General features: G+C 44.9%; 1 protein-coding gene across 1 annotated transcript; it reads left to right on the forward strand.

Annotated features, from left to right (window-relative positions):
* The first annotated feature begins 4,705 nt into the window (after positions 1-4,705).
* Positions 4,706-30,812, forward strand: LOC141258001 (alpha-1,4-N-acetylglucosaminyltransferase-like). Its single transcript, XM_073672989.1, has 2 exons — positions 4,706-5,272; positions 30,243-30,812. The coding sequence occupies exons 1-2, from the start codon at positions 4,706-4,708 to the stop codon at positions 30,810-30,812; spliced, it is 1,137 nt and encodes a 378-aa protein (XP_073529090.1).
* Positions 30,813-72,089: the final 41,277 nt, after the last annotated feature.

Genomic DNA, 72,089 nt, shown 5'->3' on the forward strand with positions numbered 1-72,089 from the left:
GATTGAATTTATTTGAGTTTAATTGAATTATCCTAGAATTTTATAAACAATTGTATTTTCCAATATGAGAATTTTTTGCAATTTGCATCTGGTTAGCATTTTGCTGAACCATTGTGCGCCACACAAACAGTTAAAAAATTAACATTTATCTCCTATCAAGCTGCTCCTGCAGCCTGATGTCCGATTGTCCTCACTTTTCTTTTTCTCCTCCCATCACATGCATACTCTTCGGCAGTTTAACTCCAGGCCACAGATTACACAATGAGTGCTGCCCAAGGGACGTCAAAGGCCTACTGAGCTGGAAAGTTTTGACCTGGAGTGAAATGACTGAAGAAAATGCGTGCGATGAGGGAAGGGAAAAATAAAAGGTCCTGAGGAGCAAAAGCAGGTTTAAATGAGAAACACTATGTTTTGAAGAGAAAAAAACTGCATTACAGTAAAAAACCTTCATTCCACCTGTAAAACACAATGGCCATAATTAGTGATGGGTGAACCCAAACAGTAAAGTTCAGGGTCAGTACTGAACACCTAGTATCCATGCACAGACCACAAACACAGACTTCTCCAGGAAGTCCGTGTTACTTTTTTGGTTCTGCAGCTCAAACTTCGGCTATTTCCCATGCTGTCAACTGTGTGTCCACGTGAGAAACACCAGCTCTGATCAGCAGTCAGAGCACTGCAGTTCCCACGCTGTCATACAGATGACAGAGTGTGAACTAGAATCAGCTATGATCGGTGGTAAAAAGTTACCTCCGGTCATAGGTGTCGGTACTCTCACCATCCTATGCCTTGTCTAGCTGATAGCAGCGAGAGCTGGCGAGGATGATGAGAGTATTCATCAGCCAGCACCTGTGCTATAGATAAATAATAAAAAAAATTATATGCAGTTCCATCTATTTTTGCTACCTAGCACAAATAAAGCTGACAGATTTGGGCAGCTGTCAGCTTAATATTGATATTATATAGTTACCAAAAATAGAGGTGTACCAAGGCTTTTTTTTAAATTATTTAAATAAAAAATTTAACAAAAAGGCGTGGGATCTCTCCCATTTTTGACAACCAGCTAAGCTAAAGCTGACAGCTGGGGGCTGGTATTCTCAGACTGGGAATGTGCCATGGATATTGGCCCTCCCCAGTGTAAAAATAGCAGCCTGCAGTCACCCCAGAAAAGGCACATCTATTACATGCACCAATTCTGGTGCTTTGCCCAGCTCTTCCCACTTGCCGTGGTGTGGTGGTAAGTGGGGTAATAGTTGTTGGGTTGATGCCGCTGACACCGGCCCTCGAGTTAGTAATGGAGATGTGTCTATAGGACGCCTCCATTACTAACCCCGCAGTCATATTGTAGAAAAATACACAGCCAGAATAAAGTCCTTTAATTGAAAGAAAGACACAGACTCCCTTATATTAAATAAATACTCTCCTTCCCTCTTTTTCCCATTTATTACTGTAAAATAAAAAATAATAAACCATCATATTCCTCACCTGTTCACTGAGAATGCCTTTGTGATGCTGTCCCATGAAAAACTCCAGCTCAGCTACATCTGAGTAGTTTGATGAATGGTGGCATGATGCAACCGCTCAGCAAGCTAGCCAGAGCACAATGAGACAGGAGCATGATTATGCTCCTGCAGTGTGTAGTACTGACATGAGAAAGGTCACTGGAGTTCATAGTTGAAGAACCCCGGTCACCTTACTGATATCACTTCTTGCTGTGTGAGAACTTTACATTGTCAGCAAGCTGCCAATCAGTGGAGGGCTGGGGTTTAACAGATTAGCCTGACTAGCCTGGACATTAGACCTAGTCAGACATTGATAACCTCCTACTTATAATGTACTGATTGTATTGAAACTACAGAAAGCTGCTGAGCAAGTGACACATACTCTGCATGGAATCATGATCTCTTTTACCATGTTAGGCTGCTCTCAGACTTGATAGCAAAAGCCTGCTAACTATATTTCTTTAAAGAAGAATAAAGTTAAAGTTTTTGGAATCGCTAACTCAAAAGTCCTGAACTTAATCCTGTAGAAATGTGGAAGAATCTGTAATGAGAAGTTCATGGTGGTAAACACAACAACATAGCAGAGTTGAGGTTCTTTTGTAAGGAGGAATTGGCGAAAATTCTTTCAAGCCGATGTGCAGGACTAATCAACATTTACCAGAAATATGATTCTATGATTCTATGATTCTATGATTCTATGATTCTAAGATGCAATTATTTTTGCATAAAAAGATCACACCAGTTACTGAAAGCAAAGATTCACATACTTTTGCCCCTCACAATGTGATGTTGGATCTTTTTGTTTTATAGTCTTATATTTTTGATTGAGAATTGGATGTAGTTGTAGGTCAATTTTTTGCAGAAATATAGAAAATTCTGAAGGGTCCACAAACTTTGAACCACCACAATTTTTTAATGGTATGTATTCACATACCTTGTTTTTGCAATTTCTCATTGGTGTCTAACACCAAAGTGGTATTAATGATTTGTTTCATTTATGTGATGCTCTCTAAACTTTTCTTTGTATAAATAAAGAAGGAATGGCTGTTTCAAACAAGACCTCGCCATACTTGTCTGTGTGCTTTCTTTGTCTCTTTTGTCTAGCATTTACAGGGCATAATTAGGATCTTCTGAACTATACTAAAACCCGATTATCAGGTTTTCCCTGTACAATCCAAATTGGGACGAAAAACTCCAACAGGTTGTACAGTAAATGGTGAGGTGTGCGATGAAAAATTATTCCTTCTCTACTTAACCAATACAATAAAAACAGTACGAGGACCAAACTCAGTACATATATACAATATCTGATAAAGCTCAGTAACAGGTTTCATAAAAAGTTAAGTAAACCCTGCGATATTACTTTTTATTATGTGTATATACGATATAAGGTCCCCACACTAACCTCTCTAGATATAATAGTGCCACATATGGTGACCCAGTAAATAGAAGCCACATATACAGTCCATATGAAATAACAGTGCCATACATAGTATAGACTTCATAGCATAGGTACTTCATAGTGCCCTATGCAACAGTGCCACATATTGTTCTACCTAAAATCAGTACAACATCAGCACATAGTTACATACTATAGTTCATTAGGTTGGAAAAAAGATCTGGAAAGGTCTGCAAAATGCAACCTCTTATCCTACTATGTTAATCCAAAGAAAAGCTTGAAAAAACATATTTTGAGATAACTTCCTTTACAATTTCAAATGCGGGAATCAGAAAAAAATCTCTGGATAAACATTCAATCTCTAGACTTGTAGTACCCATAATTTATAATCGATTCTATCATCCAGCAATCTATAGCCTTTTCCTGCACTTGCTGCATTATGCAGGGGGTAAGATGATATCATTGCACAGTCTTTCCCATAGAGCAAATAATGAAGACCCCCTTACACACACCACCACTTGTTACAGTGTATTTTCTTTGAATTTGCTAAAATACCTGTCTCTATAAACAGTAGGACCTAGCTTTGAGAAAAAGCTATTTAGCATTGACTCCCTTGCCTCCCCTCCAGAACAGACAGATCTCTTTATTAGTTTATCAACATGCTAAGCTTGGAATTAATTGTCAGAAAAGTGAATTGCTAATTTTTATTGGTGTTATATATAAGACATTGATACAATTGAAGATGGGGAAACCGGTCCATCAACCTAGTTTTTTATGATTCAGCAAAGTGGCTGTTTGAGAGAATCAAGCTGAAGCAGCTGAATCCCATTCCTGTATCTATCTACAGTGGTGTGATAAAGTATCTGTCCATCATCCATGCAAGGAGTGGGAGTAGAGAGGAGTTGACAGTGCCCTGAGATGAAAGTTACAAGGTCATTACTCATACAGTAGCTCTCCTGTACTCTATGTACTAGGTGCAGAGACCATGGCGTGTGTGAGAATTATACGTCTCACACAGAAAAAGCCTGCTCTGAGCTTTCCTGGAGGCGTCTACCATTTTTACTCCTGATAACGCCTCCTGCTTAAGATTGGTCAACGTCATGCAGGGGAAAAAGTACACAACCCCAGAGACATATCTGAGCTAGCGTCCCCATGTGTATAAAATAAATAACAACATAACTTTACAAGCTATCTCCACAATGGTGATGAGAAATTAAAAAAATAAAAGCTAAGTTTTATTCAGCTCTGCAACTATTATTCCAGGATTAGGCCAGTTTAACATACTCAAACTGGGGATGAATCCTCTTTAAATGATGTCTAGAGGGCTAGCAGAAATCATGGCTAGGAAACAACGTTGGGGTTAATGAAATTAAACCTAATTGTCAATTTATTTTTGTTAACTGTTTTATTTAGTATGAAAAGGGGCAATTATTTTTTACACGTAGGACCAGGTAAAGGTGAACATATTTTGCCCTTCAATAAATAAACTTGTCGTTTTAAAACAATATTTTGTGATTACTTGCATTGTATTTGTCTAACACTAAAAGTCGTTTGATAATCTGAAAAATGAAAGAGTAAAAATGTGCAAATACAGAAGAATTGAGATGAAGCAAATACTTTTTTCTCAACAGCTAAACTATTTACAAATTCTTCTGACGTATTGCATATTTCTAGATTACTTTTTACTCTGAATGGACAAAGCTTTTATTTTACTTACTTTGTCTTATGTTCTGCAATTTTTCCATTTGAACCTTTCTTTGTTAATTATCTTTTGTTTTGCAGTCTGACGAGTTATACTGCAGTAATGTTAAAAACATTGAGGATAGTGGTCTTCCTTCTTCTGGTGACAACCCTCGGATTTTTTTTTGCAATCACCCTCAAAGAGAGTATCTTTCCTTATGTATCCTCTTTATCAAGAAGAAAAATATTAAATGAATCAATTATGTTAATGAATAACATTTTCAGTCCCATTAATCGATGGTCAAATATGACAAATGTATTAAGTACCAAACCATCAAGAGTTCAGGAAAAAATGTTACTGGAGACCCTTAATTCGTCATCGAGCACAAGGTTAAATAATGCTTTTGTTTCTCCTTCTGAAGTATTAAAAGAAGGTGATGGCATAATATTTTTGGAAACTACAGATCGAATGCAACCTTCTTCATTAGTTTTATGTGCCATAGAGTCTGCAGCTCGTGTGTACAAAAACCAACCAGTGGCCATCTTCATGAAAGGATTAAACAATACCAACATAGAAGAAATGGTGAAGAGACATTTCCCAGTGCTCACATCTCTGAGGAACATTTACTTCTTCCCGCTGAGATTCGAAGAAGTGTTTGCTGACACCCCACTTCACTCCTGGTATCAGAAGGTAACGTACAGCAATACCTGACTTTTACTAGTAATTAGTATGAGCAAATGTAAAGCAGACTTCATTTCTCTAGGGTTAACCTCTGAGCTTAACCTCTGAGCAAGGTGTATGGGCATACAGAGGCCTCTTCTGAAGGCAAAACTTAAAATGCTTTAACCACAGAGTCTTGTGGCAACAATAAATCTTAAAAGGGGTGTCCCCTACTCAGACAACCTTTTCTCAATAACTATGTTTGACCCCAGTAAAATAATAACATTTATATTTATCTCCGGTGCTGTTGCTGTTACAGAGGTGTCCGCACTGTCTCTCCCAGGGCTCTCGTAATGGCTCTCACCTTCCTCGAATGCATGTGATTTGTTCAAAGGCAGGGAGAGTGTAGCGGCCACTGATTGCCCGCAGGGATCATGTGGCATAACAGTGTCACGCAAGCCCCTGGAGAGACAGTGCCGACATCACTGGAACAGCGCTGACACCAGGGGTGAGTATAAGTGTTATCAAGTTACTGGGTGCAAACAGATTGAGAAGGAGTTGTCCGCATAGTGAACCAGCCCTTTAATAATAGTATTTTTTCCACTAATGTATTGGGCAGGCAGGCTGTATAGGAGACGCATTGGTTGTACCAACAAACACTGCATTACAGTCCAGTGTGCTGCTGCTGCTCAAATTGCTAGACTTATCCCCAGGTCTCAGGGGCCAGGAAAAATCCTTTTTTTTTTTCATCTAAATCCTCTTTTTTTTTTTTCCCTCAGTCAGACTGTACAAATACCCGTCTTACACAGCACATGGCCAGATAAGGTTGTAAAATGTTAAAATGACATTTCCCGGTGAATGCATTTGTCACGGTTGAAAGCAATACAAACGTGCAAAAACGCATAAAAAATGCTACTTGTGAACATAGCCCAAGGTGTGGAGGAGTATTTTTGTTTTTGGTTATTTATTTTACCTTATACACAAGTCTTTACCCTGGAAAGGAAGTTCCTTAACATATTTCACAGGAAAGCAGTTTCAGTTTCGTTTTTGAACGTTTTATTGTGAACCCATAAAAGTGGCTTAATACCTCTGACCACGTTGTTGACAGCAGTGACCTGGGGGTCAGAAATGCTTCCTGGGGCGATCACCATGCTGTCCCCATGTCATTTGAGCACTGTCACTATCGTTTTGGGCACTTTTTAGGCTTTCTACTGACTGCCGGGGGTGCCGCCGCAAAAATGCTCGGGTCTCCCATAGACTAACATTGGGCTCATTACTCGGGTCGAGCACCCGAGTATCACGGTGAGCTCGGCCCGAGCATCGAGCACCCAAGCATTTTAGTGCTCGCTCAACACTAATAATGATAGAGAGAGAGGAGTATGAGGCTGTACAGGAAATTATTTTTTTGGGAGTGAAGGTAAGAAATTATGTTTTGTATATTAGATAGTACAATTATTGTATATATGTCTATATTTATTTCTATTATCTTTACTTTTACTGAAAAGGTAAAAAAAATCTATAAATATTTTACAGTAGCCATCAAATAGCCATCGGTCCATAGAAAGTTTCTTTAGTCAATATGTATCAAAAGCTATCCTCATAAATCAGTCTTTATTATTATCATTGCACAGACCATATGCATTATAATTCTTTAGAAATTTGTAAAGAAAATGAATAGTGTTGAGCGAACATGCTCGACACTGCTCGTTACTCGCCCGAGCATCACGCTACTCGGGATGTTCGGCGAGCACCCAGCATTTCCGGGTTACTTGGGCGGGAGCTCGGGTCTCCGCCCTGCATGTTTGGCACTCTTTAGAGAGCCAATGAAAATGCAGGGATTGCCAGCCAGTCACTGTAATGCCGCAGCCATGTTGTTTGTGGGCATTACAGTGATTGGCTGGCCGCACAGCGTCACCTCGAGTATTTAAAAACGGGCGCCGCCATCTTGGACACAGTCGCTCCGGATCAGACAGTGTAGGGACAGCGCTGCTGATTTAGGGAGAGATATATCCTGCAAAATAGTTAGTGTAGGGTCTGTAAAGGCTGCCAGATCAAACAAACAGTCCTTCTCAGGACTAATATCCATCCCAGGTATATCAGGCAGGCAGGCAGGCTGTATAGGAGACGCAGTGGTTATACCAACAAACGGTGTATTACAGTCCTGTGTGCTGCTCCTGTTGCTGAAATTGCTGGACTTAGCTCCAGTCCCGGGAGCCAGGAAAAGTCCTTTTTTTTAATCTAAATCCTCTTTTTTTTTTCCTCCTTCACAATGTACAAATATATCTGTTGAAAATAGTCTGGTGTAGGCCAGACAAATAGAAGTGTGGTTTTGCAGTTCTATGGGCCATTTGTATCTAAAAAAAACAGTTTGAGTGTGTCGCTCTATGTTCAGCCGCAAATATATATATTTAAAAAAGTCTGGTATACACCAGTAAATTATTACTGTGGTTTTGATGTTCCACGGTAAAACATCTCTAATATCCTGTTTTTGGCATTTTTTGCTGTATAAAAATAATAATAGTGTCTCCCTGATTTTTCAGACACAAATATATCTGTTGAAAATAGTCTGGTGTAGGCCAGAGAGACAGAAGTGTGCTTTTGCTGTTCCACGGTAAAAAATCTCTATTATCCTGCTTTTGGCATTTTTTGCCGTAAAAAATAAATAGTGTCTCCTGATTGTTCAGACACAAATATATCTGTTGAAAAAAGTCTGGTGTAGGCTGGAGAAATACAAGTGTGGCTTTGCAGTTTCAAGGTTCAAACCTCTGTATTATCCACTTTTGGGCCATTTGTATCTAAAAAAAACAGTTTGAGTGTGTCGCTCACTGTTCAGCCGCAAATATATATATATTTTAAAAAGTGTGGTATACCCCAGTAAACAAAAAATCTCTATTATTCAGGTTTTGGTAGTTTTTTCCGTAAAGAAAAACAGTAGTGTCTCCTGACTGTTGTCACACAAAAATATATCTGTTGAAAATATTCTTGTGTAGGCCCGACATCCCAGTGTAGTTTCGCAGTTCCACGGGTCAAATCGCTGTACTATCCAGTTTTGGGCCTTTGGTATCTAAAAAAAAAGCAGTTTGAGGGTGTCGCTCACTGTTCAGCTGCAAATATCTCTATTTAAAAAAGTGTGGTATACCCCAGTAAAAAATAACTGTGGTTTTCCTCTTCCACGGTTCTAATCTACTCTTTATTACCCTTTTTCCATTGATAGTGCAAGTGTAAGCTATTTTACTTCATTTACAATGGGCAAGGCGCGTGGCAAGAGACGTGGAAGTGGACGTTCTGGTGATGGTTCGTGCAGAGGACGGGGTCGTGGCCAAGGTGAAAATGTGCCACAACCAACAGCCACATCTTCTCGCTCCCACTTCTTGACCGAATTACTAGTGAAGCACAGAACAACACCAGTATTGAGAACTGATCAGTGTGAACAGGTTATTAATTGGATAGCAGACAATACTTCCAGTTACCTGGGCACCACCACCTCCAGTCTGTCTTCCACACGGTCAACTCTTAGTAGCCGTGAGTCTCGACCGCATACTCCTCCTCACCCTGATGCTCCTTCCTCCCACCATGCCGAGTGTCGTCAGACAGCAAGTGATCCCACACTTGGACACTCTGAAGAGCTGTTCACTGGTCCATTTCCATATTTGGGCCCCTCGCCTGATACGCTTGAAGTGGTGGAAGAGGAGATCCCATGTTGCGATGCCCAATTATTTGAACAGCCACGGCCACAGGAAGTCGACGTTGGCAATCGGTCACAAGAGGTGGACGATGACGAGACACAATTGCCAGGAAGTGAGGAGGAGGATCGTGGTGCGCAAGTGGAAGAGGAGGAGGTGGTGGATGATCTAGTAACTGACCCAACGTGGAAGGAGGACATGCAGAGTGAGGCCAGCAGCACAGAGGGGGAGGGAGGCAGAGTACCCCAACAGGCAGGAAGAAGCAGTGTGGTGGCCACAGACAGAAGGCAGGCAACCGTTCCCCGTAACACCAACACGAGGGACGTTGCCAGTACAAGCGGTAGGTCTTCCAGAGTCTGGAATTTTTTTAAAGACTCTGCTGATAATCCCAAAAAGGCCATATGTTCCACCTGCCATGCCAGCATCAGCAGGGGTGACAAAACTACCAGCCTGACCACCACCAGCATGATCAGGCACATGGCAGCAAAGCACCCGACTTTGTTGGGCGAAACCCAGGGTCCACGACCAGTGTCAGCGAGTGTCACCACTGCTTCTTCCACTGTTGTGCATGCAATAGAACCCCCTGTTGTGTGTGCAAGGCAATCCCCTGTCCATACTGCATGTAAAGATGCCCCCTCCTCTCAGTCTTCACTTGTTATGGCAGTTTCTCAAGAAACAGCATCAACGTCCACGTCCCACCGCAGCGTTCAATTGTCCATATCCCAGACCTTTGAACGAAAGCGGAAATTCGCAGCTAATGCCCCACAGGCCACAGTCCTAAATACGCACATTTCACGACTGCTTGCATTGGAAATGCTGCCTTTTAGGCTGGTGGCGACGGAATCCTTCCACAATCTTATGGCGGAGGCCGTCCCTCGGTACTCGGTCCCCAGCCGACACTATTTTGCCCTTGTGCCATCCCCGCACTACACAAGCACGTGTCCCAAAGCATCTGCCGTGCCCTCAACAACGCAGTTACTGGGAGAGTCCACCTGACAACGGACACGTGGACAAGTGCTTGTGGCCAGGGACGGTACATCTCTCTGACGGCACACTGGGTAAACATAGTGGAAGACGGGACCCAGTCGGACCTTGGGACGGAACACATACTCCCCACACCGAGGATTGCGGGCCCTATGTCAGTCAGAGTTGCCCCCACAGTGTACAGCTCCTGCGCATCCTCCTCCTCCTCCTCCTCCTCATGTTCAGCCTCCATCTCAGATATCACCACATCAGTTACAAGCTGGAAGCATTGCAGTACTGCCTCCGGCAAGCGGCAACAGGCTGTGCTGAAACTCATAAGCTTAGGTGATAAACCTCACACTGCTTGTGAGTTGTGGACAGCTGTGAAAGAGCAGGCAGATCTGTGGCTGAGACCGCTGAACCTACATCCCGGCATGGTCATGTGTGACAATGGCCGTAACCTGGTGGCGGCTCTGAGGCGAGGTGAGATCACACACGTACCATGCCTGGCTCATGTGCTTAACCTCGTGGTTCAGCGGTTTCTTAAATTGTACCCCGAGTTGCCAGATCTGCTCTTGAAAGTACGCCGCCTGTCAGCTCATTTTCGCAAGTCGGCTACAGCTTCCGCTGCCCTTGCTGTATTGCAGCAGCGTTTGCAGCTTCCTGCACACCGACTGGTGTGTGATGTCCCCACACGTTGGAACTCTACCCTCCACATGTTGCAAAGGATTTGTGAGCAGAAGAGAGCAGTTGTGGAGTACCAGCTGCAACAAGGCCGTCAATATTCAGGTCAGACTCCACACATAAGACCTCAGGAGTGGACCTGGATGTCTGACATATGTACCATCCTGACAAACTTTGAGGAGGCCACCAAGATGGTGAGTGGTGATGATGCCATCATTAGTGTCAGCATCCCACTTGTCTGTCTTTTGCAACGCTCTCTGCAGAGAATTAAAGAGGAGGCATTGCAGCCAGAGTATGATGAGATGGATCAAGAAGCCGTAGCAGGCGATTACACACAGCTCAGCCTCATCTCATCCCAACGTGCATTGGTGGACAATGAGGGAGAGGAGGAGGAGGAGGAGGAAGAACAGGAGCTGCTATCATGCGTTGTAGACGGTAGTACCTGTACAAGTGTCATACCGTCGGTTCAGCGTGGGTGGCCTGAGGACAGGGGGGAGGAGAAAGAGGAGGAGGAGAGCATGGTCAGTCGTCATCTTGGTGAGGACACGGAAATCTTGCCCGTTACCAGTCTGGCACGCATGGCTGACTTTATGTTACGCTGCCTTAACCGTGACCGTCGCGTTGTCAAAATGTTGGGTGACAGTCATTACTGGTTGGTGACACTTGTAGACCCCCGCTACAAGGAGAACTTTCACTCTCTTATTCCTGAGGTGGAGAGGTCTACAAAAATGGGGCAATATCAGAAGGCCCTTGCTGCAGAACTCTTAAAAAAATTCCCATCTGAACACGCTAGCGGCAGAGGTCACAGTTCGTTGCCCAACCAAGGCGTACAGGCGAGAGAGATGCAACTCCAATCCTCCAATCCAGCAGAGGCAGGGGAACACTGTCAATGTTCTGGGACAGTTTTCTGAGACCCGCCCAGCTTACAGGCCCTGAGGCGTGGGGTACTCTCACAAGGAGTGGAAAGTTTCAAAAGATGGTGAGGGAGTACCTTTCCGATCATACCAGCGTCCTCCGTGATTCCTCTGTGCCTTTTAATTATTGGGTATCCAAGCTGGACACTTGGAATGAACTCGCTCTGTACGCCTTGGAGGTCCAGGCCTGCCCTGCCGCTAGCGTGTTATAGGAGCGTGTTTTAGTGCCGCTGGGGGAATTATAACTGATAAGCGCACTCGCCTGTCAACTGACAATGCTGACAAGCTGACCCTTATCAAAATGAACAAGAGCTGGATTGGACCAGAATTCTCATCACCACCAAATGACAGCAGAGTAACATAAAGTCAAATCCACTGTGTTATTTCGGGAGGTGTATTCCCATGCACCGCTTCACACCCACACATGAGTATATGCTTCCTCATTTCGGCTGTTTTTTGCTCTTCTCCTTATCCTCAGCCTCCACAACCACTATACCACCAGGGTGACCGTGGTCCATGTTGCCAGCATTGCAAGTTCCTCTGTCCTAATTTTTGGCAGCTTTTGCTTGGAAGGCATAGGCAAAGACTATGGGAGACCCACTCCCCAATAATGGGAATAATGTTTTTAATATGCTGTACTGCATGGCTCTTGTAAGGGACATTGCAAGTTCCCCCTTCCTAATTTTTGGCAGCTTTTGCTTGGAAGGCATAGGCAAAGACTATGGGAGACCCACTCCCCAATAATGGGAATAATGTTTTTAATATGCTGTACTGCATGGCTCTTGTAAGGGGCATTAAAATCATCTTGTTAAGCTACTGTGACCTCCACGTCTCTTCCAAGGGTCGTTAATATTGTCTTTTTATTCCACTGCGACCTCCACCACTCTTCCAAGGGGCATTAAAAGCGTCTTGTTAAGCTACTGTGACTTCCACGTCTCTTCCACAGGGCGTTGATATTGTCTTTTTATTACACTGTAACCTCCACCACTCTTCCAAGGGGCATTGATATTGTCTTTTTATTCCACTGCGACCTCCACCACTCTTCCAAGGGGCATTAAAACCGTCTTGTTAAGCTACTGCGACCTCCACATCTCTTCCAAGGGGCATTAAAACTGTCTTGTTAAACCACTCTGAACTCCACGTCTCTTCTAAAGGGCATTAAAACCATCTTGTTAAACCACTCTGAACTCCACAGCTCTTCCAAGGGGCATTGACATGTTGTTTTAATTACCTCTAACCTCCACGACTCTTGCAACGGGCATTGCATTTCCTCCTAATTTTTGTCAGCTTTTGCATTCCAATGCATAGGCGAACACTAAGGGAGACCCACTCACCAATAATGGGTAGAAGGTTTTTAATACGCTGTAATCCACGTCTGTTTCAAGGGGCATTGCAGTGCCTAATAATTTTTGGAAAGCCTTCCATTCCCTGCTTAGGCCAACAGTGTACAGGAGACCCAGTTGCTATAAATGGAAAAAACGGTTTAGTTAAGGCCCTATGACCTCCATGTCACTTCCAAGGGGCATTGGAGTGCCTCGAAATTTTTGGTAGGCATTGCATTCACTGTATGCCTTATAACTGTGTAGCTGAACCGCTCCTTTTGGTACAGAAACATATCCTACAAGACATGTGTGGTTGGCTGGCCTGATATTGATTTGAATGGTCCCTGTTCCTCCTGCTCTTTCTCCTTTGCCACCACCTCATCCATCATTCATCACCTGAAGCTTTGTTTTAACGGGAGTCATAGAACTGGGATAGTAGCAGGAAAACATCCAGCAATCCTCGAAGGAGGTAGAATATGCGCCAAAACGCTGACCACCTCAGGCCTAGCTGCTACTACATACATGCGCTTGCATTCCAAGGAACAGAAAGCTAAGGAGGTGGATGGCCTCATGATCATGAATAATTTACTCGTTGTGTAGGAGGCCGACCACTGCTGCTGTCTACCTTCTGAACTTTGTTTTGAAACCTGATTGACCCAGGACCCGCAATCCTCTATGTCTGGAGGACGTGTTGCATCCCAGTGTCCAACTGTGTCCCGGCTTCCACAATATTAACCCAGTGTGAAGGTGTCAGTGAGATGGACCATTCCTGGCCACATTCACTTGTCCACGTGTTTGTGGTTAGGCTGTCCTTCCCACTAAATGCACTGGGGAGGGCACAGGTAATGTTTTGGTATGCGCGCTTGTGTATAAGGCGCACCGGGACAAATAGGGGCGGCTGGGGACCATTTATGGACACCCGGCCACCCCCACGGGGCTGGGGACTGTGTGTCGGCACCCGGCCGCGGGGCGGCTGGGGACTGAGTATGGACACCCGGCCGCCCCCTGGCGGCTGGGGACCAAGCGTGGACACCCGGCCGCAGGGCGGCTGGGGACTGAGTATGAATACCAGGCTACCGACGCAGCCATGACGTGGTGGCCAGATTCCACCTCCACATGCCTAAAAGGCCCAATTTCAAGTGCAAGCAAGCTAGCAGTATGGTATTGCAGCCTGGGGGTGGGTGGGTGGCAGGCTGCATACTTGCGCTTGTATTGCAAGTTATGGGGGAGGTACAATTGAACACTGCCCTGGGACAAGGACTTGCACGGGGATAGTTGCAAGTCTGCATCTTCTGATGCGGCAAGGATCACTTCTTATGGGCACACTTTTAGGCAGTGACCTGGGTGTCAGAGATGCTTCCAGGGGTCTTCCCCATGCTGTTCCCATGTCTTTTTAGCACTGTATGCATGTGTCACACAGCACATGGCCAGATAAGGTTGTAAAATGTTAAAATGACATTTCCCGGTGAATGCATTTGTCACGGTTGAAAGCAATACAAACGTGCAAAAACGCATAAAAAATGCTACTTGTGAACACAGCCCAAGGTGTGGAGGAGTATTTTTGTTTTTGGTTATTTATTTTACCTTATACACAAGTCTTTACCCTGGAAAGGATGTTCCTTAACCCCTTTCCGACCTGGTCAGCAATAGTACGCACCAGGTCGGGAAGGCCGGTTCAGCGGGGGCTCCGGCGGTGAGCCCGCACTGAAGCGAGCACATGTCAGCTGATTATTGGAATCGCAATCCACCCGCGGCTGTTAACATGTTAAATCTCTGACAGTGGCATTTAACTCACGCTTCCGGGAGTCCTAAGCCCCGCCCATCAGTGACCCCGTCACGTGATCGCGGGTCACCAATGGGTGGGCATGACAACTCAGGGTCTGCAGCAGACGCCTGTGGTTGTCATGTCTCAATTGCTATGAGCGCCACCTAGTGGTCAGCGCTCATAGCAAGTGAGCATTTCTCCTGCATACAAGCGATCTGTTCATCGCTTGTATGCAGTAGAAGCAATCAAACAACTGCTGCTTCTAGTCTCCTCTGGAGACTATACAAGCAAGCAGAAAGTGTAAAAAAAGTTTTTAAAAAATAAAAAAAATAAAAAATATATAAAAGTTTGTCACCCCCCTTTCGCCCCATTCAAAATAAAATATATATGTTTAAAAAAAAAAACCACATACACATATTTGGTATCGCCGCGTTCAGAATCGCCCAATCTATCAATATAAAAGAAGAATTAATACAATCAGTAAACGGCGTAATGAGAAAAAAATTTTAAACGCCAGAATTAAGTTTTTTTGGTCGCTACAACTTTGCAATAAAATGCAATAGCGGGCGATCAAAACATCGGATCTACCCCAAAATGGTATCAATAAAAACGTCCGCCCGGCACGCAAAAAATAAGCACTCACCTGGCCCCAAATCCCGAAAATTGGAGAAGCTAACGGTCTCGGAAAATGGAGTCATTTTTTTGTTTTTTTTTAGCAAGCTTTGGATTTTTTTTTCACCACTTAAATAAAAAAGAACCTATACATGTTTGGTGTCTATGAACTCGTAACGTCAGTTTTAGCAATCTGTGAACGTGGTAAAAAAAGGACCCAAAAAACAACTGTGGAATTGCATTTTTTTTGCAGTTTCACTGCACTTGGAATTTTTTTCCCATTTTCCAGCACACGATATGGTAAAACCAGTGATGGTGTTTAAAAGTACAACTCGTCCCGCAAAAAATAAGCCCTAACATGGCCATATTGAACTAAAATTAAAAAAGTTCTGGCTCTGGGAAGAAGGGGAGCAAAAAAGGAAAACACAAAAACAGAAAGACCCATGGTCGTAAAGGGGTTAACATATTTCACAGGAAAGCACTTTCACTTTCGTTTTTGAACGTTTTATTGTGAGCCTGTAAAAGTGGCTTAATACCTCTGACCACGTTGTTGACAGCAGTGACCTGGGGGTCAGAAATGCTTCCAGGGGCGATCCCCATGCTGTCCCCATGTCATTTGAGCACTGTCACTATCGTTTTGGGCACTTTTTAGGCTTTCTACAGACTGCCGGGGGAGCCGCCGCAAAAATGTTCGGGTCTCCCATAGACTAACATTGGGCTCGTTGCTCGGGTCGAGCACCCGAGTATCACAGTGAGCTCGGCCCGAGATCCGAGCACCCGAGCATTTTAGTGCTCGCTCAACACTAAAAATGAATGAAAATATTTTAGAATGGTACATCTAACGGTTCATTTAAATGAATGGTTATTGCTTCAAATAGAGGGGAAGATGTGTAGTACCTGGTCATGTCCACTACAGTTGACGGAGCTGTAGACAGTTACACCATTCATTCTTTTTGGGTAGGAGTCGATCAGCCTAGCACATCTGGAATTAGCAATCTTTGGCCACTCTTCCTTTCAAATCTGTCATATTGTGAGGGTATCTTCTGCATACAGTGCCCTCTTCAGGTCATCCACACATTTTCAATTGGATTCAAGTCTGGGCCCTGGCTGCGTCATTTCAAAACTTTGATCTTCTAGCAATGGCATTCTTTTGTTGATTTGTAAGTATGCTTAAAATGTCTCGCCGAAAGCTCGGCAGCTTATTAGCAGAGTCCTGAAAGTTTTGTTGCAAAATTGACTGATATCTGGCACTAATGAGGTGCTGGTGGCAATGTTCTGGGAGGGGCTTTCCAGAAATATTAAGGATGAGCTAACTGGTTGATATCTACCAACTACCATCGAGGACCTGATTTCCCTCTCCATCCGTATAGACCTTCGTTTCCAGGAGTGTTTCCGGGAGGTAGCAAGTTAAAAAGTATTGCGGCACCTGGCTTCATTCTTCCACAGGCCGCTTGTTTCTCCGCCGCCCCCTGCCATGGCTTCTCCTGAGCCCATGCAGGATGACCGTTTTGTTCTCACTAAAGAGCGACAGAGGGATCGCTGCGCTAAAGGTCAGTTAATGTACTGTGGAGACAAAGGTCACTTCATTCATGCCTGTCCGATGAAGCCGGAAAACTCCAGCATCTAGGGTTGGTAGGAGAGGCCTCCCTAGACAGAAAATACACCTCTCTACCCCTGACCCTTAATGTGGCCATGACAACCAGTGAATCCCAGTTTCTTGAGACTGCGTATTTGGGTTCCAGGTCAGCAGGAAATTTTATCCTTCAGACTGTAGTGGATCGCTTCGAAATCCCAGTTTGTTCGCTCCAAAACCCTCTGGCAATAACATCTGTCAATGGGAGGATTCCTTCGGGAGATGATTCGTTTGATCACTGAGCCACTCGAGGCCCGTATCGTGATGCTTCATACTGAGAAGATTGCCTTCTATGTCCTTACCCACATGTCTCATGCCTTTCTCTTTGGTCTACCATGGCTACGACAACACTAGCCTGTGTTGAATCAGAGGACTGGAGAGGTGCTCCACTGGGGACATTCTTGTCATGAGAATTGTCTGGACCCCATATGTCCGGCTAAGGCCCTGTCTTCTCCAGCGTCACTGCCCGGTTTGCCGTCCATCTATTGGTCCTTGGCTGATGTATTCTACAAAAAGGAAGCAGAGACTTTGCCGTCTCACAGGCCGTATGACTGCCCTATCTACTTGATTCCAGCATCTACACCCCCTAGAGGCCGCATTTATCCTCTGTCCCCAGCTGAAACTCAAGCTATGTCGGAATACATTTGGCCAGGGGGGTTCATTCAGAAGTCCTGCTCTCCCACCGGAGCCGGGTTTTTCTTCGTCAAGAAGAAAGACGGATCGCTCCGACCCTGTGTAGATTATCGGGGTCTCAACCAGATCACCGTGAAGAATAAATACCCTATCCCACTAATCCTTGAGTTGTTTGATCGATTAAGGGGTGCCAGGATCTTCACCAAATTAGATTTAAGAGGCGCCTACAATCTAATCCACATTCGTTGGGGAGATGAGTGGAAGACGGCCTTCAACACCAGGGACGGGCAAAATGAATACCGAATGATGCCCTTCACTCTCAGTAATGCACCGACAGTTTTTCAAGAGTTCGTCAATGACATCTTCTGAGACCTGCTTTATTCCTGCGTTGTTGTGCATCTGGACGATATTTTGGGATTTTCTCCGGATGTGGCCTCCCACAGATGAGCAGTTCTTCAGCGTCTTAGGGAGAATCGACTCTATGCCAAGTATGAGAAATATGTTTTTGAACAGTCCGCCCTTCCCTTCTTTGGTTATGTTATCTTGGATTCCGGACTCAGGATGGATCCTGAGAAAGTCTCTTCCATCCTTAAATGGCCGGTGCCCTTTGGAGTCAAAGCAATTCAGAGATTCCTTGGCTTTGCTATCTATTATCGACAATTCATTCCTCACTTCTCCACTCTTACCGCTCCCATGTCTGCCATGACCGGAAAAGGAGCCAATTCAAAGAACTGGTCCTCTGAGGCTGAGGTGGCCTTCTGCTTTCTGAAATGGTCCTTTTCCACCGCTCCCGATCTGCATCATCCGGATTTGAAAAAAACAGTTCTTACTAGAGGTGGATGCATCCTCTTTAGGTGCTGGGCCTGTACTCACTCAAAAGTCTTCCTCGAGTCGCCGAGAGTCCTGCGGTTTCTTCTCTAAGGCCTTCTCCGCTCGTGAGCGTAACTACTCCATCGGTGACTGGAAGTTACTCGCCATTAAGATGGCTTTGGAAAAGTGGCAATACCTGCTGGTGGGCGCAGTCTATCCGGAGGTCTTTTACAGAGAGCATAAGAACCTGGCGTATCTTCAGTCCGCCCAGAGACTTAATCCACGCCAGGCCAGGTGGTCTTTGTTTTTTGCCCGCTTTAACTTTTTGTTACATTTCAGGTCCGTTGACAAGAATATCAGAGCTAATGCCCTCTCTCACTCATTTCTGTTTGGGTAACTAGAGGAGGATCCTCAATTTATCATCGAACCGTCCAAGATGGTTACTGTCGCTCCAATCAGCCTGTCACAAATTCCCCCAGGAAAAACCCTTATGGCCGAATCCGAGAGGGAGCGAGTTTTGTCATTGGGCCACTCATCCAAGGTGGCTGGTCACGCAGGACAAATGAAGATGCTACAATTGATTTCTTGCCACTACTGGTGGCCATCCATGAGGAGGGAGATCTATGCCTACGTGGCTGCCTGTCTGATTTGTGCTCACAATAAAGTCCCCAGACGACTTTCTACTGGATCTCTCCTGCCGTTACCCTTGCCGTCCAGTCCGTGGCAGGACATAGCAATGGACTTCATTATGGATTTGCCGATATCCGAGGGCTGCATCGTCATCTGGGTAGCCGTTGATCGCTTTTCCAAAATGGCGCATTTTACCCCGTTGTCTGCTCTTTCGTCTGCTCCCAAACTGGCTGACAGCTTCATCAAACATATTTTCCGTTTGCACGGATTTCCTTGTCACATTGTGTTCGATCGAGGTTCGCACTTCCAGATTCTGGCGAGCTCTCTGTAAGCATCTAGATATCGTCTTGGACTTCTCCTCGACCTATTACCCTCAGTCCAATGGGCAAGTGAAGCGTGTCAACCAAGTCCTGGGAAACTACCTGCGACACTTTGTTAATTGCCACCACAATGATTGTGTGAAATTACTTCCCTGAGCTGAGTTCTAGTATAACAAGCACGTTGTTGAAGCCTCAGGAGAGACTCCTTCCTACATTGATTTCGGTCGGCAACCCGAGGTTCCCCACCCAGTGACAGTTCCTTCTGACGTTCCTGCGGCAGATATCCTCTCCAAGGATTTTCTAAAGTGGTGGGAGGACACCAAAGCCACTCTAGAAGCATCCTCCGCCCGTATGAAGAAACATGCGGACAAAATGCACCTGGACCCTCCGTACCTCTGCCCTGGCGACAAGATATGGCTCTCGGACAGGTATGTTCAGTTGAAGGTTCCCTCTTACAAGTTGGGTCCTCGTTTTATCGGTCCTTTTCAAGTGCTGAAGCGGATCAACGAGGTCTCCCATAAACTGAAGTCACCTCCTTTATGACGGATTCCGAATGCTTTCCACATATCTCTGCTGAAGCCAGTCTTCCAAAGCTCCTTCTTCAAGGATCCTGGTACTATGCCCGCACCAACTGCCTCAGATGATGTTTTTGAGGTGGAGAACAGCTTGGCTATGAAGAAGGTGAGAGGCAAGAATTTCTTACTTTTTGACTGGGATTTGGTCAAGAAGAGAGGTCCTGGGAGCCTAAGGAGAACATCCGTGCTCCGGATTCACCTCCAGAACTTCCTCGATGGCCTGAAAAGGAGGGGGCATAAAGGGGGGGTACTGTTAGCACCATTCCGGATCCCCGCTCTAACAAGCAGGGTCTCTAGTGTGTCACTTCAATCAACTGCTCTGCTGCCGACGCGCTTCCCTCCCCTGTGTTCTGCCTGCTTTCAGCAGGGCTTCAAGCCATGTCCTTAGGACACGCACTCCCGCCCTCTTAAAGGGCCAGCGTGCACTTGCTATTATGTCCCCAGCTAATGGCTGTGGGACATTACATATATATTGCTCTTCCCCACTGGGGAGGTGCCTGAGCAACCTTCCTGTTCTGCAGTCTACATTGTGAAGATTGTGTACTAGTTCATGCTACCAAGCCTGCTGCACTCTGTTGTAAACAATCCTGCTGCACTCCAGTGCAAACCAAGCCTGCTGCACTTCGGTGCAACCCTGCTGCACTCCGGTGCAACCCTGCTGCACTCCGGTGCACCCCTGCTGCAGTCCAGTGCAAACTAGCCAGCTGCACTCCGATGCAATCCTGCTGCACTCTGGAGCAGCCAAGCCTGCTGCACTCCAATGCAATCCTGCTGCACTCCGGTGCAACCCAGCCTACCTGTCCTACTGGGTCCAGCCGCTGCGCATCCGTTGGTCTGTTTTGGAGTAGCACCTGGGCCACCTCCCTTGTCCCTCCTCAGATTGGGGAGTCGTAAAGCCACCATGCATCCGGGGACTGATTGGGAGAAGCCCCTATTTACGCGTCTCCAGGCACTCCTTGTCAGTGGCACAGTGGTTCCACAAACTATGTACATGACACACATATCTACTTTGCCAACTCATCTTAAAATTCTGGACAGTCTGTAGAGATAGAATATTTTTTTTCAGTATCTGTAAAAACAATATCTTTGTAGATGGTGGAATATGCAAAGATTATTTCCACTGTAATTTTCATTTATTTTAAAGCACAACTCCAATTTTTTTTTATTGCAACGCTGTAGTGTTGCTTCTAATCAAAGGACCCTGCATCTAGTCTTATACCTATTTGCTATTGACGCGCTCCCTGGGCCGTGGGGTACCCAGTGCCGGGCCGGTGGATGCTGGGGAATGTCACAGTGGCGGTGACCCGTACCGTGACCCAGGGCGGTCAATAAAAGGGGTTAGGGATAGGGGATTTATGGTGTTTTTATAGAGTTCGTGACGCCACCTGTGGAATGCAGCTAAAGGGAGCCGCCGCTGCGGAGCAATCCTCTGAAGCTGATGTTACTGCAGCAGGGATGATGTGGCTCTCCACAGGAAGAGCTAGCTCCAGGGCAGTGTAGATATTGCAGGCTGTGCTGGGCGTTGTAGTGTAGGGGTTGATGGCGCAGCAAGAAACACAGAGACAAGGAAGTGCAGTCCCAGGGTCTATACTGGTGCTGATTAGACAAGCCGGGACTAGGGTACTGGCTAGAAGTGGAAGACCGGGCAGCCAGGAAGCAAGTAAAGCATCCTCCTTGCCAGGTGAAGTTGGAGGCCTTCCCTTTCCACTAAACTCTTTGGCCCTGCTACTTGTAGCTGTGCGGTGGCCCTCGTCACTGAGTGCAACGTTTCTGTGCTCACCCGTATGGCAGGCAGCTCGGGCCTTGCTGGTGCGTCGCTCCCACGTGGCGGTGCTGGACCCTGTGGTGCTGCTGAGCCTCCGGGCATCTGATGGGGCCAAGAGACCTGCAGTCTCCTGCCCTCCGGTTTCTGCGACTGGGCCTTCAGTGCCCCACAGCCTCGAACTCCGGTGTCCGGTTCTTCTGTGCTGATGCTTCTGGGGTGAGCTGCCGCGCAGCTCCAGTCCCCAGCTCCTCTCTCCTCGACGTCCTCGCTTCAACTCCTCACACTAAGACTAACTAACCCCTCCACCAGATCCCAGTTGCCAAGGGAAGCGGCTCCCCTTGCTGGTCTGGAGACAGGAAAGTGTTGTATGTTTAGTATACCTGACTAGGGGATCCCTGCTTGCTTCCAGGCATGGCATTACCTCTTTTGAGGGAGGCAATGCCACTGTGGCAACCGGACCCCTTGGGTGCCACACTATCGTCTTCATCTTCTGTCGCCGTCGCTCCTTATTCAGTCTCCAGCAGTTTGTGATTTGCCTGGAGCAAACTGAAGGACACTTTTCAATGCACATCTATGAGAGCCTTGTTTTGGCTCACATAGTCTTGCATTGAGAGTTTATGACCATTACTTCTGGTCAGTCAGAAGTTGTGGTTACAAGATGGACAGGAGGCAGATTTTGGATTAGAAGCACCACTTCAGTGCTGAAAAAATTACCCCACTGGAGCTGTGCTTTAAGATTCACTGTTGAATGCTACTTACCTTTTAGTATCTATTAGTGATGAGCGAGCACTAAAATGCTCGAGTACTCGTTGCTCGGGTTGAGCAAATTGGAATACTCAGGTGCTCGACCCGAGCAATGAGCCCAATGTAAGTCTATGGGAAACTTGAGCATTTTTCAGGCGGTTCCCCTCGGCGGTCTGCAGAGGGCCCAAAAATTGCCCAAATCGATGGGAACAGTGCTCAAATGACATGGGAACAGCATGGGGAAGACCCCTGGAAGCATTTCTGACTCCAAGGTCACTGCTGTTAACAACGTTGTCAGAGTATTACGCCACTTTTATGGACTCACAATAAAACATACAAAAACTAAACCAAAATGGATTTTCCTGGGAAATATGTTAAATAACATCCTTTCCAGGGTAATGACTTGTATAGAAGGCAAAAAAAATAACCAAAAAACCAAAACCAAAAATACTTCTCCACACCTTGGGCTATGTTCACACATTGCGTTTTTGATGTGTTTTTGCATTTTTGCATTGCTTTCAACCAAGACAAATGCATTCACCAGGAAATGTAATTTTAACATTTAACAACCTTATCTGGCCATGTGGTGTGTGACACATCATCAGACACATGCATACAGTGCTGAAAAGACATGGGAACAGCATGGGGAAGACCTCTGGAAGCATCTCTGACTTCCAGGTCACTGCCTAAAAGTGTGCCCATCATAAGTGATCCTTGGCGCATGCGAAGATGCCTCCCGCCATGCACCTGTCATTGCAGACTTGCAACAATCACCGTTCACGTCCTTGTACCACTGCAGCGTTCAGTTGTCCCTACCCCATTCCTTGGAATGCAAGCACAAGTATGCATGCAGCCAGCCACCCACCCTCCCACAGGCTGCAATACTATACTGCCAAATTTTTGACAGCTGCTTGCACTTGAAATGTGGCCAATTAAGCTCGTGGAGGCGGAAGCTTTTCACAACCTCATGCCGGCAGCGGCCGGGTGTCCATACTCGGTCCCCAGCCGCCACTCTATTTCCCGGTATCGCCTCCGCCTTCCACAAGCACGGGTCCCACAACATTACCCGTGCCCTCCCCAGTGCACTTACTGGGAAGGACCGCCTAACCACAAACACGTGGACAGGTGAATTTGGCCAGGGACGGTACGGAGCCAGTCCACAACTTTTTTTTGTTGACAGTTGTATTTAGCTCGGTGAAAGGACTGGCATAGAGGGAAACCCTATCTAGCCTGCATGTCATTTCTCACAGGAAGTCCTGTAATGCATCTCGTTGCAAAAGCAATAGCAGCCCATCCAACATCAACTCGCCATTGTCGGTGGTGCTTTGACACACAGACACATCTTTCTTTGCGCATTTAATTTCTTGAATATAGAGTTGGACAATGGCCTGATCTGTAATGCGGTTTGAGAAATAACATGCATAAGCATGGCCAATCCATATTAAAAAAGCAGCCATAGAGTGTCCGGGAACCTTCCCCCACACTTTTCTTAGCCAGGGCTGCATTTCGGCGGGGTTGGACGGACCCACCAGAGAACAGAGACTCCTCCAGCGGGCCCTGGCTTCTCCTTCAGGAGAGTTCATAGTGCCGAGGTGAGGCCATGATGATGATAGAGGCCACCATCTGCTTAGTTTTCTGTTACTTGGAATGCAAGTGCAAGTATGCAGCCAGCCACCCACCCACAGGCCGCAACACTAAACTGCCAGATTTCTGGGCAGCTTTTTGCAATTGTAATATGGCCTTTTAAGCTCGTGGAGGTGAAAGCTTTTCACAACCTCATGCCAGCGGCGGAAAGGTGTCCATACTCAGTCTACAGCCACCACTATATTTCCCGGTATCGCCTCCGCCTTCCACAAGCATTCCACAACATTACCCGTGCCCTCCCCAGTGCACATATTAGGAAGAACCACCTAACCACAAACACGTGGACAGGTGAATCTGGAAAGGGATGGTACGGAGCCAGTCCACAACTTTTTTTGCTGAGAGTTGTATTTAGCTCGGTGAAAGGACTGGCATAGAGGGAAACCCTATCTAGCCTGCATGTCATTTCTCACAGGAAGTCCTGTAAAGCTGCTTGCACTTAAAATGTGTCCTTTTAGGCTCGTGGAGGCGGAAGCTTTTCATAACCACATGCCTCGTGTCCATACTCGGTCCCCAGCCGTCACTATTTCTCCCGGTGTTGTCTCCATCTTCTACAAGTGCGGGTCCCTGAACAATACTGCTGGTACTTTTCTGGGGGAATTTGCTTGCCTCCTACCAGCCTGGAATATTTACAGCAGACTATGGTATGACGCCATGGTATTAGCACTGCCCCCAGTACCAGTAGTGAAGCCATCCCCAATTTCCTTCTCAGGAATTTTATTTGGTAGACTGAGTGGCTGCCCAAATACATTTTCTCACAAAGGAGCTGAAGAAAGAGTGGCAGTAGGTGCAAGTTTCTCCAGCCTGTTAGATATTAGAGGGTGAACGGCAGCACATTGGATCAGTGGTTAGCACTGAAGACTTGCAGCACTGGGATCCTGGGTTCAAATCCCAGCAAGGACAACATCTGCAAGGACATTGTATGTTCGCCCCATGTTTGCGTGGGTTTCCACCTCAGTAAAAAAGCAGCCATACAGTGTCTGGGAACATTTCCACACACTTTTCTTAGCCAGGACTGCTTCTCGGCAGGGTTGGACGGTCCCACCAGAGAATCCTCTGGTGTGCCTTGGCTTCTACCTCAGGAAAGTTCATGAAAGCGCTAACTTTGCAGCTGCTATGGGGCTTTTGAGCGGGGTAGAAAGGTTAGCCCTCAGAATCAAATCCTCTGGTGGGCACAATGTTTTTCAATCTGAAACAGCTTCTCAGTGGGAGTTGTATTTCACCACATCCATATTCTTTAGCTTGGTGAAAGGACTGGCATAGAGGGAAACCGTATCTACCCGGGCTGTCATTTCTCCATCACCAGGTTACGCCCATTGTCACACACGACCATGCCTGGCTGTATGTTAAGCAGTGAGAGCCACAGATCAGGCTGCTGTGTTACACCTTTCAACAACTCTGCAGCGCTGGGCGGTTTGTCAGTTAAGCATGTTAACTTCAGCACAGCCTGTTGCCAAAGGCAGTGCTGCAGTGCTGTCAGCTTGTGACTGATGTGATCATTTCGGAGATGGGGGAGGAGGTGCATGAGCTAAACAATGTGATTACATTGTTGTTAAATTGGTGACGCTGTTTTTTATTCAAAAGCAAGATCCTATTGTTTTGTTTTTTTTACATTTTTTTTAAGACAAATGCATTCACCTGGAAATGTCATTTTAACATTTTACAACCTTAGCTGGCAATGTTGTGTGTGACACATCATCAGACACTTCCTGTTTTATTTATGATGGAGGGACTATGAAAGTCATAAAGCCTATTTTTATAGGGACATCAGATGGCCCTTACTATTCTTAAAAGGCCAGCAGTCGACCCTAGCTATTGTTAGAGAGCCATCAGCCGAGTATGCTTTGTTGTTCCCATTATTAACAAGTGGGTCTCCTATACTGTTATTGCGCATCCAGTGACTGCAAGGGCTGCCAAAAATTTGGATTCAACCCAATAGCCCTTTGAAGAGATAGAGGAGGGTCTCAGTAAAAATTTTTTTCCCATTATAAAGAAGCGGGTCTCCTATAAGTGGTAATGCCCATGCTGTGACTGCAAGGGCTGCCAAAATTTGGGAAAAACTCCACTAAGAATTTAAAGACACATAGAGCAGGGCCACAGCAACAAGGTACGACATGTTCCCATTAGAAAGGAGAGGGTTTGCTATACAGTTATAGGGTATGCAGTGAGTCCAACGACTGACCAATTTTAGTAAAAACACCACTAAGAATTTAAAGACACATGGAGCAGGGCCACAGTAACAAGGTACGACATGTTCCCATTAGAAAGGAGAGGGTCTGCTATACAGTTATAGGGTATGCAGGAGGTGCAACGGCTCACAATTTTAGGAAAAACCCCACTAAGAATTTAAAGACACACAGAGCAGGGCCACAGTAACAAGGTACGACATGTTCCCAATAGAAAGGAGAGAGTCTACTATACAGTTATAGGGTATGCAGTGAATCCAACGGCTGACCAATTTTAGTAGAAACACCACTAAGAATTTAAAGACACATGGAGCAGGGCCACAGTAACAAGGTATGACATGTTCCCATTAGAAAGGAGAGGGTCTGCTATACAGTTATAGGGTATGCAGTGTGTCCAACGGCTGACCAATTTTAGTAAAAACACCACTAAGAATTTAAAGACACATAGAGCGGGGCCACAGTAACAAGGTACGACATGTTCCCATTAGAAAGGAGAGGGTCTGCTATACAGTTATAGGGTATGCAGTGAGTCCTACAGCTGACCAATTTTAGTAAAAACACCACTAAGAATTTAAAGACACATGGAGCAGGGCCACAGTAACAAGGTACGACATGTTCCCATTAGAATGGAGAGGGTCTGATAAACAGTTATAGGGTATGCAGTGAATCCAACGGCCGACAATTTTAGCAAAAACCCCACTAAGAATTTAAAGACACATAGAGCAGGGCCAGAGTAGCGACAAATTCCCATTGGAAAGGAGAGAGTCTCCCATAGTGTTGGCCTATGCAGTGAATTTGGAGGCACTTCAATGCACCCCGGAAGAGACGTGGAGGAGGGCCTCATAAAAAAATGTTCCCATTTGAAAGGAGCGGACCTCCTATACTTGTAATGCCCATGCACTAAGTGTATGGGCTGACAAACATTTACCCCTGGGGGGTATACATGAATATACTGTATCAACATTTTTTTTACGGGCATCATAAACACCCTTTAAAAAAAATGAGGTGGGTGTTGCATCACTGACCACGGTCACCCTGGTGATATGGTGGTGGAGGATGAGGAGAAGGAGGAGGACAAGAGCAAATAGCCAAAATCAGGAAGCGTATACCCATGTGTGGGTGTGAAAAGGTGCATGGGAATACACCTCTCAAGAAAAGACACTGGATTGGAGTTTATGTTACGCTGATATCATTCGGTGGTGTTGAGAAGTCTGGCCCAATCCAGCCCTTGTTCATTTTTATAAGAGTCAGTCTGTCAGCATTTTCAGTTGACAGGCGGATGCGCTTATCAGTTATAATTCCACCATCGGCACAAAAAACCCACTCTGATAAAACGCTGGCGGCAGGGCAGGCCAGGACCTCCAAGGCATAGAGAGCCAGTTCATTCCACGTATCCAGCTTGGATACACAATAATTATAAGGCACAGCAGAATCACGGAGGACGTTGGTACGGTCGGCAAGGTACTCCCTCAGCATCTTCCCAAACTTTGCACTCCTTGTGAGAGTACCCCGCGCCTCAGGGCCTGTCCGATGGGAGGGTCAGAGAAAAGTCTCCCAGAACTTTGACAGTGTTCCCCTGCCTCTGCTGGATTGAAGTTGTGTCTCTCTTGTCTGTACCCCTTGGTTGTCCAATGAAGTGTGCCCTCTGCCACCAGCATTTTCAGATGGGAATGTTTTTAATAGCTCCGCACCAAGGGCCTTCTGGTGCAGCCCCACTTTTTAAACCTGTCCGCCTCAGGAATAAGAGATATAAAGTTCTCCTTGTAGCGTGGGTCTAGAAGTGTCAACAACCAGTAATGGCTGTCACCCAAAATTTTGAGAACACAAGGGTCATGGGAAAGGCAACATAACATAAACTCAGCCATGCGTGCCAGACTACTAACAGGCAATACTTCCGTGTCCCCACCAAGAGGATGACTGACCATGCTCCCCTCCTCCTCCTCCTCCTTTCTGTCCTCTGGCCATCCACACTGAACAGACGGTATGACAGCTGTGCAGGTAGTACCATCTACTATAGTGCATGAAACTAGCTCCTGTCCTTCCTCCTCCTCCTTCTCTTCCTCATTGTCACCCAATCCACGTTGGGATGAGATGAGGCTTGGCTGTGTGTAATAACCCTGTATGGTTCCTTGCTCCATCTTATCGTGCTCCGCCTGCAATGCATCCTCTTTGATTGTGAGCAGAGAGCGTTTCAGAGGACAGAGAAGTGGGATGGTGATGCTAATTATGGTGTCATCGCCGCTCACCATCTTGGTGGAGTCCTCAAAGTTATGGAGGATGGTACATATGCCTGACATCCATGTCCACTCCTGAGGTCTTATGTGTGGAGTCTGAACTGAATAGCGACGGCCTTGTTGATGCTGGTACTCAAAAACTGACCTCTTCTGCTCCCAAATCCTTCCCAACATCTGCAGTGTAGAGTTCCAACGCGTGAGGATATCACACACCAGTCTGTGAGCCGAAAGCTGCAAACGCTGCTGAAACACGGTAAGGGCGGCGGAAGCTGTAGCTGACTTTCTAAAATGGGCACACAGGCGGCGTACTTTAACAAGCAGATCCAGCAGCTCCTAGTGGGATTTAAGAAACCGCTGAACCACGACGTTAAGCACATGGGCCCGGCATGGTACGTGTGTGAGCTCGCCTCGCCTCAGAGCCGCCACCAGGTTCCGGCCATTGTCACACATGCCTGGCTGTAGTTTCAGCGGTGTGAGCCACAGATCTGCCTGCTCTGTCAGAGCTGTCCACAACTCTTCAGCATTGTGCGGTTTTTCACCTAAGCATATTAGCTTCTGCACAGCCTGTTGCCGCTTGGCCGAGGCAGTGCTGCATTGCTTCCAGCTTGTGACTGATGTGATCATTTCGGAGATGGAGGCTGAAGAGGAGGAGGAGACTGAGGAGGATGAGGTGCAGGAGCTGTAGACCGTGGGGGCAACCCTGATTGACCTAGGGCCCGCAATCCCTGGCGTCGGGAGGACGTGTTCCGTCCCAAGGTCCAACTGGGTCCCGGCTTCCACTATGTTAACCCAGTGTGCCGTAAGCAACATGTACCGTCCCTGCCCACAAGCACTTGTCCACGTGTCCGTGGTTAGGTGGACTTTACCGGTAACTGCGTTGTTGAGAGCACGGCTAATGTTTTGGGACACGTGCTTGTGAAATGCGGGGAAGGCACACCAGGAGAAACAGTGGCGGCTGGGGACCGAGTACCAAGGGATGGCCGCCGCCATCAGGTTGCGGAATGGTTCCATCTCCACGAGCCTAAAAGGCAACATTTTGAGCGCAAGCAGTCGTGAAATGTGAGAATTTAGTAGTGTGGCCTGTTGGGCGTTGGCTGCATATTTGCGCTTGCGTTCCAAGGACTGGGGTATGGACAGCTGAATCCTGCACTGGGAAAAGGACATGGACGTGCTTCCTGATGTTGCTGCTTGAGATTGTGCAATGACAGGTGCAGTGCAGGAGGCATCTTCGCATGCACCATGGACCGGGGATTGGCTTGCATCCACAACAGCAGAAGAAGCAATGGTGCCACCCACAGACACTGTTCCCTGACCCTGGGGTTCAGCCCACAAAGTCGGGTGCTTTGCTGCCATGTGCCTGATCATGCTGGTGGTGGTCAGGCTGGTCATTTTGCCACCCCTGCTGATGATGGCCTGGCAGGTGGTGCAAATGTCCTTTTTGGGGTTATCAGCAGAGTCTTTAAAAAACAACCAGACTCGGGAAGACCTAACAGTTGTACTGGCAAATTTCTTCGTGTTGGTGCTGCGGGGAATGGTTGCCTGCATTCTATCTGCGGCCACCACACTGCTTCTTCCTGCCTGTTGGGGTGCTCTGCCTCCCTCCCCCCGGAAAAACTGGCATTCCTCACATGTATTAAATCTGTCAAACAGTTGCAAATCATGTTCACGGAGCGACGAAAACTTAAAGCCAGAGCACACTATAAATACTCGGTGCTCGCCCGAGTATACTCGGCGAAAGGGTTAACAAAACATACTCGCTCATTACTAGTATCTATCATTCTGGCGTTTGAAACATAGTATATCGATATCGCTACATCAAAAATGAAAATTTGTATAATAGTAATAATATGTTGGCATAAACTTTCATGTATCCATTTTACTTTCAGATTAATTCACAACAGCAGTCATTCTGGACCCACGTCAGCTCTGATGCCTGCAGATTAGCATTGATCTGGAAGTATGGTGGCATTTATATGGATACGGATTTCATCTCAATACAAACTATTCCTTACAAGGACTTTTTGGCTGCAGAATCTTCTCAGTACTGTAGCAATGGTATTTTTGGGTTTTCTTCTCATCATGATTTTACACAGATATGTATGGAAGACTTTGTTAAGAATTATGACAGCAGAATATGGGGACAGCAAGGACCACGTCTTTTTACCCGTATTTTAAAGAAGTTCTGTGACTTACCAGAATTTGTTGGTTCTGAAGATGTCATGTGTGGAAACAATACTTTGTTCAATCCCCAGCGTTTTTACCCTATCATTTGCCCAGAATGGAAAAAATATTATGAGGTTTGGGACAAACTGCCATCTTTCAATGACTCATACGCTTTGCATCTCTGGAACTTCATGAATAAGAAAAAATTAACTATGGTACCTGGTAGTAACACATTAGCAGAACACCTCTACAAACAGTACTGTCCTTTTACATATAACGCAAAATTTAATTGATCCTCTTCTTGCACATCAGCTCTGGTTATCCAGGTAATAATTGTGAAATTCCGCAACTAATTTGTCAGGTCCTATACAAAGTCACCCTCATTTGACATTTTTATATTTTATTGTGTACCTACTTTAAAAAAAAAAAAACTCAAAAAATTACTCAACCCAAGGTTTGGTTTTGGACGAGCATATGAAAAATTGTCCAATATTCATTCAGAAAACTCAGACGAGTTACATCCATTTTGCCATCTGTATTTCATTTATGTACCATCTGTGTGTCAATATTGTTTGGTGACATCCATTTGATATCCGTAGATATTGTATGTCTATGTGTCATCCATTTAGTATCCATATTTATAACTAAACAGTTTAAAATACAGTATATGTGGCGCCCCTGTGGGTCCAGTTTCCACAGAGGTACTGCATCTCAACCAGAGGTGTGGTACCCCACTCTCAGGTAAGGAGGGAGCACTACCCGGGACCCAACCACTCATATCCAACACTACACCACTTCATAAGGGAAGGTCCAGATAGCTCCTAAGGGAGAGCACAGGCCTGGTCCGTGTTAGGAAGGTGGAACTAAGTAGAGGAGGTGGGTGCAGGAAGTAGTTTAGGGGAGCACTGACAGAACAGTATAAAAGCAAGGGTAGAAACATCTAGAAGAGTCAAGTTCCAGAGGAATAGAGTGAGGAGAGAACACCGGAGCAGTGAGAGGGGCTCCAGAGATAGAAGAGATCCTAGGGGCACGGCGAGTGCGGGATGCCACCAGTGCGCCTGAGTTCATGCTGATCGTGGAGGGATGAGGCCGCAGAAGGGGACCGGCCCCAGACTAGTGGAGGACTACAAAACTCAGCTAGCAAACCGGAGATTGTGGTATCTTCATGTGCCGTAACCAACAATCACACACATTCGCTGAAAAAGTAGCTCTATAGGACAAAGGGGACAGACAGGACGTCGCCCAACAATGCCCAGGGCCACTGGCTCAGGACACTGTGTGTGAGGCGCAGGGCAGGAGAGAGAGAGAGAGCCAGTGCAGAGAGACGACTTGGGAAGGTACATAAGAAAGGGGTCCCGTTCAAGTGCACCTAAGTTATCTGAGAGTTGGCTAGATCACTTCCCCGGAGGACACAGGACGACGTGGGTGGTTATAATCTGGCCATTGTAACCTGGAGCATCTTGATAACTGTGAGTAAATACTTAAAGACTGCACCCTGCTGTGTCCTTCACTTAAATGCTGCGTCACCTGCCTTGCACTACACCAACAACATCTACCTCAACAAGACCTATATACTGCCCTGGGGCTTAGCTCTGAACGTGGAGAGCTGAACCATATTTGCTGCATCACCAACTGCCCCAGTGGATCTGAATAGCAGCGGCGGAAACATATAGCCGCATACCACGTCACGAACTTTATCCCCAGACACTTTATTTCCCCCAATTGACTGTTCTTTATTGACCGGAATGGGCCACGGACCGGGTCACTGCCGCCGTGACTACCCCAAATAGAACCGACTGGCCCGGCTACCGAGTACCCCACGGCCCCAGGGGGCACGTCATACAGTACAGACCAAAAGTTTGGACACACCTTCTCATTTAAAGATTTTTCTGTATTTTCATGACTATGAAAATTTTACATTCACACTAAAGGCATCAAAACTATGAATTGACACATGTGGAATTATATACTTAATAAAAAAGTGTGAAACAGCTGAAAATATGTCTTATATTCTAGGATCTTCAAAGTAGCCACCTTTTGCTTTGATGACTGCTTTGCACACTCTTGGCATTCTCTTGATGAGCTTCAAGAGGTAGTCACCAGAAAAGGTCTTCCAAAATCTTGAAGGAGTTCCCATAGATGCTTAGCACTAGTTGGCCCCTTTGCCTTCACTCTGCGGTCCAGCTCACCCCAAACAATCTCGATTGGGTTCAGGTCTGGTGACTGTGGAGGCCAGGTCATCTGGCAAAGCACCCCATCACTCTCCTTCTTGGTCAAATAGCCCTTACACAGCCTGGAGGTGTGTTTGGGGTCATTGTCCTGTTGAAAAATAAATGATTGTCCAACTAAACGCAAACCAGATGGAATAGCATGCCACTGCAAGATGCTGTGGTAGCCATGCTGGTCCAGTATGCCTTCAATTTTGAATAAATCCCCAACAGTGTCACCAGCAAAGCACCCCCACACCATCACCTCCATGCTTTACGGTGGGAACCAGGCATGTAGAGTCCATCTGTTCACCTTTTCTGCGTCGCACAAAGACACGGTGGTTGGAACAAAAGATCTCAAATTTGGACTCATCAGACCAAAGCACAGATTTCCACTGGTCTAATGTCCATTCCTTGTGTTCTTTAGCCCAAACAAGTCTCTTCTGCTTGTTGCCTATCCTTAGCAGTGGTTTCCTAGCAGCTATTTTACCATGAAGGCCTGCTGCACAAAGTGTCCTCTTAACAGTTGTTGTAGAGATGTGTCTGCTGCTAGAACTCTGTGTGGAATTGACCTGGTCTCTAATCTGAGCTGCTGTTAACCTGCGATTTTTGAGGCTGGTGACTCGGATAAACTTATCCTCAGAAGCAGAGGTGACTCTTGGTCTTCCTTTCTTCATTTCTTAAAGTAATGATGGCCACTCGTTTTTCTTTACTTAGCTGCTTTTTTCTTGTTATAATACAAATTCTAACAGTCTATTCAGTAGGACTATCAGCTGTGTATCCACCTGACTTCTGCACAACACAACTGAAGGTACAAACCCCATTTATAAGGCATGAAATCCCACTTATTAAACCTGACAGGGCACACCTGTGAAGTGAAAACCAATTCCGGTGACTACCTTTTAAAGCTCATCAAGAGAATGCCAAGAGTGTGCAAAGCAGTCATCAAAGCAAAAGGTGGCTACTTTGAAGAACCTAGAATATAAGACATATTTTCAGTTGTTTCACACTTTTTTGTTTAATATATAATTCCACATGTGTTAATTCATAGTTTTGATGCCTTCAGTGTGCATGTACAATTTTCAAAGTCATGAAAATACAGAAAAATCTTTAAATGAGAAGGTGTGTCCAAACTTTTGGTCTGTACTGTATATGTGATAAAATTCCATAAAAATATGTTGCAATATGGCTGTTCCATATGACATATGATTGTTTTTTGCTCACCCATAGACTTCAATAGGGGACTCTCAGCCAAGATAAGTTAAAGTATAGTGCATGTGGTGATTTTTATCACATGGACATGTAACGTGGCATGGGATGGTAGTCGTGGGCTAGGTACTCGTCTACCATGCCCTGGCGCGCTACATAAAGTTGGGGTTCCTGGCTGTTTTTTTGGACTTTGCCAATGTGGCGCTACACTCTTGCAGGTCGAATGATGCCAGTGACTTCGGCTGGCGAGGAACAGATGGTGTAAAATTCAATGAGTGAGACCACCAGTCAGCAATAAACAGTTTTTACAGAACAATAACTTGGTGGGAACTATGTACATTAGATAGCGGGTGTGTAAGAGTGAGCTGTGTGGACATTGCTGGTTTATCAGCCTCTGGCCACCAGAGGTCCCTGTTGCCTCTAAAAGAAAGGAACTTTTTGGTGAACTTGTTGGTGTGCGTTAACCAAAAGAGGAGCTAGAGAAGAGAGAGGAGAGAGATGGTGGAGCTAGGCTCCAAGAGCTTGGTGTGTGCAGCATGCAGAGATTGTGATAGAGCTTTGCCTGAAGGAGAAGCTTTTCCTGTGTCTCTGGCCAGAGAGAAGGAGCTACCTTGAAGGGACAACCGTTATTGGATGCAGAGCTGAATTCCTCCCCCGGGCATCTGAGAGACGTGAAGGACCCTCTGCTAGCCTTACATACTGAAACTGTGCTCCTGTGACAAGTGCAGGACCCTCTCCTCAGACTCCAGCTTCATCAGAGAGCAGTTACCGGTCAGTAAGATCTGAGCTCAGATATCACCACAGGATCCCGTTGGTACATGCAAATAGCAGGAATAGTTTGGCGCCAAACACCAGCTCTCAAATACATTGGTTGTAGGAAGGTCTTGGGTGAACCTTGGTTAGAGACTCCCCCCTGTGGTGAGATGGTGTATAGTTAGAATAACTGTATTGTAAACACAGAGATTGGTTAAGTTTGTTAACTCTTGTGCTACACCAGTGTACGGGCCGCCTTGTGCACCCATCCGTTTACATCATTCCTCTGGGAAATGCTCGGTTACTGCATTAGGTGGAACCACTGGGTAGGCAAATTATAGTTCTGTTGTTTATACATCCTGGGCCGGCTGGTTGTGTAGTGCAAGGGTCCTAGCTATATTGAGCTAAGTGTGTGTGAGATTTATTGTTGTTCCTTATTTGCATTGCCGGGGCAACCCAGTTCCAGTGTTTAGTAAAAAGGTGTTACCCCAAAAAATTGACTCTAGTATCCTTTATCCTCGGTCCACTGTGCTCGGTGAGAGACCCCCTTGGTACTTGGTCTATAGGTGCATAACTTCACAAACGTTTCCCTTACAACATGGAGCATCTTCACACACAGTCTCATCTAACGTCACATCTGGAGTGAACTTTGGTGTATATGGTAGGAAAATCTCCCGACATATTTGTCTTGTACACCAATTATTCTGTTTGCATGCATGTGAATGTCATTCATTTATATACTTTTGCTTGAACTGCACCATACATAAGTGAACATATCTTAGGCACACATGTGGAAGAGTTTTTCAGACACCCTCACAAAACATAATTCACAGATGTGGTATATGTACCACAGAGTGAGTCCCTTCATTAAAACATTTAGATATAACGAGTAGGGAAAGAGACACTGTTCCTTCTCCTAAATGCAGTACGGTTAGGATGGATTGATACTTATTGCTTATAGCCTTTTTGTGTTGTCTTTGTTGGTGTTTTATAAGCATTATTTTTGTCAAAAGCATTGCAACCTGATGTTATAGTACTTAAAGTCTATTACCAATTATTAAAAGTTTATGTAAAAACTCTTATAAGAATTTTTAGAGTTATATATAGATTAAGTATAGGTCACATATAGCGTTTTGTTTTTCCCTGGAGGTTTTCTTGCACAGCTTAAAAACTAGGTAGCATGAATACACACTGATAGCCAATGTTGCGAAGGCACCTACCAATAGGGGACGTTGCCTTAAATATCACATGTCTCCCAGCTATTGACTGGGGACATTATAAGAAGCACGCGTGCTGCCCATTTCAGAGGCAGAAAGCACTCGTCCTAAGCACACTCATTGGAGACCTGTTGCCATGCGCAGGGAGGGAGCAAATGCTGAGGGGACCAGAGCAGCATGGGAGGATAAGTGAACATGTCGGCGGTCTAGCTGAGAGGAGGAAGTGGACTCGTGCAAGGGTGCTGGTGATGTTCTAATTTTTATTTTTATAGCGCCAAGATATTCCGCAGCACTTTACAATTTTAGGAGGGACTTGTACAGACAATAAAGACGTTACAGTATAAGCACAACTCATATACCAAAAGGAGTGAGGGCCCTGCTCGCAACCTCACAGTCTATGTATAAGGAAATAGGGGAGACACAAAAGGTAAAATGTACATATATTGTATAATACGGCCATAATCTACTAAACTAAATGTTCTAACATAAACTTGCAGATGTTGTCCTTGGAGGGTTTTGAAAGCTGCAAGGCTACAGTGCTAACCACTGAGCCACTGTGCTGCCCAGGTTGGGAGGGTGAGGGTACAATGTTGATACAGTGCCATAGGGGTAGGAATATGGACATTTCTGCCGCTAAAGGTGCTGTGCTGTGGTACTGGTTTGACATCTCTTGAAAGGTGATTGATAGCAACAGAGTTTTTCCTGCTTTTGCTCTTTGGAATTTATGATGTTTAGCATGAACATTCCCAAGGGAAAGGTCTTATGGCATCATGGCATGTCCCTGATGATTCACAAATGAGAACTGGACATTGAGTAGAGGTTTATCTTTCAGACTAGTACAGTCAGGAAACTTCTGATAAGGTAAAGTAAGGAATAAGGGACAAAGATATAAAGTGAAGTTTGTGCAGTGACAATCAGTGCGATACATACTGTATTCTGGCCACAATATATAATATTTTTACTTTTTCATAATTAATACTTGTATGGAACCATCATTACTTTTTATAATACCAAATTTACATTCATATGTTTTAGCTAATTAACTTTGCTCAACCTATGTAATGATTCTCAGTTCTGCTTGTTATGTCATAATTATAGATTAATTACTCCTTACGATGCTATGCTGTGGTAGCGATACATGTGAGGTTTTACACCCGTAGTCTGTGTCTCCTTGGTATTAGTATTTTTCCTTTTTGGGTGTCATTTCTGTTTGTTGTTAATTATTTTGCACATCATTGGAAACCAAGTATCTTGGGTTCACATTTATTCTCCATTTTTCTTTTGTACTTTTGGGTTTATCACTAATGCTTTTATCGTTATTTTGCTTGGATGCATGCTGAGACATTGGTTTTTATTTGATACTTGTACATCTACATATTGATCATCCATCTGTTGTTGGAGCTCATTTTTGATTATTATATCCAACCCTATTTTGTCTGTGTGTATTTGTGTCAATTTGAAATTTAATAAATTTTCAAACTATTGTCCTTATCTGGCTGTGAATTATTTTTATCTGTGCAGCTTTTCTTTGTTTTTACATGTAATATTTAATTATAAATATACATTTTTGTAGTCATATCATAACTAACATAACTAACAAAAACAATTTAAATTATTACTTTTCATTTTTTTTTAAAAATATTGACTAATGATGGGCAAGCACTAAAATCCTCAGGTGAGCGATGCTCGGGTCGAGCAAACTGGAATGCATGAACATACTGTATAAAAAATTTTTTTATGGGCATCATAAACACCCTTTAAAAAACTTATGTGGGTGTTGCATCACGGACCACCCTGGTGATATGGTGGTGGAGGATGATAATGTGAAGAAGGAAGAGGACAAGAGCAAATAGCCAAAATCAGGAAGCGTATACTCATGTGTGGGTGTGAAAAGGTGAATGGGAATACACCTCCCAAAAAAAGACACTGGATTTGAGTTAATCTTACGCTGCTATCATTCGGTGGTGTTGAGAAGTCTGACCCAATCCAGACCTTGTTCATTTTTATAAGAGTCAGCCTGTCTGCATTTTCAGTTGCAGGCGGATGCGCTTATCAATTATAATTCCACCAGCAGCACTAAAAACTAGTGTTGAGCGAGCACTAAAATGCTCGGGTGCTCAAAGCTCGGGCCGAGCTCACCGTGATACTCGGGTGCTCGATCCGAGCAACGAGCCCAATGTTAGTCTACAGGAGACCCGTGCATTTTTGCGGTGGCACCCCCGGCAGCCTGTAGAAAGCCTAAAAAGTGCCCAAAACGATAGTGACAGTGCTCAAATGACATGGGGACAGCATGGGGATCGCCCCAGGAAGCATTTTGGACCCCCAGGTCACTGCTGTCAACAACGTGGTCAGAGGTATTAAGCCACTTTTTCTGGCTCACAATAAAACATACAAAAAGGAAACTGAAATTGTTTTCCTGTGAAATAAGTTAAGGAGCATCCTTTCCAGGATAAAGACTTGTGTATAAGGTAAAATAAATAACCAAAAACAAAAATACATCTCCACACCTTGGGCTATGTTCACAAGTAGCATTTTTTATGCGTTTTTGCACTTTTGCATTACTTTCAACCGTGACAAATGCATTCACCGGGAAGTGTCATTTTAACATTTTACAACCTTATCTGGCCATGTGCTGTGTGACACATGCATTCAGTGCTGAAAAGACATGGAGACAGCATGGGGAAGACCCCTGGAAGCATCTCTGACTCCCAGGTCACTGCCTAAAAGTGTGCCCATCAGAAGTGATCCTTGCCGCATCAAAAGATGCAGACTTGCAACTATCCCTGTTCAAGTCCTTGTCCCAGGGCAGTGTTAATTGTACCTCCCCCATTCCTTGCAATGCAAGCGCAAGTATGCAGCCTGCCACCCACCCACCCCCAGGCTGCAATACCATATTGCTTGCTTGCTTGCACTTGAAATTGGGCCTTTTAGGCATGTGGAGGCGGAATCTGGCCACCACGTCATGGCTGCGTCAGCGGCCTGGTATCCATACTCAGTCCCCAGCCGCCTTGCGGCGGGGTGTCCACGCTTAGTCCCCAGCCGCCAGGGGGTGGCTGGGTGTCCATACTCGGTCCCCTGCCGCCCCTATTTGTCCCGGTGCGCCTTATACACAAAACATTAGCTGTGCCTTCCCCAGTGCATTTAGTGGTAAGGACAGCCTAACCACAAACACGTGGAAAAGTGAATGTGGCCAGGGATGGTCCATCTCACTGACGCCTTCACACTGGGTAAATATTGTAGAAGCCGGGACACAGTTGGACACTGGAATGCAACACGTCCTCCAGACATAGAGGATAGCGGGTCCTGGGTCAATCAGGCTTCAACACAAAGTTCAGTAGGTAGACAGCAGCAGTGGTCGGCCTCCTACACAACGAGTAGATTATTCATGATCAAGAGGCCATCCATCTCCTTAGCTCTCTGTTCCTTGGAATGCAAGCGCATGTATGTAGTAGCGGCTAGGCCTGAGGTGGTGAGCGTTTTGGCACATATCCTACCTCCTCAGAGGATTGCTGGATGTTTTCCTGCTACTATCCCAGTTCTATGACTCCCATTAAAACAAAGCTTCAGGTGATGAATGATGGATGAGGTGGTGGCAAAGGAGAAAGAGCAGGAGGAACAGGGACCATTCACATCAATATCAGGCCAGTCAACCACACATGTCTTGTAGGATATGTTTCTGTACCAAAAGGAGCGGTTAGGCTACACAGTTAAAGGGCATACAGTGAGTGCAATGCCTACCAAAAAATTTGAGGCACTTCAATGCCCCTTGGAAGTGACATGGAGGTCAGAGGGCCTTAACTAAACCGTTTTTTCCATTTATAGCAACTGGGTCTCCTGTACACTGTTGGCCTAAACAGTGAATGGAAGGCTTTCCAAAAATTATGAGTAACTGCAATGCCCCTTGAAACAGACGTGAATTACAGCGTACTAAACACCTTCTATCCATTATTGGGGAGTGAGTCTCCCTTAGTGTTCACATATGCATTGAAAAGCTAAAGCTGACTAAAACTAGGAAGAAATGCAATGCCCGTTGGAAGAGTCGTGGAGGTTAGAGGCAATTAAAAACAACATTTCAATGCCCTTTGGAAGAGCTGTGGAGTTCAGAGTGGTTTAACAAGACGGTTTTAATGCCCCTTGGAAGAGACGTGGAGGTCACAGTAGCTTAACAAGATGGTTTTTATGCCCCTTGGAAGAGACGTGGAGTTCAGAGTGGTTTAACAAGACTGTTTTAATGCCCCTTGGAAGAGACGTGGAGGTCCCAGTGGAATAAAAAGACAATATCCATGCCCCTTGGAAGAGTGGTGGAGGTCCCAGTGGAATAAAAAGACAATATCAATGCCCCTTGGAAGAGTGGTGGAGGTAACAGTGGAATAAAAAGACAATATCAATGCCCCTTGTTAGAGCCGTGGAGGTCGCAGTGGAATTAAAAGACAATATCAATGACCCTTGGAAGAGACGTGGAGATCAGAGTGGTTTAACAAGACGGTTTTAATGCCCCTTGCAAGAGACGTGGAGGTAAAAGTAGCTTAACAAGACAGTTTTAATGCCCCTTGGAAGATACGTGGAGTTCAGAGTGGTTTAACAAAATGGTTTTAATGCCCCTTGGAAGAGACATGGAGGTAACAGTAGCTTAACAAGACTGTTTTAATGCCCCTTGGCAGAGACGTGGAGGTCACAGGCATTTAACAAGAGGTTTTAATGCCACTTGGAAGAGATGTGGAGCTCAGAGTGGTTTAACAAAATGGTTTTAATGCCCCTTGGAAAAGACGTGGAGGACCCAGTGGAATAAAAAGACAATATCAATGCCCCTTGGAAGAGTGGTGGAGGTCGCAGTGGAATGAAAATACTATAACAATGCCCCATGGAAGACACGTGGAGGTCACAGAAGCTTAACAAGATGATTTTTTTGCCCCTTGGATGAGACGTGGAGTTCACAGTGATTTAACAAGACGGTTTTAATGCCCCTTGGAAGAGACGTGGATGTCACAGTAGCTTAAGAAGACGGTTTTAATGCCACTTGGAAGAGGCGTGGAGTTCAGAGTGGTTTAACAAGACGGTTTTAATGCCCCTTGGAAGAGACGTGGAGATCACTGTAGCTTAACCAGACGGTTTTATTGCCCCTAGGAAGAGACGTGGAGTTCAGAGTGGTTTAAAAAGACGGTTTTAATGCCCCTTTGAAGAGACGTTGAGGTCACAGTAGCTTAATCTGACGGTTTTAATGCCCCTAGGAAGAGACGTGGAGTTCAGAGTGGTTTAACAAGACGGTTTCAATGCCCCTTGAAAATGTAGTGGAGGTCCCAGTGGCATAAAAAGAAAATATCAATGCCCCTTGGAAGAGTGGTGGTTAGACTGGAATAAATATACAATATCAATGCCCCTTGGAAGAGTGGTGGAGGACACAGTGGAATAAGAAGACAATATCAATGCACCTTTGAAGAGACGTGGAGGTCACAGTAGCTTAAGAAGACGATTTTAATGCCCCTTGGAAGAGACGTGGAGTTCAGATTGGTCTAACAAGACGGTTCTAATGCCCCTTGGAAGAGACGTGGAGGTCACAGTAGCTTAGCAAGATGGTTTTAATGCCCCTTGGAAGAGACATGGAGTTCAGAGTGGTCTAACAAGACGGTTTTAATGCCCCTTGGAAGAGATGTGGAGGTCACAGTAGCTTAACAAGACGGTTTTAAAGCCCCTTGGAAGAGACGTGGAGTTCAGAGTGGTTTAACAAGATGGTTTTAATGCCCCTTGGAAGAGACGTGAAGGTCCCAGTGGAATAAAAAGACAATATCAATGCCCCTTGGAAGAATGGTGAAGGTTACACTGGGATAAAAAGACAATATCAATGCCCCGTGGATGAGTAGTGGAGGTCGCAGTGGAATAAAAAGACAATATCAATGCCACTTGTAATAGACGTTGAGGTCACAGTGGCTTCACAAGATGATTTTAATGCCCCTTGGAAGAGACATGGAATTCAGAGTGTTTTAACAAGACATATTTAATGCCCCTTGGATGAGACGTAGAGGTCACAGTAGCTTAGCAAGACAGATTAAATGCCCCTTGGAAGAGACGTGGAGGTCACAGTAGCTTAACAAGGCAGTTTTAAAGCCCCTTGGAAGAGACGTGGAGTTCAGAGTCGTTTAACAAGACAGTTTTAACGCCTCTTGGAAGAGACATGGAGGTCCCAGTGGAATAAAAAGACAATATCAATGCCCCTTGCAAGAGTGGTGGAGGTTATAGTGGAATAAAAAGACAATATTAATGACCTTTGTAAGAGTGGTGGAGGTCGCAATGGAATAAAAAGACAATATCAATGCCCCTTGGAAGTAACGTGGATGTCACAGTAGCTTAACAAGACGATTTTAATGCTATTTGGAAGAGACGTGGCGTTCAGAGTGGTTTTACAAGACGGTTTTAATGCCCCTTGGAAGAGCTGTGAAGGTCACAGTAGCTTAACAAGACCATTTTAATGCCCCTTGGAAGAGACTCGGAGTTCAGAGTGGTTTAACAATTTGGTTTTAATGCCCCTTGGAAGAGACATGGAGGTCCAAGTGGAATAAAAAGACAATATCAACGCCCCTTGGAAGAGTGGAGGAAGTCCCAGTGGAATAAAAAGACAAAATCAATGCCCCTTGGAAGACTGGTGGAGGTTACAGTGGAATAAAAAGACAATATCAATGAACATTGGAAGAGTGGTGGAGGTTACAGTGGAATAGAAAGACATTATCAATGACCCTTGGAAGAGACGTGGAGGTCACAGTAGCTAAACAAGACGATTTTTAAGCCCCTTGGAAGAGACGTGGCGTTCAGAGTGGTTTAAAAAGACGGTTTTAATGCCCCTTGGAAGAGATGTAGAGGTCACAGTAGCTTAACAAGACGGTGATAATGCCCCTTGGAAGAGACGTGGAGTTCAGAGTGGTTTAAAAAGACGGTTTTAATGCCCCTTTGAAGAGACGTGGAGGTCACAGTAGCTTAATCTGACGGTTTTAAGGACCCTAGGAAGAGACGTGGAGTTCAGAGTGGTTTAACAAGACGTTTTCAATGCCCCTTGAAAATGTAGTGGAGGTCCCAGTGGCATAAAAAGAAAATATCAATGCCCCTTGGAAGAGACGTGGAGGTCCCAATGGATTAAAAAAAATATATCAATGCCCCTTGGAAGAGTGGTGGAGGTTACAGTGGAATAAAAATACAATGTCGATGCCCCATGGAAGAGTGGTGGTGGTCGCAGTGGAATTAAAAGACAATATCAATGACCCTTGGAAGAGACATGGAGTTCAGAGTGGATTAACAAGACAGTTTTAATGCCCCTTGGATGAGACGTTGTGGTCACAGTAGCTTAACCAGATGGTTTTAAAACCCCTTGGAAGAGACGTGGAGTTCAGAGTGGTTTAACAAGACGGTTTTAATGCCCCTTGGAAGAGACGTGGAGGTCCCAGTGGAATAAAAAGACAAAATCAATGCCCCTTGGAAGAGTGTTGGAGGTCCCAGTGGAATAAAAAGACAATATCAATGTCTCTTGGAAGAGTCATGGAGTTTACAGTGGAATAAAAAGACAATATCAATGACGCTTGGAAGAGAAGAGGAGGTCACAGTCGCTTAACAAGACGATTTTAATGCCTCTTAGAAGAGACGTGGAGTTTCCGAGTTGTTTAACAACATGGTTTTAATGCCCCTTGGAAGAGATGTGGAAGTCCCAGTGGAATAAAAAAATCAATATCATTGCCCCTTGGAAGAGTGGCGGAGGTCCCAGTGGAATAAAAAAATCAATATCAATGCCCCTTGAAAGAGATGTGGAGGTCACAGCAGCTTAACAAGACGATTTTAATGCCCCTTGGAAGAGGCGTGGAGTTCAGAGTGGTTTAACAAGACGGTTTTAATGCCCCTTGGAAGAGACGTGGAGGTCCCAGTGGAATACAAAGACAATATCAATGCCCCTTGGAAGAGATGTGGAGGTTACAGTGGAATAAAAAGACAATATCAATGCCCCTTGGAAGAGTCGTGGAGGTCGTAGTAGCTTAACAAGACGATTTTAATGCCTCTAGGAAGAAACGTGGAATTCAGAGTGGTTTAACAAGACGGTTTTAATGCCCCTCGGAAGAGACGTGGAGGTCACAGTAGCTTAACAAGATGGTTTTAATGCCCCTTGGAAGAGACGTGGAGTTCAGAGTGGTTTAACTAGACGGTTTTAATGCCCCTTGGAAGAGACGTGGAGGTCCCAGTGGAATAAAAAAAGCAAAATCAATGCCCCTTGGAAGAGTGGTGGACTTCCCAGTGGAATAAAAAGACAATATGAATGCCACTTGGAAGTGACGTGGAGGTCACAGTAGCTTAACAAGATGATTTTAATGCTATTTGGAAGAGACGTGTAGTTCAGAGTGGTTTAACTAGATGGTTTTAATGCCCCTTAGAAGAAATGTGGATTTCAGAGTGGTTTAACAAGACGGTTTTAATGCCCCTTGGAAGTGACGTGGAGTTCACAGTAGCTTATCAAGACGATTTTAATGCTATTTGGAAGAGACGTGGCGTTCAGAGTGGTTTTACAAGACGGTTTTAATGCCCCTTGGAAGAGCCGTGAAGGTCACAGTAGCTTAACAAGACCACTTTAATGCCCCTTGGAAGAGACGCGGAGTTCAGAGTGCTTTAACAAGATGGTTTTAATGCCCCTTGGAAGAGACATGGAGGTCCAAGTGGAATAAAAAGACAATATCAATGTCCCTTGGAAGAGTGGAGGTAGTCTCAGTGGAATAAAAAGACAATATCAATGCCCCTTGGAAGAGTGGTGGAGGTTACACTGGAATAAATATACAATATCAATGCCCCTTGGAAGAGTGGTGGAGGTCACAGTGGATTAAATGGACAATATCAATGCCCCTTTGAAGAGACGTGGAGTTCAGAGTGGTCTAACAAGACGGTTCAAATGCCCCTTGGAAGAGACGTGGAGGTCACAGTAGCTTAGCAAGATGGTTTTAATGCCCTTTGGAAGAGACGTGGAGTTCAGAGTGGTCTAACAAGACGGTTTTAATGCCCCTTGGAAGAGACGTGGAGGTCACAGTAGCTCAACAAGATGGTTTTAAAGCCCCTTGGAAGAGACGTGGAGTTCAGAGTGGTTTAACAAGATGGTTTTAATGCCCCTTGGAAGAGACGTGAAGGTCCCAGTGGAATAAAAAGACAATATCAATGCCCCTTGGAAGAATGGTGGAGGTTACACTGGAATAAAAAGACAATATCAATGCCCCGTGGAAGAGTAGTGGAGGTCGCAGTGGAATAAAAAGACAATATCAATGCCCCTTTTAAGAGATGTTGAGGTCACAGTGGCTTAACAAGACGATTTTAATGCCCCTTGGAGGAGACATGGAATTCAGAGTGTGTTAACAAGACGGATTTAATGCCCCTTGGACGAGGCGTAGAGGTCACAGTAGCTTAGCAAGACGGTTTTAATGCCCCTTGGAAGAGATGTGGAGGTCACAGTAGCTTAACAAGATGGTTTTAAAGCTCCTTGGAAGAGACGTGGAGCTCAGAGTGGTTTAACAAGACGGTTTTAATGCCCCGTGGAAGAGACGTGGAGGTCCCAGTGGAATAAAAAGACAATATCACTGCCCCTTGGAAGAATGGTGGAGGTTAAACTGGAATAAAAAGACAATATCAATGCCCCTTGGAAGAGTAGTGGAGTTCGCAGTGGAATAAAAAGACAATATCAATACCCCTTGGAAGAGACGTTGAGGTCACAGTGGCTTAACAAGACGATTTTAATGCCCCTTGGAAGAGATGTTAAATTCAAAGTGTTTTAACAAGACGGATTTAATGCCCCTTGGAAGAGACGTGGAGGTCACAGTAGCTTAGCAAGATGGTTTTAATGCCCCTTGGAAGAGATGTTGGGTTCAGAGTGGTTTAACAAGACAGTTTTAATGCCTCTTGGAAGAGACATGGAGGTCCCAGTGGAATAAAAAGACAATATCAATGCCCCTTGGAAGAGTGGTGGAGGTTACAGTGGAATAAAAAGACAATGTCAATGCAACTTGGAAGAGTGGTGGAGGTCGCAGTGGAATAGAAAGACAATATCAATGCCCCTTGGAAGAGAAGTAGAGGTCACAGTAGCTTAAAAAGACGATTCTAATGCCCCTTGGAAGAGACGTGGAGATCAGATTGGTTTAACAAGACGGTTTTAATGCCACTTGGAAGAGAAGTGGAGGTCACAGTAGCTTAACAAGACGGTTTTAATGGATCTTGGAAGAGACGTGGAGTTCAGAGTGGTTTAACAAGACTGTTTTAATGCCCCTTGGAAGAGTGGTGAAGGTTACAGTGGAATAAAAAGACAATATCAATGCCCCTTGGAAGAGTCGTGGAGGTCGTAGTAGCTTAACAAGACAATTTTAATGCCTCTAGGAAGAAACGAGGAGTACAGAGTGGTTCAAAAAGACGATTTTATTGCTCCTCGGAAGAGACGTGGAGATCACAGTAGCTTAACAAGACGGTTTAATGCACCTTGGAAGAGACGTAGAGTTCAGAGTGGTTTAACTAGACGGTTTTAATGCCCCTTGGAAGAGACGTGGAGGTCCCAGTGAAATAAAAAAACAAAATCAATGCCCCCTGGAAGAGTGTTGGACATCCCAGTCTAATAAAAAGACAATATCAATGCCCCTTGCAAGAGTGGTGGAGGTTATAGTGGAATAAAAAGACAATATTAATGACCTTTGTAAGAGTGGTGGAGGTCGCAGTGGAATAAAAAAACAATATCAATGCCCCTTGGAAGTGACGTGGATGTCACAGTAGCTTAACAAGACGATTTTAATGCTATTTGGAATAGACGTGGCGTTCAGAGTGGTTTTACAAGACGGTTTTAATGCCCCTTGGAAGAGCTGTGAAGGTCACAGTAGTTTAACAAGACCATTTTAATGCCCCTTGGAAGAGACGCGAAGTTCAGAGTGGTTTAACAAGTTGCTTTTAATGCCCCTTGGAAGAGACATGGAGGTCCAAGTGGAATAAAAAGACAATATCAATGCCCCATGGAAGAGTGGAGGTAATCCCAGTGGAATAAAAAGACAATATCAATGAACTTTGGAAGACTGGTGGAGGTTACAGTGGAATAAAATGCCAATATCAATGCCCATTGGATGAGTGGTGGAGGTTACAGTGGAATAAAAAGACATTATCAATGACCCTTGGAAGAGACGTGGAGGTCACAGTAGCTTAACAAGCCAATTTTAATGCCCCTTGGAAGAGACATGGAGTTCAAAGTGGTTTAACAAGACTGTTTTAATGCCCCTTGGAAGAGACGTGGAGGTCCCAGCAGAATAAAAAGATAATATCAATGCCCCTTGGAAGAGTGGTGGTTACACTGGAATAAAAATACAATATCAATGCCCCTTGGAAGAGTGGTGGAGGACAAAGTGGAATAAAAAGACAATATCAATGCACCTTTGAAGAGACGTGGAGGTCACAGTAGCTTAAGAAGACGATTTTAATGCCCCTTGGAAGAGACGTGGAGTTCAGAGTGGTCTAACAAGACGGTTCTAATGCCCCTTGGAAGAGACGTGGAGGTCACAGTAGCTTAGCAAGATGGTTTTAATGCCCCTTGGAAGAGACATGGAGTTCAGAGTGGTCTAACAAGACGGTTTTAATGCCCCTTGGAAGAGATGTGGAGGTCACAGTAGCTTAACAAGACGGTTTTAAAGCCCCTTGGAAGAGACGTGGAATTCAGAGTGGTTTAACAAGACGGTTTTAATTCCCCTTGGAAGAGACGTGAAGGTCCCAGTGGAATAAAAAGACAATATCAATGCCCCTTGGAAGAATGGTGAAGGTTACACTGGGATAAAAAGACAATATCAATGCCCCGTGGATGAGTAGTGGAGGTCGCAGTGGAATAAAAAGACAATATCAATGCCCCTTGTAAGAGACGTTGAGGTCACAGTGGCTTAACAAGACGATTTTAATGCCCCTTGGAAGAGACATGGAATTTAGAGTGTTTTAACAAGACATATTTAATGCCCCTTGGACGAGACATAGAGGTCACAGTAGCTTAGCAAGACGGATTTAATGCCCCTTGGAAGAGACGTGGAGGTCACAGTAGCTTAACAAGGCAGATTTAAAGCCCCTTGGAAGAGACGTGGAGTTCAGAGTCGTTTAACAATACAGTTTTAATGCCTCTTGGAAGAGACATGGAGGCCCCAGTGGAATAAAAAGACAATATCAATGCCCCTTGCAAGAGTGGTGGAGGTTATAGTGGAATAAAAAGACAATATTAATTACCTTTGTAAGAGTGGTGGAGGTCGCAATGGAATAAAAAGACAATATCAATGCCCCTTGGAAGTGACGTGGATGTCACAGTAGCTTAACAAGACGATTTTAATGCTATTTGGAAGAGACGTGGCGTTCAGAGTGGTTTTACAAGACGGTTTTAATGCCCCTTGGAAGAGCTGTGAAGGTCACAGTAGCTTAACAAGACCATTTTAATGCCCCTTGGAAGAGACGCGGAGTTCAGAGTGGTTTAACAATTTGGTTTTAATGCCCCTTGGAAGAGACATGGAGGTCCAAGTGGAATAAAAAGACAATATCAACGCCCCTTGGAAGAGTGGAGGAAGTCCCAGTTGAATAAAAAGACAAAATCAATGCCCCTTGGAAGACTGGTGGAGGTTACAGTGGAATAAAAAGACAATATCAATGAACATTGGAAGAGTGGTGGAGGTTACAGTGGAATAGAAAGACATTATCAATGACCCTTGGAAGAGACGTGGAGGTCACAGTAGCTTAACAAGACGATTTTTAAGCCCCTTGGAAGAGACGTGGAGTTCAGAGTGGTTTAAAAAGACGGTTTTAATGCCCCTTGGAAGAGATGTAGAGGTCACAGTAGCTTAACAAGACGGTGATAATGCCCCTTGGAAGAGACGTGGAGTTCAGAGTGGTTTAAAAAGACGGTCTTAATGCCTCTTGGAAGAGACATGGAGGTACCAGTGGAATAAAGAGACAATATGAATGCCCCTTGGAAGAGTGGTGGAGGTCCCATAGGAATAAAAAGACAATATCATTGCCCCTAGGAAGAGTGGTGGAGGTTACATTGGAATAAAAAGACAATATCAATGCCCCTTGGAAGAGTGGTGGAGGTCGCAGTGGAATAGAAAGACAATATCAATGCCCCTTGGAAGAGAAGTAGAGGTCACAGTAGCTTAACAAGACGATTTTAATGCCCCTTGGAAGAGACGTGGAGTTCAGAGTGGTTTAACAAGACGGTTTTAATGCCACTTGGAAGAGAAGTGGAGGTCACAGTAGCTTAACAAGACGGTTTTAGTGCCCCTTGGAAGAGACGGGGAGTTCAGAGTGGTTTAACAAGACGGTTTTAATCCACCTTGGAAGAGACGTGGAGGTCCCAGTGGATTAAAAAGACAATATCAATGCCCCTTGGAAGAGTGGTGGAGGTCCCAGTGGAATACAAAGACAATATTAATGCCCCTTGGAAGAGTGGTGGAAGTTACAGTGGAATAAAAAGACAATATCAAAGCCTCTTTGAAGGGGTGGTGGAGGTCGTAGTGGAATAAAAAAACAATATCAATGCCCGTTGGAAGAGAAGTAGAGGTCACAGTAGCTTAACAAGACGATTTTAATGCCCCTTGGAAGAGACGTGGAGTTCAGAGTGGTTTAACAAGACGGTGTTAATGCCCCTTGGAAGAGACGTGGAGTTCAGAGTGGTTTAAAAAGACGGTTTTAATGCCACTTGGAAGAGAAGTGGAGGTCACAGTAGCTTAACAAGACGGTTTTAGTGCCCCTTGGAAGAGACGGGGAGTTCAGAGTGGTTTAACAAGACGGTTTTAGTGCCCCTTGGAAATCACGGGGAGTTCAGAGTCGTTTAACAAGACGGTTTTAATGCCCCTTTGAAGAGACCTGGATGTCCAAGTGCAATAAAAAGACAATAATAATGCCCCTTGGAAGAGTGCTGAAGGTCCCAGTGGAATAAAAAGACAATATCAATGCCCATTGTAAGAGTGGTGGAGGTTACACTGGAATAAAAAGACAATATCAATGCCCCTTGGAAGAGTGGTGGAGGTCGCAGTGGATTAAAAAGACAATATCAATGCCCCTTGGAAGAGAAGTAGAGGTCACAGTAGCTTAACAAGACGATTTTAATTCCCCCTGGAAGAGACGTGGGGTTCAGAGTGGTTTAAAAAGACGGCTTTAATGCCCCTTATAAGAGACGTAGAGGTCACAGTAGCTTAACAAGATGGTGTTAATGCCCGTTGGAAGAGACGTGGGGTTCAGAGTGGTTTAAAAGACGGTTTTTATGCCACTTGGAAGAGACGTGGAGGTCACATTAGCTTAACAAGACGGTTTTAGTGCCCTTTGGAAGAGACGGGGAGTTCAGAGTGTTTCAACAAGATGGTTTTAATGCCCCTTGGAAGAGATGTGGTGGTCCCAATGGAATTAAAAGAGAATATCAATGCCCCTTGGAAGAATGGTGGAGGTTGCACTGGAATAAAAAGACAATATCAATGCCCCTTCGAAGAGTAGTGGAGGTCGCAGTGGAATAAAAAGACAATATCAATGCACCTTGTAAGAGGCGATGAGGTCACAGTGGCTTAACAAGATGATTTCAATGCCGCTTGGAAGAGACGTGGAGTTCAGAGTGTTTTAACAAGACGGATTTAATGCCCCTTGGAAGAGACGTAGAGGTCACAGTGGCTTAGCAAGGCGGTTTTAATGCCCTTTGGAAGAAACGTAGAGTTCAGACTGGTTTAACAAGATGTTTTTAATGCCCCTTGGAAGAGACGTGGAAGTCACAGTAGCTTCACAAGTCGGTTTTAAAGCCCTTTGGAAGAGACGTGGAATTCAGAGCCGTTTAATAAGACAGTTTTAATGCCTCTTGGAAGAGACATGGAGGTCCCAGTGGAATAAAAAGACAATATCAATGCCCCTTGGAAGAGTTGTGGAGGTCCTATTGGAATAAATAGACAATATCAATGCCCCTTGGAAGAGTGGTGGAGGTTACAGTGGAATAAAAAGACAATATCAATGCCCCTTGGAAGAGTGGTGGAGGTCGCAGTAGAATAGAAAGACAATATTAATGTCACTTGGAAGAGAAGTGGAGGTCACAGTAGCTTAACTAGTCGGTTTTAGTGCCCCTTGGAAGAGACGGGGAGTTCAGAGTGGTTTAACAAGACGGTTTTAATGCCCCTTTGAAGAGACGTGGAGGTCCCAGTGGAATAAAAAGACAATATCAATGCCCCTAGGAAGAGTGTTGGAGGTCCCAGTGGAATAAAAAGACAATTTCAATGCCCCTTGAAAGAGTGGTGGAGGTTACAGTGGAATAAAAAGACAATATCAAAGACCCTTGGAAGAGACGATGAGGTCACAGAAGCTTAAAAAGATGATTTTAATGATTTTTGGAAGAGACGTGGAGTACCGAGTGGTTTAAAAACATGGTTTTAATTCCCCTTGGAAGAGTGGTGAAGGTTACAGTGTAATAAAAAGACAATATCAATGACCATTGGAAGAGACGAGTAGGAAACAGTAGCTTAACAAGACGATTTTAATGCCCCTTGGAGGAGATGTGGAGTTCAGAGTGGTTTAACAAAACGGTTTTAATGCCCCTTGGAAGAGACGTTGAGGTCCCAGTGGAATAAAATGACAATATGAATGCCCCTTGGAAGAGTGGTGGAGATAACAGTGGAATAAAAAGACAATATCAATGCCCCTTGGAAGAGTCATGGAGATTACAGTGGAATAAAAAGTCAATATCAATGCCCCTTTGAAGAGTGGTGGAGGTTACACTGGAATAAATAGACAATATCAAAGCCCCTTGGAAGAGTGGTGGAGTTCACAGTGGAATAAAAAGACAATATCAGTGCCACTTTGAAGAGACGTGGAAGTCGCAGTAGCTTAACAAGTCGGTTTTAAAGCCCCTTGGAAGAGACGTGGAGTTCAGAGTGGTTTAACAAGACGGTTTTAATGCCCCTTGGAAGAGTGGTGGAGGTCCCATTGGAATAAATAGACAATATCAATGCCCCTTGGAAGAGTGGTGGAGGTTACAGTGGAATAAAAAGACAATATCAATGCCCCTTGGAAGAGTGGTGGAGGTCGCAGTGGAATAGAAAGACAATATCAATGCCACTTGGAAGAGAAGTGGAGGTCACAGTAGCTTAACAAGTCGGTTTTATTGCCCCTTGGAAGAGACGGGGAGTTCAGAGTGGTTTAACAAGACATCTTTAATGCCCCTTGGAAGAGACATAGAGGTCACAGTAGCTTAACAAGACGGTGTTAATGCTTCTTGGAAGAGACGTGGAGTTCAGAGTGGTTTAAAAAGACGATTTTAATGCCACTTGGAAGAGACGTGAAGGTCACAGTAGCTTAACAAGACGGTTTTAGTGCCTCTTGGAAAAGACGGGGAGTTCAGAGTAGTTTAACAAAACGGTTTTAATGCCCCTTTGAAGAGACGTGGATGTCCAAGTGGAATAAAAAGATTATATCAATGCCCCTTGGAAGAGTGCTGGAGGTCCCAGTAGAATAAAAAGACAATATCAATGCACCTTGGAAGAGTTGTGGAGGTCGCAATGGAATAAAAAGACAATATCAATGCCCCTTGGAAGAGAAGTAGAGGTCACAGTAGCTTAACAAGACGATTTTAATGCCCCTTGGAAGAGACGTGGAGTTCAGAGTGGTTTAAAAAGACGGTTTTAATGCCCTTTGAAAGAGACGTAGAGGTCACAGTAGCTTAACAAGATGGTTTTAGTGCCCCTTGGTAGAGACGGGGAGTTCAGAGTGGTTTAAAAGACGGTTTTAATGCCACTTGGAAGAGACGTTGGGGTCACTGTAGCTTAACAAGATGGTTTTAGTGTCCCTTGGAAGAGACGGGGAGTTCAGAGTGATTTAACAAGACGGTTTAATGCCCTTTAGAAGAGACATGGAGTTCAGAGTGGTTTAACAAGACGGTTTAAATGCCCCTTGGAAATACGTGGAGGTCCCAGTGCAATAAAAAGACAATATCAATGCCCCTTGGAAGAGTGGTGGTGTTAGAACCTTGCTCTTAGGTTTTTTCCTTTGCTGGTCACTTGACCTCGTTGGCCTATTTAATCCTACTCCGCCCTTCTGGCTTTGCTGGACTTCATTGTATAACTACTTTCTAGCTAGCCTGTGCTCTGTATCTAACTCTGTTAGTTTGCTTGGTCTACGGACCTCAGTGTTCTATATATTTTGTTTGTTTGTCTGTCTGCTACTATTTCTGTTAGGAGGTGTCCCATTTTCCTCCCAGTCCTTAGTACTTGTAGGGATTCCTTCCCCACATCTATAGGTCTCCGTACAGACTAGCTTAGGACTTTAGCAGGTCTGATCGCAGGATCAGGTTCCCTGTTACATCGTAGGGATTCAGCTGAGTTCTATCGTAGGGACAGATTTCCTTTCTTTCCTTAGCTCTGGTAGCAGAACATAACAGGTGGAGGTCCCAGTGGAATAAAATTACATTTTCAATGCCCCTTGGAAGAGTGGTGGAGGTAACAGTGGAATAAAAAGACAATATCAATGCCTCTTGGAAGAGACGTGGTGGTCACAGTAGCTTAACAAGATGGTTTTAGTGCCCCTTGGAAGAGACGGGGAGTTCAGAGTGGTTTAAAAGACGGTTTTAATGGCACTTGGAAGAGACGTTGGGGTCACTGTAGCTTAACAAGATGGTTTTAGTGCCCCTTGGAAGAGACGTGGAGTTCAGAGTGGTTTCAATAGACGGTTTAAATGCCCCTTGGAAGCGACGTGGAGTTCAGAGTGGTTTAACAAGATGGTTTTAATGCCCCTTGGAAGAGACGTGGAGTTCCCAAAGGAATAAAAAGACAATATCAATACCCCTTGGAAGAGTGGTGGAGGTCACAGTGGAATAAAAAGACAATATCAATGACTCTTGGAAGAGTGGTGGAGGTCGCAGTGGAATAAAAAGACAATATCAATGACGCTTGGAAGAGACGTGGAGGTCACAGTAGCTTAAAAAGACAATTTTAATGCCCCTTGGAAGAGACGTGGAGTTCAGAGTGGTTTTACAAGACGGTTTTAATGCCCCTTGGAAGAGATGTGGAGGTCCCAGTGGAATAAAAAACAATATCACTGCCATTGGAAGAGTGGTGGAGGTCCCAGTGGAATAAAAAGACAATATCAATGCCCCTTGGAAGAGAGATGGAGGTTACAGTAGAATAAAAAGACAATATCTGTTATGATCTGCTACAAGAACTAAGGAAAGATAGTACTATTGTAGGGACAGTTTTCCTAAGCTGATTCCCTACGATGTAGCGGGCAACCTGTTCCTTGTGAACAGACCTGCCTTCGTCCTCAGCTAGTCTGAATGCAGACCTATAGATATAAGGGAGGGGTCCCTAAAAGTACTAAGGACTGTGACAAAATTGGACACCTCCTAGCAGAAGTTGTAGCGGAGCAAAAAGGCAAACGGACATAAATACTTAGAGGTCCAAGGACCAAGCAAACTATAGAGATAGGTACAAAGAAGCTGGCTAGATTAATAGTCAAAGTAACACTGAAGTCCAGCAAAGCCAGAAGGGCAGAGCTGGAATAAGTAGGCAGCAGGTCACATGACCACAAAATAGAAAAAAAGTAACAGGAGGGTTCTAACAGTACCCCCTCTTCTATGAGGATCCTCCGGATCCTCCAGGCCCAGGCCTATCAGGAAACCTCCTGTGAAACGCTCTGATAAGTCTAGGAGCAGAGACATCATCTGCCCTTACCCAGGAGTTATCCTTAGGACCGAAACCTTTCCAAGCGATGAGATACTGCAATCTCCCTCTATGCCTTCAGGAATTCAGGATACGAGAAATATCATATTCACCGTCTTCCACCACCGGAGGAACTGTGACAGTGGCATCCCTATCCGATACATCACCTTTTTTCAACAAGGAAACATGAAACACCGGATTAATCTTCCAAGAGAAGGGAACCTCCAACCTAACAGCAGACTGGTTAACCACCTGAAGCACCTTAAATGGTCCCACAAACTTCGGACCCAATTTCTTAGAAGGAATCCTCAACCGCAGATTCTTTGAGGACAACCAAACCATGTCACCAACCATAAACAAAACCTCTTGATGTTTCCTGTTAAAATACTTCTTAGACTTTTTGTTAGCCTCTTGAAGGTTACAACGTCCATCAGTCTAAACTCTCTCCAAATCACCGGAAAAACTCTCCTCCTCCGGCACAGCCGACACCAATTTGGAGAACGAACCAAACGACGGATGTCTCCCAGTACAACAAAAAAAACGGAGAACACCCAGCAGAAGAGGATGTATGGTTGTTAAGAGCAAATTCAGCAAGTGGCAGAAACTCAGACCACCCGTCTTGATTGTCTGCCACAAAACAACGCAAAAACTGCTCAACATCCTGGTTCTTTCTTTCTGTCTGTCCATTAGACTCAGGATGATACCCAGATGAAAATGACAAATGGACTCCCAACCTGTCACAAAAAGCACGCCAAAAACGAGCCACAAACTGAGGTCCCCTATCAGAAACAATGTCGGTGGGAACGCCATGGAGTCTGACAATTTCCTTGACAAAAGCCTTAGCGAGTGTCTTAGCGCAGGGTAGTTTAATGAAAGGAACCAAGTGACACATCTTGCTAAAACGGTCCACGACCACCCAGATGACAGTGAAACCCTCGGACTTAGGAAGGTCAGTAATAAAATCCATTGCAAGATGCGTCCAAGGTGCACTAGGAACCTCCAGCTTAGCAAAAAGTGAATTGTTACTTAATAACTGCAATACCTCACGTACGCTCTGCCAATGAGACTCCAGATCTGGCGAATAAATCAAAATGTCATCCAAATACACCACCACATTCTTACCAATCAAAGGTCTCAGGATGTCATTAATAAGGTTCTGAAAAAACGCTGGTGCATTGGTAAGACCAAAAGGCATAACCAGATTCTCAAAATGACCCACCGGCGTGTTAAAAGCAGTCTTCCATTCATCACCCTCCTTCATTCGCAACAAATTGTATGCCCCCCGGAGATCAATTTTAGAGAACCACTTGGCCCCCACTAACTGGTTAAACAAGTCAGGAATTAACGGCAGTGGGTAGGAATTGCGTATGGTAATTTTATTAATTTCGCGAAAGTCCAGACATGGACGTAAACCGCCGTCCTTTTTCTTTACAAAAAAAAAATCCAACAGCCACAGGTGACTTAGAAGGTCTAATGTGACCAGCAGCCAAGCTCGTCTGTATGTATTCCTCCAAGGCCTTTCTTTCAGGGATAGTAAGATTAAATAAGCGACTCTTGGGAAGAGTAGCTCCAGGAACAAACTCAATGGTACAATCATAGTCCCTTTGAGGAGTTAGAATTTGCGACTCCTCCTCTGAAAAAACCTTCCAAAAATCCTGAATAGGTACAGGTAATTCCCCTCTTTCCACAGCAGCAATACAACCGTTACAACATTTATCATAACACTTAGGACTCCAAGATTTAATCTCATTAGTAGACCAGTCCAGTAAAGGATTGTGCAGTTTTAACCAAGGCAAACCTAAAACTACTGGAGAAGGTAAATTATTTAATACCACTAAATCCAAATTCTCTTGGTGAATACCATTAATAGTGAGGGGAAATTCAAAAACCTCGTGAGTAACACATTTCAAAGGAGTGTTATCAACAGCAACCACAGAAATAGGAGATGACAAAGGTTTAGGTTCCAATTTAAGTTTTTCAAAAAATCCCTTATCAATCACATTCAGTGTAGAACCACAATCCACAAATACCTGAAATTCAATCAACTCCTCCTGCAATGAGGTACTCCCTGAAAGAAATACTCCCTTAGAGTTTAAACAAGCAATACGGGCGTAACTGACCTTTTTTTTTTTTCTTTGTTTAACAGAAGCTCACAGTTCTTAACAAAATGGTCAGATTTACCACAATAAAAACACAAGACCTTGGAAAACCTGCGGTCTTTTTCCTGAGAGCGGAGTGACATCGCCCCAATCTCCATTGGTTCTCCGTTGTCCGAGCAGACCCTCTGATGACTAGGAGCTGCCATAGCAGGAGTTTTCTCCTCATTAACCCTGGCACGCAGTCTCCTGTCCACCCGTATAGCTAATTGCATAGCTTCTTGCAAGGTTCCAGGTGCTGGGAAAGCAATCAGCAGATCCTTAACCCTTTCACTTAAACCAGCAAGAAACAAACATTTTAATGCCGAATCATTCCATCTCACTTCAGAAGACCACCTTCTGAAGTGTCTACAATAATTTTCAACATCACCCGACCCCAGCTTTAAACGTCTCAGTTGTGTCTCAGCAGAAGAGACTCAATCAGGATCGTCATACAACAACCCCATAGCAGAAAAAAAATCTTCCACTGATCTAAAACACGGATCATTAGGTTGGAGAGAAAAGGCCCATCCCTGTGGTTCCTTGCGTAAAAGTGACATGATAAACCCAATGCGCTGTGATTCATTCCCAGAGGACCTGGGTCTCAAACGAAAATGTAATAAACAAGCATTTTTAAAGGAAAAAAAATCTTGTTGTTTACCATAAAAAAAATCAGGCAGTCCTACCTTTGGTTCAAAAAAATGCGCTCCAGGACAGCTATTCACGTGTTGCTGGAGGTCGGCCACCTCAAGAGACAATCCCTGCAGGCGTTGAGCCAATTCCTGAACAGACACCATGCTGATCTCCAGATCTCTTTGCTTAGGATTTTTTTTTTTGATTTTGGGCTGGACTTACTGTTATGATCTGCTACAAGAACTAAGGAAAGATAGGAAAACTGTCCGTACAATAGGACTAAGCTGATTCCCTACGATGCAGCGGGCAACCTGTTCCTTGTGAACAGACCCGCCTTCGTCCTCAGCTAGTCTGAACGCAGACCTATAGATATAAGGGAGGGGTCCCTAAAAGTACTAAGGACTGGGACAAAATTGGACACCTCCTAGCAGAAGTTGTAGCGGAGCAAAAAGACAAACAGACAAAAATACTTAGAGGTCCAAGGACCAAGCAATCTATAGAGATAGGTACAAAGCACCTGGCTAGATTAAGAGTCAAAGTAACACTGAAGTCCAGCAAAGCCAGAAGGGCGGAGCTGGAATATATAGGCAGCAGGTCACGTGATCGCAAAGTACAAAAAAACTAACAGGAGGGTTCTAACAATATCAATACCCCTTGGAAGAGTGGTGGAGGTTACAGTGGAATAAAAAAACAATATCAATGACCCTTGGAAGAGTGGTGGAGGTCCCAGTGGATTAAAAAGACAATATCAATACCCCTTGGAGGAGTGGTGGAGGTCGCAGTGGAATAAAAAAACAATATCAATGACCCTTGGAAGAGTGGTGGAGGTCACAGTGGAATAAAAAGACAATATCAATGCCCCTTGGAAGAGTGTTAGAGGTCCCAGTGGAATAAAAAGACAATATCAATGCCCCTTGGAAGAGTGGTGGAGGTTACAGTGGAATAGAAAGACAATATCAATGACCCTTGGAAGAGACGTGGAGGTCACAGTAGCTTAACAAGACGATTTTAATGCCCCTTGGAAGAGACATGGAGTTCAGAGTGGTTTAACAAGACGGTTTTAATGCCCCTTGGAAGAGACATGGAGGTCCAGTGGAATAAAAAGACAATATAAATGCCCCTTGGAAGAATGGTGAAGGTTACACTGGGATAAAAAGACAATATCAATGCCCCGTGGATGAGTAGTGGAGGTCGCAGTGGAATAAAAAGACAATATCAATGCCCCTTGTAAGAGACGTTGAGGTCACAGTGGCTTAACAAGACGATTTTAATGCCCCTTGGAAGAGACATGGAATTTAGAGTGTTTTAACAAGACATATTTAATGCCCCTTGGACGAGACGTAGAGGTCACAGTAGCTTAGCAAGACGGATTTAATGCCCCTTGGAAGAGACGTGGAGGTCACAGTAGCTTAACAAGGCAGATTTAAAGCCCCTTGGAAGAGACGTGGAGTTCAGAGTCGTTTAACAAGACAGTTTTAATGCCTCTTGGAAGAGACATGGAGGTCCCAGTGGAATAAAAAGACAATATCAATGCCCCTTGCAAGAGTGGTGGAGGTTATAGTGGAATAAAAAGACAATATTAATGACCTTTGTAAGAGTGGTGGAGGTCGCAATGGAATAAAAAGACAATATCAATGCCCCTTGGAAGTGACGTGGATGTCACAGTAGCTTAACAAGACGATTTTAATGCTATTTGGAAGAGACGTGGCGTTCAGAGTGGTTTTACAAGACGGTTTTAATGCCCCTTGGAAGAGCTGTGAAGGTCACAGTAGCTTAACAAGACCATTTTAATGCCCCTTGGAAGAGACGCGGAGTTCAGAGTGGTTTAACAATTTGGTTTTAATGCCCCTTGGAAGAGACATGGAGGTCCAAGTGGAATAAAAAGACAATATCAACGCCCCTTGGAAGAGTGGAGGAAGTCCCAGTTGAATAAAAAGACAAAATCAATGCCCCTTGGAAGACTGGTGGAGGTTACAGTGGAATAAAAAGACAATATCAATGAACATTGGAAGAGTGGTGGAGGTTACAGTGGAATAGAAAGACATTATCAATGACCCTTGGAAGAGACGTGGAGGTCACAGTAGCTTAACAAGACGATTTTTAAGCCCCTTGGAAGAGACGTGGAGTTCAGAGTGGTTTAAAAAGACGGTTTTAATGCCCCTTGGAAGAGATGTAGAGGTCACAGTAGCTTAACAAGACGGTGATAATGCCCCTTGGAAGAGACGTGGAGTTCAGAGTGGTTTAAAAAGACGGTCTTAATGCCTCTTGGAAGAGACATGGAGGTACCAGTGGAATAAAGAGACAATATGAATGCCCCTTGGAAGAGTGGTGGAGGTCCCATAGGAATAAAAAGACAATATCATTGCCCCTAGGAAGAGTGGTGGAGGTTACATTGGAATAAAAAGACAATATCAATGCCCCTTGGAAGAGTGGTGGAGGTCGCAGTGGAATAGAAAGACAATATCAATGCCCCTTGGAAGAGAAGTAGAGGTCACAGTAGCTTAACAAGACGATTTTAATGCCCCTTGGAAGAGACGTGGAGTTCAGAGTGGTTTAACAAGACGGTTTTAATGCCACTTGGAAGAGAAGTGGAGGTCACAGTAGCTTAACAAGACGGTTTTAGTGCCCCTTGGAAGAGACGGGGAGTTCAGAGTGGTTTAACAAGACGGTTTTAATCCACCTTGGAAGAGACGTGGAGGTCCCAGTGGATTAAAAAGACAATATCAATGCCCCTTGGAAGAGTGGTGGAGGTCCCAGTGGAATACAAAGACAATATTAATGCCCCTTGGAAGAGTGGTGGAAGTTACAGTGGAATAAAAAGACAATATCAAAGCCTCTTTGAAGGGGTGGTGGAGGTCGTAGTGGAATAAAAAAACAATATCAATGCCCGTTGGAAGAGAAGTAGAGGTCACAGTAGCTTAACAAGACGATTTTAATGCCCCTTGGAAGAGACGTGGAGTTCAGAGTGGTTTAACAAGATGGTGTTAATGCCCCTTGGAAGAGACGTGGAGTTCAGAGTGGTTTAAAAAGACGGTTTTAATGCCACTTGGAAGAGCAGTGGAGGTCACAGTAGCTTAACAAGACGGTTTTAGTGCCCCTTGGAAGAGACGGGGAGTTCAGAGTGGTTTAACAAGACGGTTTTAGTGCCCCTTGGAAATCACGGGGAGTTCAGAGTGGTTTAACAAGACGGTTTTAATGCCCCTTTGAAGAGACCTGGATGTCCAAGTGCAATAAAAAGACAATATTAATGCCCCTTGGAAGAGTGCTGAAGGTCCCAGTGGAATAAAAAGACAATATCAATGCCCATTGTAAGAGTGGTGGAGGTTACACTGGAATAAAAAGACAATTTCAATGCCCCTTGGAAGAGTGGTGGAGGTCGCAGTGGATTAAAAAGACAATATCAATGCCCCTTGGAAGAGAAGTAGAGGTCACAGTAGCTTAACAAGACGATTTTAATTCCCCCTGGAAGAGACGTGGGGTTCAGAGTGTTTTAAAAAGACGGCTTTAATGCCCCTTATAAGAGACGTAGAGGTCACAGTAGCTTAACAAGACGGTGTTAATGCCCGTTGGAAGAGACGTGGGGTTCAGAGTGGTTTAAAAGACGGTTTTTATGCCACTTGGAAGAGACGTGGAGGTCACATTAGCTTAACAAGACGGTTTTAGTGCCCTTTGGAAGAGACGGGGAGTTCAGAGTGTTTCAACAAGATGGTTTTAATGCCCCTTGGAAGAGATGTGGTGGTCCCAATGGAATTAAAAGAGAATATCAATGCCCCTTGGAAGAATGGTGGAGGTTGCACTGGAATAAAAAGACAATATCAATGCCCCTTCGAAGAGTAGTGGAGGTCGCAGTGGAATAAAAAGACAATATCAATGCACCTTGTAAGAGGCGATGAGGTCACAGTGGCTTAACAAGATGATTTCAATGCCGCTTGGAAGAGACGTGGAGTTCAGAGTGTTTTAACAAGACGGATTTAATGCCCCTTGGAAGAGACGTAGAGGTCACAGTGGCTTAGCAAGGCGGTTTTAATGCCCTTTGGAAGAAACGTAGAGTTCAGACTGGTTTAACAAGATGTTTTTAATGCCCCTTGGAAGAGACGTGGAAGTCACAGTAGCTTCACAAGTCGGTTTTAAAGCCCTTTGGAAGAGACGTGGAATTCAGAGCCGTTTAATAAGACAGTTTTAATGCCTCTTGGAAGAGACATGGAGGTCCCAGTGGAATAAAAAGACAATATCAATGCCCCTTGGAAGAGTTGTGGAGGTCCTATTGGAATAAATAGACAATATCAATGCCCCTTGGAAGAGTGGTGGAGGTTACAGTGGAATAAAAAGACAATATCAATGCCCCTTGGAAGAGTGGTGGAGGTCGCAGTAGAATAGAAAGACAATATTAATGTCACTTGGAAGAGAAGTGGAGGTCACAGTAGCTTAACTAGTCGGTTTTAGTGCCCCTTGGAAGAGACGGGGAGTTCAGAGTGGTTTAACAAGACGGTTTTAATGCCCCTTTGAAGAGACGTGGAGGTCCCAGTGGAATAAAAAGACAATATCAATGCCCCTAGGAAGAGTGTTGGAGGTCCCAGTGGAATAAAAAGACAATTTCAATGCCCCTTTAAAGAGTGGTGGAGGTTACAGTGGAATAAAAAGACAATATCAAAGACCCTTGGAAGAGACGATGAGGTCACAGAAGCTTAAAAAGATGATTTTAATGATTTTTGGAAGAGACGTGGAGTACCGAGTGGCTTAAAAACATGGTTTTAATTCCCCTTGGAAGAGTGGTGGAGGTTACAGTGTAATAAAAAGACAATATCAATGACCATTGGAAGAGACGAGTAGGAAACAGTAGCTTAACAAGACGATTTTAATGCCCCTTGGAGGAGATGTGGAGTTCAGAGTGGTTTAACAAAACGGTTTTAATGCCCCTTGGAAGAGACGTTGAGGTCCCAGTGGAATAAAATGACAATATGAATGCCCCTTGGAAGAGTGGTGGAGATAACAGTGGAATAAAAAGACAATATCAATGCCCCTTGGAAGAGTCATGGAGATTACAGTGGAATAAAAAGTCAATATCAATGCCCCTTTGAAGAGTGGTGGAGGTTACACTGGAATAAATAGACAATATCAAAGCCCCTTGGAAGAGTGGTGGAGTTCACAGTGGAATAAAAAGACAATATCAGTGCCACTTTGAAGAGACGTGGAAGTCGCAGTAGCTTAACAAGTCGGTTTTAAAGCCCCTTGGAAGAGACGTGGAGTTCAGAGTGGTTTAACAAGACGGTTTTAATGCCCCTTGGAAGAGTGGTGGAGGTCCCATTGGAATAAATAGACAATATCAATGCCCCTTGGAAGAGTGGTGGAGGTTACAGTGGAATAAAAAGACAATATCAATGCCCCTTGGAAGAGTGGTGGAGGTCGCAGTGGAATAGAAAGACAATATCAATGCCACTTGGAAGAGAAGTGGAGGTCACAGTAGCTTAACAAGTCGGTTTTATTGCCCCTTGGAAGAGACGGGGAGTTCAGAGTGGTTTAACAAGACATCTTTAATGCCCCTTGGAAGAGACATAGAGGTCACAGTAGCTTAACAAGACGTTGTTAATGCTTCTTGGAAGAGACGTGGAGTTCAGAGTGGTTTAAAAAGACGATTTTAATGCCACTTGGAAGAGACGTGAAGGTCACAGTAGCTTAACAAGACGGTTTTAGTGCCTCTTGGAAAAGACGGGGAGTTCAGAGTAGTTTAACAAAACGGTTTTAATGCCCCTTTGAAGAGACGTGGATGTCCAAGTGGAATAAAAAGATTATATCAATGCCCCTTGGAAGAGTGCTGGAGGTCCCAGTAGAATAAAAAGACAATATCAATGCACCTTGGAAGAGTTGTGGAGGTCGCAATGGAATAAAAAGACAATATCAATGCCCCTTGGAAGAGAAGTAGAGGTCACAGTAGCTTAACAAGACGAATTTAATGCCCCTTGGAAGAGACGTGGAGTTCAGAGTGGTTTAAAAAGACGGTTTTAATGCCCTTTGAAAGAGACGTAGAGGTCACAGTAGCTTAACAAGATGGTTTTAGTGCCCCTTGGTAGAGACGGGGAGTTCAGAGTGGTTTAAAAGACGGTTTTAATGCCACTTGGAAGAGACATTGGGGTCACTGTAGCTTAACAAGATGGTTTTAGTGTCCCTTGGAAGAGACGGGGAGTTCAGAGTGATTTAACAAGACGGTTTAATGCCCTTTAGAAGAGACATGGAGTTCAGAGTGGTTTAACAAGACGGTTTAAATGCCCCTTGGAAATACGTGGAGGTCCCAGTGCAATAAAAAGACAATATCAATGCCCCTTGGAAGAGTGGTGGTGTTAGAACCTTGCTCTTAGGTTTTTTCCTTTGCTGGTCACTTGACCTCGTTGGCCTATTTAATCCTACTCCGCCCTTCTGGCTTTGCTGGACTTCATTGTATAACTACTTTCTAGCTAGCCTGTGCTCTGTATCTAACTCTGTTAGTTTGCTTGGTCTACGGACCTCAGTGTTCTATATATTTTGTTTGTTTGTCTGTCTGCTACTATTTCTGTTAGGAGGTGTCCCATTTTCCTCCCAGTCCTTAGTACTTGTAGGGATTCCTTCCCCACATCTATAGGTCTCCGTACAGACTAGCTTAGGACTTTAGCAGGTCTGATCGCAGGATCAGGTTCCCTGTTACATCGTAGGGATTCAGCTGAGTTCTATCGTAGGGACAGATTTTCTCTCTTTCCTTAGCTCTGGTAGCAGAACATAACAGGTGGAGGTCCCAGTGGAATAAAATTACATTTTCAATGCCCCTTGGAAGAGTGGTGGAGGTAACAGTGGAATAAAAAGACAATATCAATGCCTCTTGGAAGAGACGTGGTGGTCACAGTAGCTTAACAAGATGGTTTTAGTGCCCCTTGGAAGAGACGGGGAGTTCAGAGTGGTTTAAAAGACGGTTTTAATGGCACTTGGAAGAGACGTTGGGGTCACTGTAGCTTAACAAGATGGTTTTAGTGCCCCTTGGAAGAGACGTGGAGTTCAGAGTGGTTTCAATAGACGGTTTAAATGCCCCTTGGAAGCGACGTGGAGTTCAGAGTGGTTTAACAAGATGGTTTTAATGCCCCTTGGAAGAGACGTGGAGTTCCCAAAGGAATAAAAAGACAATATCAATACCCCTTGGAAGAGTGGTGGAGGTCACAGTGGAATAAAAAGACAATATCAATGACTCTTGGAAGAGTGGTGGAGGTCGCAGTGGAATAAAAAGACAATATCAATGACGCTTGGAAGAGACGTGGAGGTCACAGTAGCTTAAAAAGACAATTTTAATGCCCCTTGGAAGAGACGTGGAGTTCAGAGTGGTTTTACAAGACGGTTTTAATGCCCCTTGGAAGAGATGTGGAGGTCCCAGTGGAATAAAAAACAATATCACTGCCATTGGAAGAGTGGTGGAGGTCCCAGTGGAATAAAAAGACAATATCAATGCCCCTTGGAAGAGAGATGGAGGTTACAGTAGAATAAAAAGACAATATCTGTTATGATCTGCTACAAGAACTAAGGAAAGATAGTACTATTGTAGGGACAGTTTTCCTAAGCTGATTCCCTACGATGTAGCGGGCAACCTGTTCCTTGTGAACAGACCTGCCTTCGTCCTCAGCTAGTCTGAATGCAGACCTATAGATATAAGGGAGGGGTCCCTAAAAGTACTAAGGACTGTGACAAAATTGGACACCTCCTAGCAGAAGTTGTAGCGGAGCAAAAAGGCAAACGGACATAAATACTTAGAGGTCCAAGGACCAAGCAAACTATAGAGATAGGTACAAAGAAGCTGGCTAGATTAATAGTCAAAGTAACACTGAAGTCCAGCAAAGCCAGAAGGGCAGAGCTGGAATAAGTAGGCAGCAGGTCACATGACCACAAAATAGAAAAAAAGTAACAGGAGGGTTCTAACAGTACCCCCTCTTCTATGAGGATCCTCCGGATCCTCCAGGCCCAGGCCTATCAGGAAACCTCCTGTGAAACGCTCTGATAAGTCTAGGAGCAGAGACATCATCTGCCCTTACCCAGGAGTTATCCTTAGGACCGAAACCTTTCCAAGCGATGAGATACTGCAATCTCCCTCTATGCCTTCAGGAATTCAGGATACGAGAAATATCATATTCACCGTCTTCCACCACCGGAGGAACTGTGACAGTGGCATCCCTATCCGATACATCACCTTTTTTCAACAAGGAAACATGAAACACCGGATTAATCTTCCAAGAGAAGGGAACCTCCAACCTAACAGCAGACTGGTTAACCACCTGAAGCACCTTAAATGGTCCCACAAACTTCGGACCCAATTTCTTAGAAGGAATCCTCAACCGCAGATTCTTTGAGGACAACCAAACCATGTCACCAACCGTAAACAAAACCTCTTGATGTTTCCTGTTAAAATACTTCTTAGACTTTTTGTTAGCCTCTTGAAGGTTACAACGTCCATCAGTCTAAACTCTCTCCAAATCACCGGAAAAACTCTCCTCCTCCGGCACAGCCGACACCAATTTGGAGAACGAACCAAACGACGGATGTCTCCCAGTACAACAAAAAAAACGGAGAACACCCAGCAGAAGAGGATGTATGGTTGTTAAGAGCAAATTCAGCAAGTGGCAGAAACTCAGACCACCCGTCTTGATTGTCTGCCACAAAACAACGCAAAAACTGCTCAACATCCTGGTTCTTTCTTTCTGTCTGTCCATTAGACTCAGGATGATACCCAGATGAAAATGACAAATGGACTCCCAACCTGTCACAAAAAGCACGCCAAAAACGAGCCACAAACTGAGGTCCCCTATCAGAAACAATGTCGGTGGGAACGCCATGGAGTCTGACAATTTCCTTGACAAAAGCCTTAGCGAGTGTCTTAGCGCAGGGTAGTTTAATGAAAGGAACCAAGTGACACATCTTGCTAAAACGGTCCACGACCACCCAGATGACAGTGAAACCCTCGGACTTAGGAAGGTCAGTAATAAAATCCATTGCAAGATGCGTCCAAGGTGCACTAGGAACCTCCAGCTTAGCAAAAAGTGAATTGTTACTTAATAACTGCAATACCTCACGTACGCTCTGCCAATGAGACTCCAGATCTGGCGAATAAATCAAAATGTCATCCAAATACACCACCACATTCTTACCAATCAAAGGTCTCAGGATGTCATTAATAAGGTTCTGAAAAAACGCTGGTGCATTGGTAAGACCAAAAGGCATAACCAGATTCTCAAAATGACCCACCGGCGTGTTAAAAGCAGTCTTCCATTCATCACCCTCCTTCATTCGCAACAAATTGTATGCCCCCCGGAGATCAATTTTAGAGAACCACTTGGCCCCCACTAACTGGTTAAACAAGTCAGGAATTAACGGCAGTGGGTAGGAATTGCGTATGGTAATTTTATTAATTTCGCGAAAGTCCAGACATGGACGTAAACCGCCGTCCTTTTTCTTTACAAAAAAAAAATCCAACAGCCACAGGTGACTTAGAAGGTCTAATGTGACCAGCAGCCAAGCTCGTCTGTATGTATTCCTCCAAGGCCTTTCTTTCAGGGATAGTAAGATTAAATAAGCGACTCTTGGGAAGAGTAGCTCCAGGAACAAACTCAATGGTACAATCATAGTCCCTTTGAGGAGTTAGAATTTGCGACTCCTCCTCTGAAAAAACCTTCCAAAAATCCTGAATAGGTACAGGTAATTCCCCTCTTTCCACAGCAGCAATACAACCGTTACAACATTTATCATAACACTTAGGACTCCAAGATTTAATCTCATTAGTAGACCAGTCCAGTAAAGGATTGTGCAGTTTTAACCAAGGCAAACCTAAAACTACTGGAGAAGGTAAATTATTTAATACCACTAAATCCAAATTCTCTTGGTGAATACCATTAATAGTGAGGGGAAATTCAAAAACCTCGTGAGTAACACATTTCAAAGGAGTGTTATCAACAGCAACCACAGAAATAGGAGATGACAAAGGTTTAGGTTCCAATTTAAGTTTTTCAAAAAATCCCTTATCAATCACATTCAGTGTAGAACCACAATCCACAAATACCTGAAATTCAATCAACTCCTCCTGCAATGAGGTACTCCCTGAAAGAAATACTCCCTTAGAGTTTAAACAAGCAATACGGGCGTAACTGACCTTTTTTTTTTTTCTTTGTTTAACAGAAGCTCACAGTTCTTAACAAAATGGTCAGATTTACCACAATAAAAACACAAGACCTTGGAAAACCTGCGGTCTTTTTCCTGAGAGCGGAGTGACATCGCCCCAATCTCCATTGGTTCTCCGTTGTCCGAGCAGACCCTCTGATGACTAGGAGCTGCCATAGCAGGAGTTTTCTCCTCATTAACCCTGGCACGCAGTCTCCTGTCCACCCGTATAGCTAATTGCATAGCTTCTTGCAAGGTTCCAGGTGCTGGGAAAGCAATCAGCAGATCCTTAACCCTTTCACTTAAACCAGCAAGAAACAAACATTTTAATGCCGAATCATTCCATCTCACTTCAGAAGACCACCTTCTGAAGTGTCTACAATAATTTTCAACATCACCCGACCCCAGCTTTAAACGTCTCAGTTGTGTCTCAGCAGAAGAGACTCAATCAGGATCGTCATACAACAACCCCATAGCAGAAAAAAAATCTTCCACTGATCTAAAACACGGATCATTAGGTTGGAGAGAAAAGGCCCATCCCTGTGGTTCCTTGCGTAAAAGTGACATGATAAACCCAATGCGCTGTGATTCATTCCCAGAGGACCTGGGTCTCAAACGAAAATGTAATAAACAAGCATTTTTAAAGGAAAAAAAATCTTGTTGTTTACCATAAAAAAAATCAGGCAGTCCTACCTTTGGTTCAAAAAAATGCGCTCCAGGACAGCTATTCACGTGTTGCTGGAGGTCGGCCACCTCAAGAGACAATCCCTGCAGGCGTTGAGCCAATTCCTGAACAGACACCATGCTGATCTCCAGATCTCTTTGCTTAGGATTTTTTTTTTTGATTTTGGGCTGGACTTACTGTTATGATCTGCTACAAGAACTAAGGAAAGATAGGAAAACTGTCCGTACAATAGGACTAAGCTGATTCCCTACGATGCAGCGGGCAACCTGTTCCTTGTGAACAGACCCGCCTTCGTCCTCAGCTAGTCTGAACGCAGACCTATAGATATAAGGGAGGGGTCCCTAAAAGTACTAAGGACTGGGACAAAATTGGACACCTCCTAGCAGAAGTTGTAGCGGAGCAAAAAGACAAACAGACAAAAATACTTAGAGGTCCAAGGACCAAGCAATCTATAGAGATAGGTACAAAGCACCTGGCTAGATTAAGAGTCAAAGTAACACTGAAGTCCAGCAAAGCCAGAAGGGCGGAGCTGGAATATATAGGCAGCAGGTCACGTGATCGCAAAGTACAAAAAAACTAACAGGAGGGTTCTAACAATATCAATACCCCTTGGAAGAGTGGTGGAGGTTACAGTGGAATAAAAAAACAATATCAATGACCCTTGGAAGAGTGGTGGAGGTCCCAGTGGATTAAAAAGACAATATCAATACCCCTTGGAGGAGTGGTGGAGGTCGCAGTGGAATAAAAAAACAATATCAATGACCCTTGGAAGAGTGGTGGAGGTCACAGTGGAATAAAAAGACAATATCAATGCCCCTTGGAAGAGTGTTAGAGGTCCCAGTGGAATAAAAAGACAATATCAATGCCCCTTGGAAGAGTGGTGGAGGTTACAGTGGAATAGAAAGACAATATCAATGACCCTTGGAAGAGACGTGGAGGTCACAGTAGCTTAACAAGACGATTTTAATGCCCCTTGGAAGAGACATGGAGTTCAGAGTGGTTTAACAAGACGGTTTTAATGCCCCTTGGAAGAGACATGGAGGTCCAGTGGAATAAAAAGACAATATAAATGCCCCTTGGAAGAGTGGTTGAGGTCGCATTGGAATAACTTACAATAGCCATGCAGTACAGCATATTGAAAACAGTATTCCCATTATTGGGGAGTGGGTCTCCAATAGTCTTTGCCTATGCCTTCCAAACAAAAGCTGCCAAAAATTAGGATGGAGGCAATGCTGGCAACACGGACCGTGGTCACCCTGGTGGTATAGTGGTGGTGGAGCCTGAGGATAAGGAGAAGAGCAAAAAACAGCCGAAATGAGGAAGCATATACCCATGTGTGGGTGTGAAGCGGTGCATGTGAATACACCTACCGAAATAACACAGTGGATTTGACTTTATGTTACTCTGCTGTCATTTGGTGGTGATGAGAAATCTGGCCCAATCCAGCCCTTGTTCATTTTGAGAAGGGTCAGTTTGTCAGCATTGTCAGTTGACAGGCAAGTGCGCTAATCAGTTATAATTCCCCCCAGCGACACTAAAAACACGCTCCGATAACACGCTTGTGCAGGGCAGGCCAGGACCTCCAAGGCATACAGAGCGAGTTCATTCCAAGTGTCTAGCTTGGATACCCAATAATTAAAAGGCACAGAGGAATCACGGAGGATGCTGGTACGGTCGGCAAGGTACTCCCTCACCGTCTTTTGAAACTTTCCACTGATTGTGAGAGTACCCCGCGCCTCAGGTCCTGTAAGCTGGGCGGGTCTCAGAAAACTCTCCCAGAATGTTGACAGTGTTTCCCTGCCTCTGTTGGATTGGAGTTGCGTCTCTCTCGCCTGTACGCATTGGTTGGGCAACGAACTGTGACCTCTGCCGCTAGTGTGTTCAGATGGGAATGTTTTTAACAGTTCTGCAGCAAGGGCCTTCTGGTACTGCCCCATTATTTTAGATCTCTCCACCTGAGGAATAAGAGAGTGAAAGTTCTCCTTGTAGCAGGGGTCTAAAAGTGTCACCAACCAGTAATGACTGTCACCCAACATTTTGACAACGTGAGGGTCACTGTTAAGGCAGCATAACATAAAGTCAGCCATGCGTGCCAGACTGGTAACGGGCAAGACTTCCGTGTCATCACCAAGATGACGACTGACCATGCTCTCCTCCTCCTCCTCCCCCTGTCCTCAGGCCACCCACGCTGAATCAACGGTATGACAGTTGTACAGGTACTACAGTCTACAGCGCATGATACCAGCTCCTGCTCTTCCTCCTCCTCCTCCTCTCCCTCATTGTCCCCCAATGCACATTGGAATAAGATGAGGCTGGGCTGTGTGTAATCGCCCGCTACGGCTTCTTGATCCATCTCATGATACTCTGGCTGCAATGCCTCCTCTTTAATTCTCTGCAGAGAGCGTTGCAAAAGACAGACAAGTGGGATGCTGACACTAATGATGGCGTCATCGCCACTCACCATCTTGGTGGACTCCTAAAAGTTTGTCAGGATGGTACATATGTCAGACATCCAGGTCCACTCCTGAGGTCTTATGTGTGGAGTCTGACCTGAATATCGACAGCCTTGTTGCAGCTGTTACTCCACAACTGCTTTCTTCTGCTCACAAATCCTTCGCAACATGTGGCAGGTAGAGTTCCAACGTGTGGGGACATCACACACCAGTCAGTGTGCCAGAAGCTGCAAACGCTGCTGCAACACAGCAAGGGCGGCGGATGCTGTAGCCGACTTACGAAAATGAGCTGACAGGCGGTGTACTTTGACGAGCAGATCTGTCAACTCGGGGTACGATTTAAGAAGCCGCGGTTAAGCACATGAGCCAGGCATGGTACGTGTGTGATCTCGCCTCGCCTCAGAGCCGCCACCAGGTTACAGCCACAAACAACATGGCTGTGGCTTTACAGTGACTGGCTGGCAATCCCTGCATGTTCATTGGCTCTGTAAAGAGCGCCAAACATGCAGGGCGGAGACCCGAGCTCCCTCCCGAGTAACCCGAAAATGCTCGGTGCTCGCCGAACATCCCGAGTAGTGAGATGCTCGGGCGAGTACCGAGCAGTGTCGAGCATATCAACCCTACAAAAAACCCACTCTGATAAAAAGCTAGCGGCAGGGCAGCCCAGGACCTCCAAGGCGTAGAGAGCCAGTTCATATCACGTGTCCAGCTTGGATACCCAATAATTATAAGGCACAGAGGAATCACGGAGGACGTTGGTACGGTCGACAAGGTACTCCCTCAGCATCTTCCCAAACTTTGCACTCCTTGTGAGAGTACCACACTCCTCAGAACTTTGAAAGTGTTCCCCTACCTCTGCTGGATTGGAATTATCTCTCTCTCACCTGTACTCCTTGGTTGTCCAACGAACTGTGACCTCTGCCGCCAGCGTTTTCAGATGGGAGTTTTTTTAATAGTACAACATAGTTTAAGAAGGGCCTTCTGGTACTGCCCCGTTTTTGTAGACCTGTCCGCCTCAGGAATAAGAGATATAAAGTGCTCCTTGTAGTGTGGGTCAAGAAGTGTCACCAACCACTAATGACTGTCACCCAAAATTTTGAGAATGTGAGGGTCACGGGAAAGGCAGCGTAACAAAAATTCAGGCATTCGAGCCAGACTGCTAACAGGCAAGATTTCCGTGTCCTCCCCAAGAGGACAACTGACCTCCTCCTCCTCCTCCTCCATGTCTTCAGGCCATCCACGCTGAACAGACGGTATGACAGTTGTGCATGTAGTATCGTCTATAGCACATGAAACTAGCTTCTGCTCTTCCTCCTCCTTTTCCTCATTGTCAACTAATCCACGTTGGGATGAGATGAGGCTGGGCTGTGTGTAATCACCCTGGGTGATTCCTTGCTCCATCTCATCGTGCTCTGCCTGCAATGCATCTGTAGCGCC

Source organism: Phyllobates terribilis, unplaced genomic scaffold (genome assembly GCF_046119375.1).
Source record: "Phyllobates terribilis strain yellow unplaced genomic scaffold, ASM4611937v1 Scaffold_3__8_contigs__length_932513732, whole genome shotgun sequence".
Classification (NCBI taxonomy): Eukaryota; Metazoa; Chordata; class Amphibia; order Anura; family Dendrobatidae; genus Phyllobates; species Phyllobates terribilis.

Bases quoted from the DNA above. Each gene is read 5' to 3' on its own strand.
- LOC141258001 (XM_073672989.1), top strand. From the start codon at position 4,706: ATGTTAAAAACATTGAGGATAGTGGTCTTCCTTCTTCTGGTGACAACC. The intron at 5,273-30,242 runs GTAACGTACAGC...TTTTACTTTCAG, and splicing joins TTCACTCCTGGTATCAGAAG to ATTAATTCACAACAGCAGTC.